This window comes from Varanus komodoensis, unplaced genomic scaffold, assembly GCF_004798865.1.
Source record: "Varanus komodoensis strain SLA01 unplaced genomic scaffold, ASM479886v1 scaffold3, whole genome shotgun sequence".
Classification (NCBI taxonomy): Eukaryota; Metazoa; Chordata; class Lepidosauria; order Squamata; family Varanidae; genus Varanus; species Varanus komodoensis.
This window is the reverse complement of record NW_025335761.1, coordinates 56,805,117-56,868,131: the sequence shown is the minus strand read 5'-3', so window position 1 is coordinate 56,868,131 and position 63,015 is coordinate 56,805,117. Positions and strand designations below refer to the sequence as shown.

At 44.1% G+C, this 63,015-nt stretch overlaps 2 protein-coding genes across 8 annotated transcripts; both read left to right on the top strand.

Annotated features, from left to right (window-relative positions):
* Window positions 1-7,234: 7,234 nt before the first annotated feature.
* Window positions 7,235-20,185, top strand: CDCA4 (cell division cycle associated 4). Of its 3 annotated transcripts, none has more exons than XM_044436538.1 (3): window positions 7,235-7,345; window positions 12,847-12,934; window positions 17,281-20,185. In XM_044436538.1, the coding sequence occupies exons 2-3, from the start codon at window positions 12,893-12,895 to the stop codon at window positions 18,028-18,030; spliced, it is 792 nt and encodes a 263-aa protein (XP_044292473.1). In that variant the 5' UTR covers window positions 7,235-7,345; window positions 12,847-12,892; the 3' UTR covers window positions 18,031-20,185. The 3 variants fall into 3 exon arrangements, with proteins under 3 accessions (XP_044292473.1, XP_044292474.1, XP_044292475.1); XM_044436539.1 differs by having other exon boundaries at window positions 7,241-7,312; XM_044436540.1 differs by lacking the exon at window positions 7,235-7,345 and adding an exon at window positions 7,385-9,171.
* A 13,618-nt stretch (window positions 20,186-33,803) lies between these two features.
* LOC123026567 (SERTA domain-containing protein 2-like) lies at window positions 33,804-59,247 on the top strand. 5 transcript variants are annotated; one of them, XM_044436340.1, is made up of 6 exons: window positions 33,804-34,040; window positions 39,633-39,762; window positions 41,921-42,018; window positions 42,289-42,368; window positions 42,509-43,501; window positions 54,198-59,247. In XM_044436340.1, coding segments are annotated over exons 5-6 (858 nt in total). In that variant the 5' UTR covers window positions 33,804-34,040; window positions 39,633-39,762; window positions 41,921-42,018; window positions 42,289-42,368; window positions 42,509-43,499; the 3' UTR covers window positions 55,054-59,247. The 5 variants fall into 5 exon arrangements, with proteins under 5 accessions (XP_044292275.1, XP_044292274.1, XP_044292277.1 ...); XM_044436339.1 differs by having other exon boundaries at window positions 41,730-42,018; XM_044436341.1 differs by lacking the exon at window positions 33,804-34,040 and having other exon boundaries at window positions 35,392-39,762; window positions 41,730-42,018.
* The last annotated feature ends 3,768 nt before the right edge of the window (window positions 59,248-63,015 follow it).

The window sequence follows — 63,015 nt, the reverse complement described above, 5'->3', positions numbered from 1 at the left end:
AACAAGTCCAAAAGCTCTGAGCCAGCGCAGACGTTCTTTGAAACTGAGGGGAGAGCCGGCACATGCGCCTAATTGTACAAATTCAACTGCACATGCACCAGCTCTTCCCTGCTCCCCCATTGCATGCATAATACAGAGCGGGAATACGGAGCAGGAAACAGAAGAGAAGAGGGCAGAAGAGAAAGACACTGAAAAAGGATTGAAGGTAAGAAAAATATAACTTTTTAAATCCATTTTTAAGTATGTGAGCCATGTCCCTGGGGGCGCAGGAGCTGTGCCCTTCAATGGGCAAGCCGCCACTGCCATCGAGCAGCTGCCCCTGGGCTCGGCAAGGCAGCCATGGCTTGCCCAGAGAAGGCTCTACCCCACCTCATCTTGGGCTTCTGCTGCAGCCCAAGGGGGCAGAGCAAACATTTTTTAATTTTTAATTATTTTATTTTAATTAATATTTCATTAATTTTAATTTTAATTAATTTTTAATGTGCAGTGTGCATAGGAATTTGTTCATATTTTTTTCAAAGTATAGTCCGGCCCCACAACAGTCTGAGGGACAGTGAACTGGCCCCGTTTAAAAAGTTTGAGGACCCCTGGTTTACACCATAAGCTAACTGGCTCCCTCCAGATGTTTTGGGGGGAACTACTGGCAGAATTCTTGGCTCTAGTCTGTGTTGGCTGGGGCTGATGGGAACTGAAATCCAAACCATCTGGAGTGCACAGGATCAGGAAAGGTACCAACAAAGCGACAGCCAGAAACTTATTTGTATAAAACTTGCAGATTACGACATTTGTCCCGTCCCTTTCTGAAGCCATCCTAACCAGTGGCCATCACTACATCTCGCGGACATGAAATCCATAGTTTAACTATGCACTGCACTTCCTCCTCTCCGCCCTGAATCTCCCACCAGTCAGTTCCATGGGATGCCCCCTCAGACTCGAGCACTGTGCGAGAGGAAGAAAAACGACTCCCTCTCCACTTTCCCCACCGTGCCTGACTCTCAACACCTTGATCACGTCTCTGCTCGGCTTGCAGCGAGGCGTGTGGAGCAGAGGAGCTGCGGCGGGTCTCCTGCTGGGAACCGCACGCCCTCCCCTTTCTCAAGCATCGCAGAATTGCATGGGATGTGCTGGGGAAGCCGCATGCAGTCAGTCTAAAGCAGAGCCGAGACAGGGATGCCACGTGGGAGAGAGAGGACACAGGCCAGGGAGGGGGAGAGGCGGCAAACAGCAGGAAAGGGAGAGTCACTCCGGTGGCCTCACACAAGCCGCCCAGTGGCTCTCCTTATTAGGGAGTACAGCAAACCTTGGAGCTCTGCGACAGGAAGTGGGTTGGGATTGGCTCTTTTCGATCGCCGGGAAAGCTGCCCAGGCCTGAAATGCTTGCAGCTCCTTTCTTTGGCCCTTGAGTGCGCCCAGTCGGGAACTTCTAGCTGGGGGGCAGTGGCTTCCAGTTTGTGGCTCAGAGCACAAACCAAGATGCAAACAGGATTGCGGTGGTGCTGGACTTGCAGAGGTGGGCACCTAGCTGGCCCCCTGGAGTTCTAGCCTGCAGCTCACAGAATTCCCACCGTTCCCATGGTGGCTGCGGATGTTGAGAATTGCAGGGCGGACCATCTGGAAGCCAGCAGGTTGCCTGCTCTTGTAACCAAATGAGTTAAGGGCTTCTGGCAGAAGCAAAGGGGACTTTGTGTTCTCATGCACAAATACATAAGACTTTGGGGTTTCACAGTGCAGCAAGGAGAGAGACAGCAAGCCAGAGGTTCTGAGCAGACCCAGTGAAGAGTATAAAGGAAGACCCTGAACCAATGGAATATGTGCAGAAAAGGGTGGCTAATATGGTCAAGAGGCTGGAGCAATGCTCCCCCGAGTTTATTTTTTACTGCATGTTACAAAAGCTAAGCCACACCTTGAAGAAAAAAAGGAAAGACACAGTAAAATAACATACTGGTTTTCCTGTGAGGAGAAGCAACAACAGCTGGGGTTGTTTAACTCAGAAAAAAGTTGAGTGAGAAGGGAGGAGTCAGAATTAAGCATGGTATCAAGAAAGCAGACTGAGAAACATTTTCCTTCCCCTCTCAGAATTCTAGAACCTGAGCTGCTAGAACCTATCAAGCTTGGAATAAAATCTGCAATTCATAAAGAGCCGCACTGGCATAGGAGCGACCAGACTCCCCCGTGAAGGCAGAAACCAAATGGGTTGCAGAGCAGGGCCTGTAGACCCTTTCGCCTCAGTGCAGAAGACCTGGCAGCGGGGAGAAGAGCCACCAGCCAGAACTTTGGCAAGGGACTTTGGGGTGCCTTTGGGAAATACGGATTTTATGACCAAGGTCATGCTGCTTGGGGATGCTGGTGGAGACCATGCAATGCACCAAGAAGGCACGAGGGTGGGGTAGGCCGGGCTGGGGAGGGGAGGTTGTTTCTAAAACATTACCTATAAAGCCTATTACCTATTACCTACCTGGTCATTACCTATAAAGCCCTTAACGGCTTGGGACCTGAATACCTAAAGGAACGCCTTCTTCCATATTTGCCCTCCCGCCCCCTGAGATCGGCAGCAGAGGCCCTCCTCCGGGAGCCCTCTGGGAGAGACATCAGGAGGCAAAGTACCCGGAGGAGGGCCTTCTCTGTGGTGGCGCCCCGCCTATGGAATGCACTCCCCAGAGAGGTCCGCCTGGCGCCGTCGTTATATGTTTTTTGGCGCCAGGTTAAGACCTTTTTATTTCAGCAATATTTTAATAAGTTTTAATATCATGACCTATATGTTTTTATTGCAGCCAGTGTGGATTGATAATTTTATTTATATTTTATTGTATTTTATCTATGTGAGCCATCCTGAGGCTTTCGCGACAGGACAGCATATAAATATTTTAGATAGACAGACAGGTGTTTTGCTCCTTCTTGAGCTGCTTCACACTGTCTTTCTCTCACCTGTGCAAAACTCAAGATTTATACAGTGTCTACTGTTGGGAACTGCCTAGAGAGCTTTGGCTATTCAGCAGCATAGAACTATAACAACAGCATCATACAGGGAGTCTCCGATGGTGCAGTTGTGGGCAGGTCTCTCCTCTTTTTCCTCTCCAGCAGACCTAGACAAAACCTTAAATGAACAGTCTGTCATTTGAGCCCTGCAGTTTATGAACAGCATAAATCCAAGTTGTGTTCTCCTCAAGATGGGGAAGAAGCATCTACTCATATGAAGAGTTTCAACACTGAAACATCTCCTTTTTCCCTCCCTTTCAAAAAGATTCTGATTCTACGCTAAGGGTGGCTCCTGCTGGAGGGCTAGATGGTGGGGATGCCGGATGCTTCATAACTGGTCCGCTCACTCTCCTTCCATCTCCGCCCCCCACGGTTCCAAGGTGGGCTGGTTCACACGGTCTGCTTGAGAACCTTCACTAGGTAACCTTGAAACTGCCAAATCATCTGCCTCAGCTTCCATTTTGTCATCTGGGGAGGAATGCATGGGGGGCACCAGCTTGTCCCCCTGCCCCGGCTGGAGCAGTGCTGTGGGCCTCATACCAATGGAGACCAAAGGAATGAGGGCCGCGGCAGTGCTTTCAGCGGGGGCTCCTCAGCAGGAGGGCCAGCCACCCTTGCTGGTTCTGTGCCCCGCGGGCTGCTCAACCCTGCTGCCGAGTGGTGGAATAGAGCACTTCCCACTGGGCTCGGAAGCCCAGCACAGGCACCTTGGTTCACGCTCCTGCCCATGCTGGGAAAGCAGAATTGCTCCTGAGCAAGCTTTCTCCTGGCATGGTCAGGTGCATAGGGCAGGGAAGCAGATGACAGCTGTATTTTAATTTTATATTTATAATTTAATTTATATTATAATTATTTTAACTTAAATATGTGAGCCGCCCCGAGGCTTCGGCGAATGGGGCGGCATAAAAATGTTTTAATAAATAAAAATAAATAAATAAACTGTTATCCCCTCACGGCTCCCATCATGTCCCCTGGGATACCAGCAGGAGGACTGGGAAAGGGCTGCCCCAGGGCCACTGCTGTGCTGTACCCAACCATCAAGCCCAACAGGGGCACCCAGGCAACCTCAAAGTGTCATAAGATCCACTGTTGATTGTAGGTTCTGTTCCTTCTGCTGAATGGAAATATTTCAATCCTTCTTTTGACCATAACATTATTGCTGTTATTTGCTGTCAAGTCTTCTCTGACCTATCCATGAATGAAAGCCCTCTAGAATGCCCAGTCCATGACAGCTCCATTCAGCAATTCCAAGTTCAGCGCTGGGCGGATTAGATCCATCTCATCTCTGGTCTCTTTTCTTCTGCCTTCGACTTTCCCAAACATGATTGGCTTCTCGCTTTCTCATGATGTGTCCAAAGTATGACAGCCTCAGTTTTGTCACATTTGCTTTTAGAGGAAGCTCTAATTACTTCCTCCAAAATATATCTACTATATCTAACTTTCACCAAAACGGGAACAAGATTTTTCTTTATCCTCACCTACTTGCCTTCCTATATAAAAATTAATTCTTGTTAACTTTGGTTACCCCCCCACACACACTTTTATCATGCTTACTTTTACTGTCCCTAACTGTTTTGATTGAATCCACCTTTCTCAGCCTTCCATGTTTGTATCTTAAGAGTATAAAATCATTTTCATAGAAATAATTAGGTCCCCTTCTAGAGTCACGCCCAAATATTTGGTGTCCTCTGTTCACAGCACCCTAAGTAATCAGCTACTATATTTGATTCTTTTATTCATTTTGCTTATTAATTTGATTGATTGAGCCCTCATATTGCATCTAGACGAGGGGTCTCAAACTCGCGGCCCGCGGGCCCATTGCCAGGACGGATGGGGCACGGGGAGGGGCCCTGCGACCTTCAAAGCGCTGGCAGTGCCCGGACCGGCCTCCGGGAGCGACACGGGATGAGCGGCCCCCCACCACCGCGGTGGTGGAATACTTGATGCGGCCCAGCCTCACCCAGACTCTACTTCCAGCAGCCCCCAGGTCAGTTGAGTTTGAGACCCCTGATCTGGACCATCTCTTTTTTTGCTTGTTTGGTGTTTCCGGCCCTCTCATTTCTGTCAAACTCCACTGCTGCCATCAAGCAATTAAAATTTGGAGCTCTTGTACCCAGCCACTACTTGCCAAATAACTTGTATTTGCTCTGAGCCTCTTTCTCCTAATAGCTGACCTCTTGTCTTTGTCTTTCCTTGCTGCTCAGAATTCCCTAGCCAGCTCTTTCTTTAGCTCCAAAAATTCCCTACCCTCTAACCATCTTGCCTTCCTTTGCTGAAGGTCCTTGTTCTGCAGAAAGCCTGTATTTCGCTCCTCTTGCTTGTTGCCTGGAGCAAACCTGCCTTCTCCCCCCACACCTTGTCTCCTGATTGCAGAAGGACAGCCTGCCAGCCCAAGGCTTTCAGCAAAGGTCAGTGCAAGAAACAGACAGGAGATTCAGAAAAGTGCAAAAAACAAGCTAGACCAGCTGCAACAGAAAGTGTTGGGTGCAGGTGGAACACATAGAGACAGTTATGGCAGCAGCAAAAATGTCAAGAAGAAACAACATAGCTTCCTCGGAATAACACATTAAGTTCAACAAACAGTGCAAAACCCAAAAAAACCTTCAGGAAGAAGGAAACTATAGCTACTGCCAATGGTGAGCAAGGAAGTATAACAATTTTGTTTTGGACCACTTGTAGCCGGATCTTCCCCATCAAACTCGCAAGTGGGATCCCATTTTGCAAACAAAGCTCTGGTACTCCTGAGCTTGGGAGGCTGTTTCAAAACTGGTGCTTGTCACACAGCTTCTTTCTTGGAGCCACATTAACGGTTGTAACACAGTGGTGCCTCATTCCCAAATACTTGAAAGGTTGGTACACAGATGAGGGCCAGGCTCTCTTCTCAATCATCCCAGAGGCAGGGCAACTTCTTTTCTTTTATAACTTTTCTTTTATAACTTCTTTTATATTGTTTATATTTTTTATTTTATATTATTAATTTTAATATTATATTGTTATTTTTGTATTGTATTGTATTTTATTGTGTTGTAAGCTGCCCCGAGGCTTCGGCAAGGGGCAGCATAGAAATGTTCTAATAACAACAACAACAACAACAACAACAACAACAGGCTCAAGTTTCAGGAAGCCATGTTCCTGCTGGCCATCAGGAAGAACTTCCTGTTAGAGCAGGACAGCAATGGAACCACTGGAGCATTGGAGGCATTCAGGGATGTGTGAACCTGAAATCCTGCCCTGAGCCTGGGGTTGGATTCCATGACAGTATAGGCCCCTCCCAACTCAACTATTCTGTGATTCTTTTTCCCCTCAGCTTGTTTGGTGTTTGCCATTTTGGTGGCGTTTCTGAGCTTACTGTGTCATTCTGAAGAGAATTGTTTTCTTCCTTTCTATTGCACCTCTCTCAATCACTCTGCAGCCCTCTCTGGCTGCCCACCCTTCCCGATCTGAAAACGCAACATGGGGAAGGCGTTACCTCATGACATCAACTTAAGTATGTTTGCTTTTCAGTTTCCAGTTGAATATCATTTGTTCTAAATAAAAGATCGGTAGCATGCAGCATTACTTTGCAGCATCAGCATCAAGGGCTAATCAATGGGCTGGGGATGATGGGGGTAACTATGGAATGCTGGGAATTGTAGTCCAACACAGCTGGGAAGCCTCTGGTTGGGGAAGACTAACACCTACCCTCATTTTTGACATGAAGTGGTGATCAGAAGCATGCTTGCTCAGAAGTAAGTTTCACTGGGTATGGCGGAGTTACTTCCAAGAAAACGTGCCTGGAATTGCGGACCTTTGCGCGTATACGCGGCAGCAAGTCCCAAGTTCCATGGAGCTCGCTCCCCGCCACTGTTCGCCCGGGTTGCGGCAGAACCGTGGCTAGACTCTGGCAGACATTTGAAACTTCGCTTGTTTCCCCTCGCCAGCCACTTAGAGAGAAAGGGCGGTGCTAAACGCCATGGCAACCCCGGGCACCAATGGCGAGCCGAACATTTTAAAAAAATGAGGAGCTGCTGGGTTGGGCTAAGGACCATCGCAACCCTACGACTAATAGAATGCGAGATGTCCGTCTTTCTCTCCATCCAATAAACAGCGGCGGCAGCAATGGGCGGCATCAAAGTGCGCTCAGATGCTCCCCTCTCCCCCAATGAAAAGGTGACGAAGGAAAAAGGGGGCAGGGCGGTAGTTTCTTTGTGGAGTTTCACAATAAGATGGCGGGGAGGGGAGTTGCAAGGAAAGGGGCGGGGCTTTCCGAACCGTTGGCCCCGCCCCTTTCCTCTCAGGCGCGGAGATCGTTGAGGCGGGAGCGGGCTCGGTCGGCGCTGGCGAGACGCGTCGGCGGGTAAGCGAGGGCACGGCTAGCGCCGAGTGGCGGGTAAGCCTCCTAGCTGGATCTCGGGGGGAGAAAAGAACGGGAAAGGAAGGGAGAAAGCGGGCGCGGTGGGGCCCGTCGAGGAGAATGAGCCCGCGCAGGAGCCCTGAGCCGCGGCTCCAAAATGGCGGCCACGAAGGTGGAGGGGGTGAATCATCCGCACGCACACAGTGACCCGTTGCTGCCGCCCTGCAGCCCCAGGGGAGTAGGCCGGGGGCGCAGGAGGGCAGCTTCCCCCATCTTTCCCCTCGTCACAGGAGCGCGTTGGCATCCCATGCCGCCTCTTCGTGCCTCCCCGCAGTTTCTCTTTCTCCTCCTCGTGGGAAATGTTCACTTTCTTCTTCTCTTCCGCCCCCTTTCTAGCCCTCTCTCCGAGAGTCTCTCCTCCTAAGTAAAAGCTGACTCCTTTCCCTGCCCCCGCGGCACATCATCCAAGCGGCTCCCAGCTCAGTGCCTCCCCCCACTTTTGAAAAATGCAGCTGCGCCCCTCACACACATGTAACTGCGTCCCACTCCCCTCATCGCTTCTCCGCCTTCTTGGTAGAAAACCTTATAATATTCCTCCTTTCTGCCTACATTTGGCCTCTTCTTGCAATAACTTGCTTCTGTCACTTTTCCTCCCCCATGTTAAAATCCAGCGTGACTTATCTTTCCCTAGGCTACATCAGCCCTGATATTTTCTTTGCCCCCAGACACATGCATACAACTTTAGCCCAACCAACCTGCAGGGTTTCCCTCCCCTCTCCCAGCAGTTGATGGACCGAAGCTTCGGAGAAATGTGTGCGAAAGTGGAACTCTCAAATTGACAGATAGCTTAGGGGAGAGAAATAAAGATGATGCTATAGGAAAGTGGGGTGGGTCTGCTTTTGATATTGGCATAAGGTTGGAATGAATCCATCTGTTATGAAAAAAAACCTCTAGTCCGGGATAATGAAAAGGCATACTACTCCTTCATGCCTTGAGTGTGAGCCTACTTTTTTTTACATTGGTTCTACACCCCCACCTCTTTCAGGAAGTTTTATGTATTACTTGTTGAGATGGGGGTATACATGTTAATATATATGCCAGTATACATGCCCTTCATCTTATTATGCACACAACTTCTTATTCCTGTCTTTAACTTATAATTTTTTATACTCCATTCTCCAGACCTTTCACCTTGTAGCTTTTGCAAGCTATTGCCAAATACTCTAGTCTTTCCCACAATCACTTGATCATCCCCATATTTGTCCAAAATATCTTTTCAGCTTTAACTTCCTTTTGGGTTCTATCATTTCCCCACACATTCTCCGCCTTTATCTTGCTTCTTGCATCCTTCTTGCATATTTAATTCTCTGATCTCTTTATTTTTGCCTGGTATTCTGATCTTGCTTTTGCAGAAGTAATTTACAGAGCCTGTTTACTCAGAAATCAGTACCATAAATTTAAGGGGACCTATTCCATAGTGTGTTTTGGATTATGGGCATAATATATTGCAGTTTGATCAACTGGGACCCTTCAGTTATTTCACTTCATACTACTTCTAAATAATTCATTGTATATGTATAGTTCATTTCTGTTGTTCAAAGCATTTCACAGTGTTACAAGAGCTCTGTGAAATTGGCCATTGTTCCAATAATGTAGGTAAAGGACTGGAACTGAATAGTTGCTTGCCCAAGGCTACTGAGATGAGATCTGAAGTGGAGGAGTTCTTGGCTGAGTTCAGTAGCCACTGTGGGGCACAGGATTCCATTTAGTCAGAAGAGCTCAGTTCATGAGGAGCCCTACAAGATCAATCAATCTGCCTGAGTCAGTTGGATGTTTTCAGGAAGCCCATAACTGGTATGAAGGTAAAATCCCCACCTTGTTGTTGCTACCCCACAATTAGTTGTAGTCACTGGCTTACTATTTGCAGTCACCTCTGACATTAAGCAAGGCTTTAGTGCTACAAGAACATAGTCCCCCACCACCACCAACCAGTTTTGTATACCTCCTCTTCCACGAGGAAATAAGACTCTTCCACTCCAGCTCATCCACAAGGAAATAAGAAACCATTGCTTTCGTTTCAGATATCTCTGTACCCTGAACCATGGTTAAATGGTAACAAAAACACGAACCATATATGGTTAAGATAAACCACAGTATACCCAGATTTAGACAGTCAAACCAGGTACAGTTACCAAAACCTTTTGAACATCTCATAACAGTGCTAAAGAGTAGAATATATAGTCCTGAAGGAAGCTAGGCTCATTCTTTTAATTCTTGAATTAATTGGTCATTTTTGAGAATGTCTACTGAAAGGCCCCTTCTCAATTACTTTGCCTAGTTCCTTTCTTAATACTATTCTAAGCCAGTAGCCATCAAAATATGTTGTGGCAAGTAATTCCATACACAACCCATTGTGTGAAGAATTCCTTTATCTGCTGCTCATCAGTTTCGTTGGTTGACCCCAAAAGTCTTCATGGAGCAGGAGGGGAGAGAACATTCTATCCATTTTCACCATACTCAGCATAATTTTTGAACATTGCTACATTCCCCTTGCTTATTTTCCCCCTGAACTAAAAAGTCCTAACTACTTGAGCTTTTCTAAATGTTGACCCCCCACTTACCTTTGAAAGAAGCTTTTCCAACACACTCTCTCCATGATACCTTATGTATTTTGCTTGTCATATTATACAGCAACTTTACCCAGGGCTTGAAAAATCTCAAAGTACCCAGTTATCTTTGGGCCCAGAAATGCCATTTTATTCAGGGACTGTGTTTAACTTTATATGAACTCCTCAGAATCCTAAATAATTTTCCAGCTGAGCCAGCACTTGCCACATCATCTTAGTGGCTGTGCAATCTTCACATCATACACAATCTAGAAATTTCTTAACTTGCTGTGTGTGGTCTTCCAATCCTGTTGCCTTCTCATCTCCCACACAAAAACCAAAGATGTCTTTATCATCCTGTGTACAAACTTGTCTCCCAATTCTTATCACTTGTACATGATTAGTACTAAAGTCTAACCTATTTGTTTTCTAATTTGTTTCTTTCTCGAAGTCTAACTCTTTCAGTCAATGCAGTTTGTAAAGCTCTGCAAACCTTCCTTCACCTTATTGCCTTTAAATCAAGGGTGGGCAACTCCAGAGGCCGGCTCTTTCCTCTGCCCCTAAACCTAGAAGGTCTCTGGGAATGCTTTAAAACAAAGCATACTCTCTGCATCTTGTTTTAAACAGAAATAACTCACTACTACTTTATCACTGTTGTCCTGAAAAATTGGGTTGCAAATTCAGCCACAGAATGGGGGCTGCAAAACAGATTAGGAGGAGCTACATGCAGGTTCTGTGTTGTCTACCCTGCTTTTAACACTAGTCTCCATAACTTTCACAAGCATATTTTTATTTATTAGTGCATTTGTGTCCTGCCTGCTTTTTCTCTTGCAAGGAGCCCAAGGCAGCTTTATTTATTTATTTAGGAGATTTATATGCTGCCCCATTCGCCGAAGCCTCAGGGCGGCTCACAACCATCATAAACTCAATAACTAATATAAATTAACAGTATAAATTAAGTCGCCCTGGCCAAAGAAAATAAATACTATTAATTAAAATGACATTTGAATAAAAAGGTCTTCGCCTGGCGCCAAAAAACAAATAGCGACGGCGCCAGGTGGACCTCTCTGGGAAGCGCATTTCATAGATTGGGCGCCACCGCAGAGAAAGCCCTCCTCCGAGTACCTACCCTCCTAATTTCTTTCACGGAGGGTTCCCGGAGAAGGGCCTCTCCCGCAGATCTCAAGGGGCGGGCGGGCATATATGGATGTAAGCACTCCTTCAGGTAACCAGAACCCAAGCCGTTTAGGGCTTTATAGGTCATCACCAACACCTTGAATTGGGCCCAGACTTCAATGTGAAGCCAGTGAAGCTGACGGAGGACTGGAGTCATGTGAACATAACACCAGTCCCCGTCAGCAGCCTGGCAGCTCTATTTTGAACCAATTGAAGTATCCGGACCGTCTTCAAGGGTAGCCCCACATAGAGCGCGTTACAGAAGTCAAGGCGGGAAGTCACCAGCGCGTGTGTCACTGTCGCCAGGCAGTCATACTCCAGGTAGGGGCGCAGCTGATGAATCAGCTTATATGGTCTTCCCTATTTCCATGTTATACCCACAGCAACTTGTGAAGTAGCTTACACTGAGAATTAACGACAGACCCAAAACCACCCACTAGGCTTCATGCCCAGGTAGGGGCTACAACCTGGATCTCCAGCACATATTACGAGTTTTTGCTAATTCAGTACCATAGTACTATCTACTAGTCTCTTTGAGACAACTTGGATCCAATCCATACCAATTAAAATCGGATAATTAAAGAAATACAGATGAGGAAAAGGACAAGTGAGGTAAGTTAGGCCCGAAGTCACCCAGATAGCTTCATGTTGTAAATCACAGTCCAGCATTCCAACCACCACAGCATACCGACTTTATGTTAGAACTTATGACAATAATTTACCAAATCAAAATATCTTTTATTTGATTATAAATCCTTAAAATTATCAGTGTAAGTTGTGATCCAGGTTTTTTCCTTGATACCCAACTGCTGGAGATTGGAGGCTCAGACAATAAGTTTCAGCATTTTTGCAAGGGGACAGCTATTGAGCAGCATCTTTAAGGACTTGATATATTTACAGGAGAGGGTAAAGCAAGGTTGTAGTGATAACTGTCCTGAACTCCCATTCCACTTGTTAACATTGGTTCAAGTTGTCACTTCTGAATAGCCATATTCCCTTTCATATACATGCTGTTCCATTGTTAACTGCTAGCTCCTGCGGTTACTCTGTGAGACAAATTTGAGGGAATTGTCAGTTTCATTCTTAGGGTGCCTTTCAGATGTCATAATTAATAGCTGTAATGTCTCCCTAACTGTAAATGCTTTGAAGTCAAACATCAACCTAGGTAAGACTGGCATACAAACTTGAAAGTTCATGATTGAAATTGCTTCTTTGCCATGAACTTGGTGGATAGCCATAAGGAAGCCACATTCCCCCAGCTTTCTTTCCAGCTCCACTCTAACACACCATCTCCAATATACAAATAATACTGATTTATGATACAGGTCAGTTATAAGGATTGCAACAATTTAATACAACTTTTTTGAAGCTGGTGCTCTCAAGATGTTTAAGACCATCTCCCAACATTCCTGATATTTGTCCTGCTGACTGGAGCTGATGGGGGCTAATAAAACAATTGGAGTTGACCAGGTTGGGAAGGGTTGATTAAATCTTTGTGAAGTGCTTTGAATGCTTGAAAGCACTACATAAATGCTAAATATCTACCACAGCTAAAAAGGGTAGTGAAATTGAAGGACATTTTCAGTTATTCTTTTTTCCTCAATTTCACTGTCATTTCATGATATTTTGTGAATGAGAGAAGACATGTGTATGGGAAGAAAGGCCTTTTGTTTTGCATAGAAGGTGTTTCCATCACATGGACTAAGATTTTTCTTGTTACATTCCTAAAACACATTTCTTACCTGCTGCTCTCAGGTAGGTGGTGCTAGAACACTTGCTGTATGGAATCTTGTTCTGTAATATGGGGGAAGAGGAAGGACTGCATCATCAAACTCAATTATTGGTAAGTACATGGTTAGCTAAAGTCTGGTAAGCATTGCTGAGATTAGTGACTGGGTGAGAGGGTATAGGAGCTTAAGGAAAGAAGAGGAAAGGGGGTTAAACAGTTACTAGAGTCTTTTTTTCCTCCCTGCCCTTAGTAATATCATTCAACAAATAGCCCAGAAGTGTAGAGAGCCAGTGTGGTGTAGTGATTAAGAACCTGGGACCGGGACTAGTCCCCACTCAGCTATGGAGCAAACTGGGTGACATGGAGCCAGTCACAGGCTCTCAGCCCAACCTATCTCTCGGGGTTGGTGTTCTGGGATATGATTGAGAGCAGGAGGAATAGAATGATGTAAGCTGCTTTGAGTTCCTTAAAAATGAAAAGGTGGAATATAAATCAAATAAAGTGATCATAGGGCACTTGGCTCACCACTGGATTACACATGATGGCAGAATTCGCCATGTGGCCAAATCCTTGTAGCCACCAGTAAAACTGATACAAAGGAAAAAGTGCTGACCACCTTTGTCTCAGTGGCACAACTCATGCTAGCCTAACCATGGTTTGGCTTTGTTACTTGAAACTCAGGCCCATGTGCTCCCGTTGCTTTGATTTTGCAATTGCAGCTCACCTGTGCAAACAGATCTCTGCACACCATAGTTTGCCGAGGAAACTTGAGTGCATGAGAAACCATTCTTTGGAGGTCTAGGAATTTCGCATTGTTTCACATTGCTGTTCCACTGCCATTTGTATTTTGGAGCACGCATATAAAAGTGCAGATTAACACTGTTTGGCCTTTCATTGGCTAGATTCTCTCACCTCTCTCCAGTGCATGTATATTTGAAAACATGTCTAGCCCATGATTACTGTGAGAACAGCTTTGTGATTGCACCATGATAGAATTCTCCGTGTAGTGGATCATTGCCTAGAGCAGCCACCACAGGGAGCAAGTAGTCTGAGACAGGATCAAAACAGACACTGTTTTAGCTGACATAGTGTAAAAGGAGAGATTCCAATGTGATACAAAAGAGCATAGGCTGAGCTTCAAGTACTTTTTCTCATCCAGTGTTTCTTTGCACATTCAACAGAAGAGATAAAGTACTTTCACAGGTATTTCTTTCCCAATGGTTCGAAGGCCATATCAGTGGTAGAGTCCGTGCTTTATTCAATCACTGACATCTTTACTTAAAATAGGGGAAGAATTGTGTTTCCCTGGAGAGCTGTTTTCAGTTGATGTAAGCAATACTGAGGTAGATGTACCAATGGCTGGACTCAGCATAAGGCAGCTTCAGATTTTTTTAACACCTTGATCGGATCAAGTGATACGGGAATGGTACTAAATGTGGTCCATGCTATTGTTTCTGAGAATTTGTATGTGCTGAACATGAATAGTAAATATGCAATCTGATCTTTAAGAAAGCCATCTATAGCTGAACACTTTGCAAGGTATGCTGAAAGCACATTATACTTCTGTGTAACTGGTATGATACTGTGATGCCTGTTAGCATTAATTTCCCATGATGTTTCACTGAGGAGGAATTTAGATATCTCAGTTAAGAATTATTATATCTCCATTAAAGAATAACATGCTTATTAATACTATATTACAAACCCACGATGGAAATCTTGTCAAATTCCTAGATACCAGCATACCTTTTTAGTAGCAATCTGGTGGAGATAAATGACTGTTTTTATCCCCTGATTTGACTTCCAGCAGAAGCTTCAATCTGAAAGACCCTCTTTTTAACTGCAGATGTTTTTCTTTGAGTGAATGGAGGCACAGGCAAATGAATGTTTTAAGCTCCTCCTCCTCCTCCCCCATTGCAACAATAGGTGAGACTTTGGCAAGATGGTCCTATTATTATGCCCATCAGTCATATAATACTGATTCAGGAAGTTCTGGACATGGCCCAAACCAGCAAGTTAGATGTTGAGCAGCATGATCAGGTTAGAAGGACCAGGTTTACTTTTCCAGAAGCTATGCTATTACCAAAGCAGGTTTTGATACTTGAGGTTCCAAGACGTGGCTCTGCATTCAGGATGTCAGAATGCATTCTAACCAGGGCTGCCTTTTGCCAGCTTTGAATGGTTTGCCAACTGCACCCTTGCAAACGAAAAACTTAGTCAGCCATGAAGATAATCCTTTGGCTACAATTCCAGGTGCTGATTCTTGCCTGTGATAACCCTAAGCAGCTGAGGTACAAGGTACCCCAGGGAGCATTTTGTTTTCCTCACAGGGTTTGTGAGGGAAGAGATCATTACAGAAGATTGTTTTCTGAAGGCCATGAAACTCTGAATTTAGGCAGGTGGCTGTACTTTGCAAGGTGGCACCCATTTTCTGAAATACGCTCCACATTTTAATTCATTTATAGCATTTTAAAATCAAAGTTAGCTGGGTGGTGTACAATATATTAAAATACAGACTATTAAAACAAAAAATGAAAATGACAGAAAAGATAAAACCCAGCAGCAAAGATTAAAACCTTTATGACATAAAACCAGCAGAATAGAATACTAAAAGCAGTTCTTAAAACACTTGGGAGAATAAAAAGGTCTTCACCTGGTGTTAAAAAAACCTTAATGTAGGCACTAGGTGCCCCTTTCTGGGGACAGCATTCCATAAAGTGGGGTGCCACCACTGAAAAGCTTCTCTCTCGTATCCAGTCACCACTTCTGATGGGCACTTGCAGGAGAGCCTCGGGCAATGTAAATATCTACTTAAGTAAATGTGAGAGAAGACAGTCCTTTGCATAACACAGACCCAAGTCTCAATTGGCTGGTCCAGTTAGTTTAATACAGGGTGGCTTGATTGCTAACTGAAGTTGACATACTGTTTCCAGGCCAGCCCTGTGTGGTTGGGAGCTGCTATAGTGGATAGAGTCTTAGACTGGGAATTCTGGGTTCTATTCCCCACTCTGCCATGAGGCTCACTAGGTTATTTTGGGCCATCACAGTGGTGACACGAGGACATAAGGGAGCCCATGGAGATCTCTCTGGTTTTTATACATTGTTATGGGCATTATGTAAAATCTGTTATGGGCATTTTTTCAGTTATCCACGAATTGTTTGGCTTAATAGCAAAAAATTATTCCCACTATCCAGCAAGTGCTTTTTAACACATGCAGACTGCCTTTCCACCCAGCAACTGGCAGCTTCCCCCTACACCAATGAGGAAGACCTAATAGCACAAATAGCATGGCTCCCCATAAGCTGGAGTCCCTCGCAAATTTCTTTTAGAAAATTTAATGATGACCCCACTTCCTTGCCACCCAGAATTCAGCACCCTAATTTCTGTTATCAAAAGCTGCATTAAAAAAACTAATAGACAGTCTGCCCCACCTCCAAAAAAATCTAAGCCGGATTTTTTTTTCCTTCACAGTCTGTTATTTCTAAACCAGCTTCTGGAATACAAAACATGGTAGAGAAAAGGGGAGTTTTGAAATGACTCATTTGTTCGGACTAATCACAAAGCAAACTTTCAATTTAAGAAAAAGAAAGAACAGTCCTCCAGTTCGAAGAAAGCTTGTTGAGGTGTTTGGAAGACATATTCTTGAGTGAGAGCTGGAGTTTCCAAGGTGTTTTAAATGTTCTGTGTTCCAGACAGAGGCTACTGCTGGTGGAAGGGAAAAAAGGAGACTGTGGGGAAAGCAGCTTTACATTCAGAGAAGGAGAGATACAAACTCAACAACACCAGAAATAAACTGAAAATGCTGTGGCCACATTCCCTGCCCCTTGAGCCTGCTAATCAGACCTGCAGTACAATATTCCCAGAAAGGGTGGGAGGGCAAAGAGAAGATGCAAATGCTGTTCAGAAGTAGAAAAAATGGCCTTTTCCAGCTATCTGCTCCTGATTTTTCTGTTAGCATAATTTAGCTATTTTTTCCCTTTAATGTAATGCAACTTTCTTCCTTGAGCAGTCTTGTTTGTCAGAATCAAAGATCACCTCACCCTTGGCTTGTTGGCAAGTGGGTTTCTGTAATCTAAAAATGGAACATGTGGAAGCTTGTGTTTGCTACCTTCTAATGCAGTGCATTTTACTGGTGCCATGTTGTCTGATGCACCTTGTACTTAAATAATTCATAAGCTACCCCATTAAAATGGTAGCTATGCTGTATTGATCAAGTGTTAGGTGTTTTCAAACATCACATTTGAATACAGTGGGCAACTGCAAGATTACTAGCTTGTGCAAAGCTGCTGTTTTGTTTTGTTTAATTTCTGGGGTTTCCAATATTTGCAAAGTAAAACTAAAGTGATGACCTATTAATTTCAGTTACATAATCAGGCTTCTTTGATTTAAAATGCAAATGCTTTTTAGAAGACAGTCCATAAATTCCTCATTTAATGCCATCTTTCTCTATTTTTAACAGGACACAATGTTTGTACGCGGACTAAAGAGGAAATGTATTGATGGGGAGGAAGATATTGAAGGAACTTTAGCTGGGTTTAAAGCTATCCCTTCATACAATCTTCAGCGCCAGTCACTGCTAGACATGTCTTTGGTTAAACTTCAGCTCTGCCACATGCTTGTTGAACCTAATCTGTATCGTTCAGTGCTTATAGCCAATACAGTACGGCAGATCCAAGAGGAAATGACCCAAGATGGAACATGGCAGATGATAAATGCACAGAATACAGGACCAACCTCTTTAGACTGTCTGGTGTCAACAGATATCCTCTGTCGTTCTTCTAAGGAACAAGCTGAAGAAAAGCTTGTTCAAGGTTATGGTGGCTTCTCAAAAGACTTTGAGGACACACAGTCCAAAGAGAATGCAGAAATCTTAAGACCTGCTCCATTACAAGCTCCTAGAAACCTGCAGGGTAACATGTGGGAGATGGAAAGCTCTCCAGAAAACAGAGGAAACTTCCATAAATCATTAGATCAAATATTTGAAACCTTAGAAACAAAAACTCCCGACTCTGTCGAAGATCTCTTTTCAGAAGTTGACAGTTCCTATTACAATCTTGATACAGTGTTAACAGGAATGATGGGCGGTACAAAAATGGGACATTGTGATGTACTTGAAACATTTCCTCAAGCAACTACTAATTCTAATTCTAACTGTAAATCTGACCTTAATGAGCTTGATCATTTTGTGGAAATTCTGGTTGAATCTTGAGACACAGGGTACAGGAGACATCCAAGAAGCCAGATTTTGAGTAGTAAAACTTCCAAATAGCTTGTCCTCTCAAAACTGCACGTGAATTTTCCAAAAATGCACTTCAGTTTGCAAATTCATGTTAATGTGGTCTAACATTAACCTGAAATTTGTATTGTTCAAACTGCAAGTACGTATTTTCAGGGCCACAATTCACTGTGGGTGTTCCAGGTATGCCTATGAGTTACCAGATGCCCAGCAGGTCTTCCATCTTTTTTTCTTTAATATACGCCAGACCCGTGCCATGTCAAACGGTTTTGGAAATCCCTGGTGTTTCGGTAATGGCTTGGTGTGTCACAAGACCCTTCAGTACACAATCCTCTGTATCTTGCTCATACATCTTCCCCTTCTCCTTGGGGCTCAACATTTAAGACTTTTTTTTCCAAAAAAAATTATTTGCAAATCCCTTCTAGTGATTAGGGATATAAAATGGTGTAGTAGGATTTATTTTCTTTTGACCATCTCATTCCTCCATCCTCTGTATAAGTGCTAAACAAACTCCAGTCCTCAGCCTATAGAGGCTGGATATAAAGTCCTTAGCCTAAGTCAAACTCTGCTGTCCAGGCGGAGTCCTTTTCTACACCCCGTCATTTCTTCCTGTTGTCTTCATCAGTTGACTTTCATGGGACTACCTTTAATGGTTTGAGGATCAAATGCTTGGTTCCATCTCCTTAATTTCAAGTAAATATTTCACTGACATCCATAAACTTTCTACACAAGCTCTTAAAGAGCCTTAAAGCAGTGATTCTCATTATACTAGCTAGCTTTTTCTGTCATTATTTTGTTTTTTCAAATATAGTTATAGTTTTTAAAAAGTGTTTATAAGTGTTCAGAATCTTTCAGCTATTTTCTGAAGATATATTTTTGCTACAAATCTTCTGCCAACTGCTTATTTAGTGCCTGGAGATACCTGCAGTTGTATTTTTTTAATCACTTTGAAAAAGGGATTTTTTTTCTTACCATGGAGCCTCCCTTCTCTAGCTCAGTAAAGGTGTGTAAATACCACATTCAGGTAGGAGCAGTTGTCAGCATTCAAGCCTGGAGTACTGTTTAGGAGTAATGTTACCTTTGACATGTGAACATCTGAGGAGTTCTAATAAGGCTGCATGAAGTCTTGATCCATTTACATTTCAAGCCATGTTTTTTTTTTCCTTTTCAAGCATAAATTATGTGGGTTTTATTTATAAATATATACAAATATATATGTCATCGAGTGAACAATTTGGCTGAAGTCTACCATCCCACTTAATTCCGTGTTTGGGGAGCACCCCACCTTGCACTAAACACTACAGGATTGTTACAGAGGCCTTTCAAGAGTGTTCTCCAAACATTCAAAAAATGTCTTAATTTCTAAAAGAGTTTCTGGTGAGAAGATACTTGACAGCATTTTCAATGAAAAATTGATCAGTATTTGCCTTGGTAAAAACAGTGATACAAAAAACATAAATGCAGGGTGAGAAGAGAAGAGCTATGAATTCTCTTGACTAAAGTTAATGTTCTCACTTAACTGTTATGGGGCATTTCTGCCATTTAACCATTTCAGCTATTTGTATCAGTTTGCTTGGATTGGAATTGGAATTGGAAATGTTGCTTTACAGTCTCCTGACTTTACCAGAATGTGATACTGGAAAACAGATGTGATACTGTATTCATGCACATCTCAGAACATTAGACACCTTACCTCCCAGCATAGATGCTGCAGTATATTCTTTATGCAACGGGAGTCACTGTAACCCCTTGAAGCCAGTAGAACCGTGTGCCACACATGTCCCAGAACAACTCTTCAAAGCATCAAGATCCTTGTCTTGTGTATGTGTAGCTAACTGTCTTTGTCTTAGTTTAGGTGGCAACCTTAAACAACTTTGTATAACTAGCCCCTCCTGAGGTTCATGGGGCCACTTACAAGGAAGTGATTTCATGATTGTAGCCTTAATTTAAGTGCTTTTGAAGCACCCGATTTGAAAACAGCATTGTTTGTTTTCCAGTCTTGGCAGGTAGAGATGCCAATTTCTGTAACTCAGTTTTGTGCCAGACCATGCAGTTTGTAAGGGGAACTTTCTTATGCATTTGAAAGTGATTAATGTCTTTTTATATTAAAGTTGAATATGAAGTGTCAGCTCTGCTCTTAGAAGATTCTTTTCAATCCTGAGAAGTACTGTGCAAATTGATAGCTTGTAAGAACTGAGCCAACAAAATACCTTCATAGGTACTAGTTAAATGAGGGGTTATCTGAAATTGGAAAATTAATCACCACCTATTGCAATTCATCAACCCTTATTATGGTACAAATGTAGTAAGTCCTTCCTATAAAGACAACAGGATTTATAGAAGATCCAGTCAAATATTAAAGTGGGTTGTATTAATTACTTGACTTGATGCCAGCTCTTCAAATGTGCTTTAGCATCTGTCTTCCAGATATAAAAGCTAAGGCCGTAATCTATTCCATGTCCCATTGAATTTATTCATAGTATTTCTGAATAATTCTGCTTAGGATTGGACTGTACATGACTAATTTGGCATGGCACTGAAATAGCTGCCTTACTATGCTGTGTTGAGTCTTGGGATGCATTACTGCTTCCAGAGTCTTAGAAGAATTTGAGTGCATTCTGCTCAGTAATTTAAGAGAGTCCCACCTCACCCTCAAAAGAAAGAAGCACTTACTACAAAAACTCAAGTTAGGGTTAAAATATTTGGGATCATGATGTAGAGTACTTGCCCTAGAAGTTGCAGGCCACATGCTGCATGCCAGCCTGTTGGGCTGGAGACCTGGGAAACCCAGATTCTAGCCCCTGCTTGGTCATGGCTCTCACTGGGTGACTGGGCCAGTTATGGACTTGTAGCCCAATGTACCCCACAGGGTGGTGGTTGTGAGGATAAAACAGCTATGTAAACTGCTTTGAGTTCCTCACAAGAGGAAAAAAGGCAAGATGCCACAGAAGTCGTTTCATGATCCTAGACAGTGCACCTGATTGGACAATGTAGGCTGCTGATAGCTTATGTAAGGTATCCCCAATCTGATAGCCTGGTAATCCAGATGTTTTGGATTACAACTCCTAGCATAAATCTTTGCTGTGCTGTCTGGGGCTGATGGGAGATGAAGTCCAAAACATCTTGAAGGCACTAAGTTGGGGAAGGCTGATGAAAGGCATGGGGAGTTGCTGAGCTATAGGAACAGGTTGATAGAAGTCCCGTATGGTCCAAAAAGGTGTTGGAAGAGTTGGGAGATCATGAGTCCCACACAGATCAAACTGGCTGGCCCACTGTAGTAGGTCCCAGGGGGTCAAGTAACCACCCTAATGAAGAGTAAGCCTAGTTTTGGTCAATGCTTGAAGGGGAAACCACCTAGGAATCCCCTGTAGGGGCCATGAGTTCCACAATGAAAGGAACAGGTTTTACATGGAGCAAGTTTGAAAACAACTTGTTCCAGGTGGCTTTTGCCCAGCCTCTCCCTTACCTTTTACTTTCTAACTCCAACTCCTGTAAGAATTCTCTTGGTATATATAGAACAGCTTTCCCCAGCTGCGTGCCCTGCACATGCACTGAACTACAACTCCCATCAGCCCAGCCAGTATGTTCAGTGGTTTGGTTTGAAGAAGGTTGATGGAGGGGAACAGAGTGGTTGTAAGATAAATGCATCATCTTACAACGAATTCTTGTTAAGATGATAACTGATGGGGTCACCGTGTCTGTTGTAGCATGTGATGGAATGAACTCAGTCCATGGAAGCTAATGCCATAAATACATCTCTTAGTACCACTAGACTACATTAAACAGTATAAACTATTTGAACTTACTGGTCCAAAAGGGATGGTTAAAGCAATTTTAATTTGCATTACTGAGAAAGCAGTACAGCTGTCTTCTGAAAACCAGTAATTCCAGAATACCCTATGGGCCAAACTGTAGCGAAGAATGCTGTTGGTCAGCAGCAAGGGCCTTAAGTAGCAAAGACTATGGAATGCGCTGCCCAGAGAGGTCCGGCTGATGCTGGTGTTATACCCCTTCAGGCGCCAGGTAGAGACCATCATTTTAACAAGGGTTTTAGACATTTTAGGATTTTTTGTTTTCACAGTTGCACTTCCTATTTTATTTTTCCTTTTTCAGTTTATAATGTTCAATTTTAGATGTTTTAATAATTGTGGTTTTATTATTGTATTTTGAAATTTTATATTATGTAAGCCATCCTGAGCGCTTGTGCAGAAGGACGGGATACAAATGCTTGTAATAAATAAATAAGGTCACCTGAGGGAAGTCTTGGCCAGCTGCAAAGGGTTTTTTGCATGCGCACACCAGTTTGTAATATGAACATTTTTTTAAACAGCAATTGAAACATTCCTTCCAAACCCTGAAGTGAATACAGTGTGATTCAGCTATGACTAACAACCTTTAGTTATTAAATAGGTTGGTCAAGTTAAAGATGGCAGTATCCTCATTTGAAAGATGTACTTTAACTGGGGTCTTCTGTGAGCTTGGCAGAAAAACCTTGTAATCAGGGCTGCAACAGCTAGTCAAATTACCCAATTAAAAACCTTTCACTGATTTTCAAAAGAGCTGGTCTGCAGTTTGTTAAGCACCTTAGGTGTTTTAATAGAGCACCAACCAACAAAAATGTGTAGCTGCTAAATGCATCTTACTAGCTCTCTTTTCTGGAAGAGGGTATGTCCCTTCCAGACTGGGGGTCTGTTATGACCCGTATGCTTTTGGAAAGCACAAGATTTGAATGCAAGTCTATGACACATGTCATCTTTTGATTTTAAAACTCAACTTCCTGAACTGAGTGACAGGTTTGATCCTCCGAGTTGCCTTTTAATCTCTGTATACCATAAAGCTGCTTCTGTGTCAAAGAGAACAAGTTGGAATGAGAGCCCTTCCAAGTTCAAACCAGTATCCTGTTAATATTCATGCAAGAGATGGCGGGGGGAGAAGGAAGCTCAGTTCAAGAGTCTTTTGAAACCATGCCATGTCGTCTCTGATAAAGTCTCAGCAGTGTGCCCCAAAGGTTTATTAATGCTCCTTGCAGAGGTTCTTCATGCTCCCAGTGGTGAGGTCAGAGAACAGCCTGGACCTATCACAGTAGGAGATAATTAAAGAGTGGACCACAAGCTCTCTATATTCGGCAGTATTTCATGCTCCTTCCGCTACCTTGCTCAATTTTGCAGAGTGAGGGATAAGGCATCAAAATGTCTATGCGTATATTACACATGGTGCACGGATTCTTAGCACATTAGATCAGCTTGGTTGGTATGGATTTTGTTGGGTGAGAAAGGAGGTGCTTATACCGAGTATGCTAGTTCTTCAGGGGTCCAATGATGCTGAGAGCTTAGAGTGGGATGTATTTCAGCCAGACAGCCAAATTCATTCTGGAGACACTCGGGCCACATTCTCACCAAAGGCGATGTTTTAGCTTCAAGGACTTCAGGTTTGGAGAGGCATCCAACATTTTAGAACTGGAAAAAAATAGGCAAAAGTTGAAGAAACCACCAAATAACAGGTGGTCTGGGGAGATGGGGCGAGGCCATCTGGGAAACAGCTGTGCATCTGTTTTATTCAATGGTACCCATTAAAAGGCTCATGTTTGCTGCAGTTAAGCCCAGTCCATGAAATTGCATTGATTTCGATGGGAGAATTAAATATGCAAGGAACTCCTACTGCAATCCATAGGTCTGAAGAGTGCTTCATTCAGACAGGACTGGGAACCTAGGAATTTACCTTATATTACCATGCCAGACCTCTGTCTAGGCCAGTATTTCCTTCTATTCTGACAGGCATTGGCTTGCCAGGGTCTCTCTCCATTACCAACTAGCTGAAATTCTTCTAACTAGAGATGCCACTGACTGAATTGAGACCTCCTATATGTAAAATATGCTCCTGTGGGTTGTTATTTTGCAGGGTTATGCAAATGATTTTACTGACATTTCTTATCCCTCCTTTCTGCACTGGAGCATTCTGACACTGACAGCTTCTAGCTTTTGAAAGCAACGTGCTTGCATCTATGAGTGGCCAGCCCCGACTCTTCACCTCCTGCGTGTTTCCAAGCCACCTTCTTCCATTCCCTTTGGTACAAAGGTTCACTACAAACCAGGCAAACATTCATGCTTTCTCTCTCCCCTTCCTGCCACACAAACCACTTTTTGGAGTGCTTCTGCACTTCTCTCACCCTGAACTCTTCAAAACTTTGGGAAGTGGGAGAGGATTTGTGTATGACTCAGAGCAATTCCTCCTCCCCTTCCCACCACTCCCACCATCAGTGGCTACAGGCAAATGCTATAAGGTGTGAAGGTACCTTTTTTGACCCCGATATAAGGCAGTGCTATAGGAACTGATATTTGGCAAGTATATGTCCTGCTTATAAGTAGGACACAGAGCAGGGGCTGGCCATATGTGCCCTCTGGACAGCATGCCCCTTCCACCCAGGATGGCTGTTTTTGCAGGGGGAGCTACCCCTGTTGCTAGATTGGCTGTGGTCAAAAAAAGTGGCTTGGCATGTAAACAAAGCATATACTACATTCCCCTGCAATGCTATTGTGTTTGCAAACAGGACAACAATTTCAGGAAGAGCGGGCACAACTCCCTGTGGATTTGGCAGGGTGGGAACATGATTCTCCAACCCTCAGAAGGTGCCCATCCCAATCAAGGGTATAGACTGGTGCTCCCATTAGAACATGTAACAGCAGACATCAATGAATTGGTACTATATTTCTGCCAAAGCTTTGAGGCGGCAGTATAACTGTGACCACGGCTGGTCCCTACCCTACATAAGTGCATGCTCTATGCAAACGTGTGGAAGGAAAGTTGGGTTAGAAACACAGAAACAGAGGGAGTCAGAAGGGGTCTCCCAGGCCATCTAGTCTGACCCTCGGCCCCAACCGGCTCCACTCACGACATGCCCACCAAGTACATCATGAAGGGGGCCATGCTGTGCCTGGTTTGTTTCTACAATCAAAGGTAAAGACTTTGGGAAGGAGAGAATCGGAATGGCAAGCTGGTAGGGATGCAATCTTCCATGTCTTTCCTCCTTCCTTGTGGCTCCATTCTCAACTTCCTAGCACCACCCCAGACCACTGGCTGCTCCTCTCACCTATCACAAAGGTCCAGATGTGTGCTTGCCAACCTGGCAGCAAACTTCAGTCTCACCTATCCGGAACGCACCAGGCTGCACAGTCGGTGCTAGTGATTCTGGGGGCTGATGGGCAGGGGGGGATGGTGCCAGACAGGGAAACCGGCATCCTCCATGCTGCTGCCCCACTCCAAGTCATCCGCCATCAAGCTGTTTTGTGAATTAGCAATCCCCAGGGCTGGTATTGCATGTGACACAGAGCACCAGTTGGCCAAGCAAGCACTAAGGCCTTTCCTAGACTGTGTGCTATTTAAAACTGCAGGGGATGCTTGCTTTCTTGATTGGGGTTTTGGGGGGAGGGGGAGGGAAAAAATCTCTCCCTGTGCAGAAAAAGGATGAGGGAGGATTATTTCACCCCCCCCCCCAACCACACACACTTAGCAGTCTCCTGTAGTACCATGCAAGGTAAAACTTGGTTCTGCTGGTTATATTTTGCAACTGGCCCTTAAAACTCCATGGAGGATTTACAGAAAAGAGAATACAAAAGGTTTGTCTTGAGCTGCTTTCTGCAAGTACGTAAAGGCAGAAAGACCGTTGCTTAGCAGTGATTTACTCTGAGTCATCACATTGTTTAATTATTGACTCGAATTGGTCTCTCCACTGAGGATTTCAAAAGTACACATACCATTTTGCATCACCATTTGTGCCAACCTCTTTTGATTGTGCAAGCATTTTCAGGGGAGGCAAATGGAAGCTGTCCAGGTAAATGGCCACCGTAAAATGGCTTGAGGTGAAAGGGGGGAAGGTGATGTGTTTGTAGGTTTGTATGGTATATGCCAACTATGCATCTTTACCTACAAGGTATGATGGACATGGTGGTTAGAGGGATTTATTCCTCTTTTTTTAAGAGGGAGAAGTGAGTTTATTAGCTGTCCTTCCTCTCAAGTACATGTGCAAACTCCCACATCCTCCAACACTGAATTTAAAAAAGGGCATAATTGTGCAGTCCTCCTACTTCCATAAAGATGATCAGTGTCTTGGCCCCTCCTCCACCGCTGTCACACATTGCAGACACCTGTATTTTCCCTGCTCTGCACTGTATTGACTTGCTCAGCAATAGTTTGTCCCCCACAGGTTTAAAAGCTAATATGGTGTTGACCTTTTGCCTCTAGTAAACTAACAGAATTGTATGATTATGCATGATCAATAGCTCAACATACACATGAAAGAAAAGCTGGGCGGAGAGTCACAATCTGTGTAATGCAATGCCTTAGTGCTCAAGTGCACATGTTTATAGCCCTGTGGACCAAAGACAAGATGTTTCCACTCCAATCTTGAAAGCATTTATGTTCTGGAGACCCTGGTTAGTGATTTGGATCTCCAGTATCCTGTTTTACAGAGAAAAGCCCTTTATCTGAAGCACTGTCCAATCCAAGTCCAGGTCATATAAAGAATGAAGGGCAAACCAGTCTGGAAATTACCCATCCATGGTTAGTACTTGGGCAGAAGAATGAATTAGCAGGAACACAGGTAAGTTGCGTCGGAAATTCCAGAATCTCAATTTGAGAAGAGGGAATAAAACTCAGGTTCGTCGGAAAGACCAAGCGTCCAGACCATCTGAGGCTTTACTGTATTTACCCCAAGGTTCCCGCGGTACTCTCACGATAACGTATGCATTACCGGGCAGGCAGAGATGAACTCTGCTGCAAAGCTTCAACACAACTAGAGAGTTTTTATACACTCCCAGTCACATACAGGTACAGGGCAATTGATGACAGAATGTAGACATTACAATAAGATTCTGAGGTCATCACATACAGAATAAAGAAATATCAGTCAATCACACAGTAACAATGAGATTACAATATTTCTAATTGCCTGTATTGACACTTTAGTTCAGTAGCTTGAACCCATCTCCAGGTCTGCTTGGACATGTAAATTCAAGCCACTGAAACTATGCATGAACTCAAGACTCTTATCTACTCTACTCTTATCTGAATTGGCCAGGGCACATGGAGCCTCTGGGCTATCAAAAGATACTTCCTTGTAAACTGAATTCCAACAATGACTATTTACAATGTATATTTGGGCTAAAATGGCCTGTCTGCTGTAGCCCACAGCTAAAGGCGAGAGAAAGGAGTGGGGGGATGCCATTTTGAACAGTGACAGCTTGGTTTTGAGAAGGAAGACAGGATTTGATCCCACAATGCAAAGGCACACAGGGGTAATGCTTTTCAGACAGGATTTATCCAAATTTTCCCAACAGCTGATCATCGTCTTTCTCACAGTTGGTGAGATGGGCTGTAGTTCTGTTTAAATAAATCAACCCTCCCCAACCTTGTGCCTTCCGGACAAGTTTGGACTGCAACACCCAGAATCTGAGTCCAAAGTTTGCTTACACTGAACACCAACCCAGCAAGGGAATCTGCCACCACCCCTTATATCTGACTCAGCCAGAGCCCAGGGACCCTCAGGGTATCCTTAAGAGTTAGAAAGCATAAACCCAAACTAGTACCATTGATTCAGAGTCCTAATCCAGAATCCTTATACAATAGCCCTAGCTGAGCGGAAAGCTTAGACACAATACCAGGGCTTAATTGGAATGCACACGCTTTCAATTATAAGTTCATTGACAAAAGGGAAAAGGATACAACCAAAAAGTGGGAAATAGTACTTACAAGTCAAGACAATGAAGCTGACTAGACTCCATCTATACATAGCAAGGCATGGGTCTACAGTCCAAGCAGTAATCCTTAACAGGTGAGGGGACAGGCCAAATGAAGCCAGAAAAGGCAGCTGTAATGTCAGTGAACACATACACTCCCCAGTTGGATTGCCAAAGACCTGTAGCAAAGCTAGATCTGCCTTCTGATTCGCGGATCCCAAGCTCACTGAAAAGAGCTGAAGGGAGCAAGAAGTTCCCACAGACACTCCCCTGAAATCACTGAGGCCACTTAAGAGAACCTGTGTGGCCCTGAAGCCCAGGAGGGCAGGAAATAACACTACAGATGGCCCAGCAAATGCATGCAGCCGCAGCCTCACAGGACAGAACTTCACAGGTAGCTGAGATGCAGAAGGAAAATGGAGCTTTTGACACCCAGAAATTAGCATATGCAAATGATATACAGGTCAGACCTCATTTCTGGGTTGCGCATTCGCTGTGTTGGAGGTGATTTTATGGATGTTGGATCCTGAACTACGGCATTATTCGCATCTTACCAGCAAAATCTGAAATCGACATAGTTCCCAAGGAGCAAAATCTGCAGCACTTATTTTCCAGAAATGCCGAACCCCCTGGGAATTTGAAATTTCTGGGATAGCAACATTTAGTTGACTGGCCAATTAGCTTCACTTTAACAGCCTTTTTGATAGATTAAGAAGCTGCCCTCAATTACATAGACAGCACATAATTTTTATACAAAACCACAGGTGGCCAGCAATAACATGCATGTACAGCATCTTAAAGCCGATGGACTTTCCTTCAAAAGTACATTTTTCTAGGCAAATTTGATGAGCCACAGGGATTTTAGCAAATTAATCTGTTTCTTTCATAGGACAGCCCTAGTAATTTCCCCAGGGGTATTCCCACAACTTTCCTTTTTTGAACTGTGCAAACATACACGTTGCACCCCACCCATTTTATTCAACATTGGAGGCCTTGTTCCATCTAGCCTTGAAAGCAGAACCACAGTTGGTGGCCATAAAACACCCCCCCCCCCCAAATCTTTGTGCCTACCAGATGTTTTGGAATATAACTTCCTGCATTCTTGACAATTGGCCATGCTGGCAGGGGCTGATAGGAGTTGAAGTCCAAAATACCTGGAAGCCTCCAGTTGGAGAAGGCAGCATGACTGGATGGGTTTCATGGACACAGCACCAATCTTCTGGAATGTGTTTCCTTCTGGCTTTATCATTAAGACATTGAGCAGGGGATTGGACATGATGGCCCTCCAGCCCCTTCCAACTCTACTATTCTATGATTCTATGCATGTTCAGATAAAAAGTCTTACAATTTCTGGCATTCCCTAGGCAGCCATTAAAAAAATGTCTTTTTCTATTTAAAAGAACAGATAGGTTTGCATCAAAAATAACATCTCACTACTGGCCAACTGACACAGCTTTGGGGGAAGGTAACTGCCATCTATCACTGTTTTATACTAATTTGTCTTTCTGCCACTTTGATAGAGCCGCACTCCTTCTTATGCGCTACTTTATTGTCTGCTTACAGTCTTTTAATCTTGAAGTCTTGGAGTTGTTTCTATCATTAGTAGGTGGGATTTCTTCAATGAAAAGCAGGGTATCTCTGTCAACAAAACACAACAGGATATGGAAGCTCTTGTTCTGATCTGATAATGTTGCACCGCTTTAACAAGAAGAATTACAAAGTGGTGCTTCTGGAAAGCAAAAGATTTACAGAGACCTGCTAATAGGGGTGCTCCCCTGTTTCTCTTCTGGCAGCTGTAGTGACATGTTAAGGTTCTAGAAAGTGGCAGCGAGTAGCTCCGGTCATTTTCAAGGCAGCAAGCTTTAAGGCAACCATCTCAGTGATGCAAGGCAGAATTGCCTTAGCAGACGAAATAGAAATGTGCTGGCTAGTTTGGAAAGCTGCTGGATTGGCTGTCAAAGCATACAACTCCTGTTTATGTACACTGTCAACTTTAGCTCCAAAAAGAGGCCCAAGCTACAGATGCACAAAGGCAATTCACTGCACAGTCAAGGTCCGTGCAACTTGCAAAGGAGCAGTCGAGCATTTTCAGCTGGAGGGGAAAGGGACCTACCCCACCTAGGGTTCCCAGCGCTTCTTTCCCCACCAGCAGTGCTACTGTCCTGTACAGTGAGCAAAAATTAAGCAAACACATCCTTCTCAAAGGAGCCCTACCAGCAAAAAGCTGGCAATCTTAGTTTTATCCACCATACAATGTACTAGAAAAGAGCTGAACTAGGAGCACAAAAAACTCTCCAAGGAAAATATATCTGACTCCACTCTACCCCAGAGACACAGACCTATTGCCAAATTCACACACCTACTGTCTTCCAGCTGCCCAGCTGTAGAGACAGGGCGGATGTACGATCACAGCAGGGCCTGATCCCTTCTGTATCTCACAGAATAATACTAGAGTTAGAAGAGGCCGGAGGGCCATCAGGCCCAACCCCCTGCTCACTGCAGGACCCCAGGCCAAACCATCCCTTTCAGGCGGCTCTCTAGTTGCCTCTTGAATGCACCTCGTGTGGGAGAGCCCACAACCTCCCCAGGTCATTGGGTCCACTGCCGTACTGCTCTAACAGTCAGAACCTTTTTCCTGGTATCTAGCTAGAATCTTGCTTCCAGTAATTTGAGCCCACTTCCGTGTCTGACATCTTGCAGTGATTGAAATGATCAAGAGATCTTGTCCGTCCTCTTTGTAACAGCCTTTCAAGCACTGGCAGACGCTATAATATCTCGCTCAGTCTTCTTGAGGCAAAGCACACTCTGTTCTTTCAACCTCTTCTCATGGGCTGTTTCCAGTCCCCAGACCATCCTTGTTGCCCTCTAAACCCCTTCCAGCTTGTCTGCATTGTTCTTCAACTGTGGTACCCAGAACTGGACACAGTACTCTAGACGAGGCTTAATCAGTGCCAAGTAATGGGGAAGCAGTACTTCATGTGATTTGGAAGTGATACACCTATCAATGAAGCTTCAAATATCATTTGCCCTTTTTGCAACCACATCACCTTGTTAACTCATATTCAGTTTGTGATCTACACCAATTCCAAGATCCTTCTCGTTTGCAGCATTGTTGAGCCAAGTATTCACCGTCTCGTAATGAGGTATTTGGTTTCTTTTTCCTGGTTGTGGAACTTGGCATTTGTCCCTATTGAATTTCATTCTGTTGTTTGCCTGTTCCAACCTATCAAGATCGCCTTGAATCTTATTTCTGTCTTCCAAGGTATTTGCTATCCCACCCAGTTTTATGTCATTTGAAAATCTGATAGTCATTCCCTCCACTTCCTCATGCAAGTCGTGAATAAAAGGGTTGAAGAGCACTGGCCCCAGGACCGACCCTGCAGTACCCCACTTGCTACTGCTCCCAGTTTGAGAAGGTGCCACTGATGAGCACCCTTTGAGTCCAATTCTGTAGCCAACTGTGGATCCACCTGATAGTTGTTCCGTCCAGCCCTCCTATGGATACTTTGCTAATTAGGATATCACCGGGCACTTTGTTAAAAGCTTTGCTGAAGTCAAGATAGAATCAAGGGGCCAGAAGTCCATTGGGTGCAATCCCCTGCTCAGTGCAGGAGACAAGTTGAACCAGATAGATTATGTCCACAGCATTCCCACACTCCATCAGGGAGGTTACCCGATCCAAAAAATAAATCAGATTAGTCAGGCAGGATTTTTTCTTGAGAAATCCATGTTGACTTCTAATAATCACTGCATTGTTTTCAAGATATTTGCAGACTGACTGCTTTATAATCTGCTCCAGAATTTTCCCAGGGATTGATGTAAAACAACCCGTATGTAATTCCATGTTCTTTTTTTCCTTTCTTGAAGATAGGGACAACATTTGCTCTTTCCAGTCATCTGGTACTTCCTCTGTCTGACATGATTTCTCAAAAATAATCGACAGTGGTTCTGAGAGTTCTTCCACAAGCTCTTTTATGACTCTGGAATGGAGTTCATTGGGCCCTGGAGATTTGAACTCATTCAGCCCAATTAGACGATCCTTGACCATTTGCCTATCAATCTTGAGCTGCCATCATGATCCTTCAGTCTGCACTTCCCCTCCATCAGGAAGGTCATGGATCTTTCGGGAGAAGACTGAGCCAAAGTAAGAACTGAGCATGTCTGCCTTTCTTGTTTATCTATCATTTTGCCATCCACAATGAGTAACTACTACTAGCTAAATAAATATTGGTATGCCCTGAAATCTGGCTTATCCTCACAGAAAATATGATGGTTTGTGGAGAAGAGCTTTTTTTGTATTGGCATCATAGCTTTAGAAGACCTTTTCCAATGAAATCTGACTTGCCTTTCCCCTTGAATTTTAACAAAATGCCAGTAGTTTGATATATAATCTTTTCTGCTGTTCTCACGTTGTGACTATTTTAATGTTATAAAAATGATTTCTAGTGTTTCCTAATGTGTTGAAACAACATGTTTGAGTACCTTTTTATGTAAACAGGTAAACAAGGCTTGCTTTTGTAACACTCAAAAATATTTGTAAATGCAGACCATGCTTATTTATATTTTGTAACAATTATCCCCCCCTTAAAGGAACCCAAGCAGCTTATGCAAACCACCACCTCTTCATTTCATACTCACAACAACCCCGCAAGGTAAGCTAAGCTGAAAGGCAGTGACTGGCCCAAAGTCATACATTTGAAAAGATAGTATTTCCATATATAGGATACCAAGAATCTCCTCTGTATGAGTAATCCTCAGTCAAAGCTAAATATGCACCTGGACAGCCCAGATCCCCACCAGGGTAATTACAACACTAGAATATGCCTTGCTGCATACAGGTATGTTTTTCTTGCTCCCTGGGTGTAGTGGAGTTTAAATGAAGCAGCTTGAGCCTTGCCTTGAGTTGCTTTTCTTGAAGCAGCACTCCTGGGGCAGTATCCAACCCTAGCCTCCTTTAAGTCGACCCACTGAAATGATCAAGGCTTAGGTTAGTCAAGAGTAGCTTTAGTCAGTGTAGCGTAGTGATCGGAGTGCTTGAGTGGGATGGGACTTGGAAGATTCAGTTTTTTGTTGCCACTTGGCCTGGAAGATCACTGGGTGACTTGTGGCCAGTCAGATACTCTACCTCACAGGGTTGTTGTGAAGATAAAACGCAGAACCACATAAACCACCTTGGGTTCCTTGCATCATAAAGAAGGACCATAAGTATATTCAGTGGGCCTGCTTTAATTAGGCTTCACACTGAACACTCCCCAGACGCGTTTCACTGGAAGAGTTTCTCCCCCTGAAATCAAATGGAATTATTCGCCTCGAAACATGCTTTCAGATCTGCATGCCGCTTCTGCTTTCCGAGTACACATGCACACAACCGAACTGCAACACCGGCTGGGAAGATTAGCTTCCTTCCATAGATTGGGACTTACTCCCGAGTAACAAGGGATACGATCTAACCGCAACGCGATAAGGTCTTGGGGAGAGTACGCCTACTCCCGAGTAACCACGCATCGGAGCCAGCCGCAATCCCAAACGGGGTTCCGACAGACAGAGCCGCATAGAGCTCCGCGGAACTTACTTCCGAGCACGCGCGCCGCATTACAAGGCGTAAGGCGCGATCTCCCCCCCCCCCGCGTTCTCCGGTGGAAGCCCCGCCCACCCAAGCCGAGGAGTTCTAGAAGCAGCCGCGACTGAGCAAAGGAAAAGGAGGGAGAGCGGAGGAAGGAGCGGGCGAGCCTCTCATTGGGCAGCAGCCCAGTGGGAGCTCCGCCCCCGCCAACTCGAGAGCTGTTTTTTGATAGACGGGTGGGGCGAAGCGGTCCCCGCGAGCCAGCGAGCCAGTAAGAAATCGGTTGCTGGGCAGGGAGGGGCGTGGCTGCCCAATGGCGAGGGGAGGAGGCGAAAGCCTCGCGCGCGCCCCCGCACGTACGTTCGGCCCCTCCCCGCTCTCTGGCAACTGCGCGCGTGCGAGAGGGGGAGGAGCAGCAGCCTCAGCAACGGCCCTGGCTGTCGTCGCCGGGATCCGGCGGCGGTGGACGAGTGGGTGGCGCTCGCGCGCTCGCTCACTCGCTGCCGCCTCCTCCCCTCCCTTCTCCCTCCGCACGCAAGCAGTTGTCCATCCCAGCCCCTGCGAGGGAGCCCGGCTGGCTGCGTTGGGAGCCAGCGCCGCGCAGCTCAGCGCAGCGAGAGCGGCCAAGGGAACGTCGACGGGAGGCATCCGGCGCGTCCGCCGCACCTCTCTGTCTGTCGCCCGAGCAGGTGAGCGAGACTCCGGCTGAGGAGGTGGGAGGGGAAGAGCCACCGGACAGCGCGCGGGAGGCTCGGGCGACCCTGGGGGGGCACGAGGGGGCGGCCGAGGCCGAAGCGGGGTGAGGACTCCTCGCTGAGTCGTGGGGGGCTGAGCCGGGCGGGTCGGAACTGCAATTGGTGGCCCGCCGGGGGTGGCTCGGTGAGGTGGCGAAAGAGGTGAGAGGAAGTGGACCCGTGGGGGGGCTTAGCCGCGGGGTGGGTGGGTCGGTCTAGGGGGCAGAGCGGCCGGGTGGGTGGTGGATTCCGGGTGCAGATCTTGGGCTGAGTTGGATGTGGGAGGCTGAGAGCTTGGGCTGAGTTGTAAACTATGAAGAGCCAGGCTAGGTTTAGGGGCTCGCCCCAGGGTGATGGAAGGATGGGAGGCAGGCTGGCGCGCTGGCGAGAGGAAGGTGGGACTGGTCTGGGGGAAGGACCTGGGTTTCGGGGTCTGGGAGTGGGAGGTGGCAGCGAGGACTGCAAGCTGGCCGGGGCTCAGGGTAGGACACGGGGGTGAGGAATGGATCAGTCGTGTAGCTCTGCGTGTGTGCGGGGAGGGGGTGCTGGCTGGAGTCCTGAAGAATACTGCGGAGTGTGGGGTGAGCGTTTGCACCCCGGCTCGGCTTGTCTCTGGGTGGACATGCCTCCGTGTCCAGTGCTGCTGAATCAGAAACTGAACCAGCTGAAGCTTGACCCTGAAGAGGTGGGGTGCTCCTGGTCAGTCGACAGGCCAGTTGCAGAGGAGGGGCTCAGCTGTGCTGGATGGGGTTGCAGTCTCCCTGAAGACTGTGACTCTTGGTGTGGACGTGCCCTTGGACTTGGCCCTGAACCTAGGTGCCAAGATTTCGGTGGCGGCCACGGATGCATTTGTATGACTGAGAACAGTGTGGCCACTATGCCCATTCTTACCGATGTCTGATGTGCTCACAGTCATGCGAGTCTTCATTACATCCCACTTGGACTGCTGTAACACTATGTAGTGCTGCCTTTGAAAGCTATTCAGAAACTTCAGCTGGTCAGTGTTGTGGCCAGATATGATCAGGACTGGTTACAGGGCACATGGGACTCCCTTGTTACAACAACTTCACTGGCTACCAGGCTCTTTTTGAGCACCATTCAGAGAGTTGATTGTGAAGCCCTGTATGGCTCTGGACCAGGGTGCTGCAAAAACCACATCGCCCCCCCCCCCCCAGGTTTCATGAGCTTGGAGGAAAGTCTTTCTCTTGGCCTGGCCTTCCTGTTTGGTGGGGTCCTGGTAGAATGTCTTCCCTCTGGCTGCTCCCAAGCGGTGCAACTGGCATAAGGGCCAAACCCCCATTCTGTTGTCACGCAAGAACATGTTTAATTCAAGCAGGCCTTCGGCATGTGCATAGATCTGTTTTTATTCTGTTATTGTTCTGTGTTTTAAACTATTTTAATGTATTTGTTTTAATGTTTTACTCAAGTTTGTACTTTTAAATTGGTTCCTGGGATTGTTAGCTGCCTTGAGTTCTCTTTGCTTGGTGGAAAGCTGGAGTACAAATCAAATAAATAAAGAAGTTATGCAAAGAGCAAGAAGGGGAGGCAGGGAGAATGGAGCAGATTTTGCCTGTGAGGCATTGGTTTCCTGGTAGAGAGTAGTGTTGAGGTTTGTGAATAGCAGGTGTCTGTGGGGGTAAATCTGACTCATCTGGGTAACTGGGAGGGTGCTTTGCCGATGTCCTAGTTTTTTTGGTAGGTTTACATGTGTGGGGACCTCCCTGAGAACATAGACTGGGTATTAGGTACATGTCTAGTGGTAAGCAGAGTTGGGGACAAACAGAGGCAGCATTAAGGATAGGGGAAGAGATAAAGTGGCAGGAGTTGAGAAAAGGTTCTGCATTTGGATACAAGGTATAAAGTTGAAGACTTGCAGGAAATGTGTCAGGAAAAAATGAACTATCTTAATATTGGGACATACATTTCAAAAAAAATAGACATGTAAGGATAAAGATGTAGCCTTGGTGGGAGGCTGGTTAGTTTGGTAAAAGGTTTGAGGGACTAAGAAAAGGAAACATGGCAGGTGAGTCACTCAGATGTTCATTAGTGGTAGCAAAATATTGGGCAGATGATTAGACATGAACTTGTGGGCAGATCATTGGTGAGTTTTGCATAGAGAAGGAAGGCATTTAGCAGATCTAAACTGGAAATACCTACTTGATTTTTAAACAAAGTGGGCTTAATTAATGTAGTCAAGTGGCTAGAATGTCAGATTAGGATCCAAGTGCAAAACTCCATTCTGCCATGAATTCATGGGGTTCTCTTGGACCCATTGTTATTTGTCAGTCTAACATACCTTGCAGGGTGGTTGTGAAGGTATGTCATCCAAAATGCCTTGGAGGAAAGGTGGGATGCTAGTCGTAGAGGACTGATTCAATTATTTAAAATGGGCTGAATGTGAGGGATGTATCAATTGCAAGAGGAATGACTGCTTGTTACGATTGAGAAGGTAGAAGAATATTGGAGATTGCTGCTGGAACTTGGTTTCAAGAGTGAAATATGATGGCTTCCTGCCTTGGATGAAACTGGCCTGAATGTAGGGAAAAGGGAGTTAATGGCTGAGGAAGGGAGCATTAGGTCTGTGCCTGGAGCAGTGAAAGGATATGGGCCTGGCCATTGGGGCAAAAGGTAGGTTGCTTTCTTTTTGTGTGATTTAAGGGATAACTTGACCTGAGTTATCAGCAAATGATGAGGGGATGGGTAGAGGCGAACTGCAGAGGCTTGTAGGACAATTTAAGTGTGTGTGTGAGTCAAGTGGATCCTGGCCTGGGTGATATTAGTGAGAGAGTTTTAAGGAATAGTATCATGTGTGCATATATACTAAGACTTAAATAGGATGCTATTTCAGTATGGAAAGCTGACTAAAGAGAAGTTAATATCACATGAGGGACATTCAATAGATGAATATAGACAAGGAGATAACAATTGATAACAGAGTTCAGTTAATGCCTGAGTTTGAGAAGGAGAAAGTACTGTAAATTGCAGTTGAGGTAGAAGCTAGATATAGACAGAGGAATTAAGTTTGAGTGAGGCTCATTGAAAGAAACAGAATGGGGGGAGGGATATATAAACAGGGATGGGAGGACTAGATGCACAATAGAAACAGGTGTGGAGCTGATTCAGCTTAAGGTTAGAAGATTGGCAATATATGAGGAGGCTTGGGAAGGCACATCATTTAGAAGGGCTGCTCAGTAGAAGACAATGAGAAGTATTTCTTCACTGTCAGGAAAAAATTCTTCACTGTCAAGGCAGTATGACAATGGAACCTAGTACCTAGGAAGGTTGTGGGCTCTCCCACACCAGAGGAATTCAAGATGCACCTGGACAGTCATGTGGGGGGATAGTGTAACTTGAAGTCCTGCACTGGCATGGGGTTGGACTTAATGGCCTTTCTTGGCCCCTTCCAACTCTGCTGTTTTGTGATTCTAGAACTCCTGATTTTCACTGTTTTATTTGGCACAAAAAGGTACTCCGTGTGAAGAAATCCTTGACTTGGATGTAAGAAGAAATAGGCTAACTCAGGATTGGGCTTCTATGAGGAATAAAAAGATAGCTGTGACTGCTTGGTTCAGAGGGTTTGAGGATCTCCAAGAGCTCCAAGATTGTTTTGAAAGGCAAACTGCCTGTAAACTGTGTTGAGGTTCTTCTGCATAATAGATGTTATTGAAAAGCCTTAAATTAGTGAAAACCCCTTAAATAAAAACAAAAAATGTCACTGCGTGGTAGAAATGAGATACAGGGGTTAGGTAGTTCAAGCCAGGGCTTGGGAGGAGAGGATATTAGGAAGCCATCTGGCTGTTCATAGTGGTGCAGTGTTTGCTGAAAATTGTCTTGAGTAGTTTAAAAATGATTTGCTTAGTGTGGTAAGGTGGATTTGATTATGGTTAGTTGCAGGAATCAAATCAAGTCATTATAGTGCTGGGTGCAGGATTTGGAGAGAAGTTTGCTATAAATGGACAACGGAATTAGTGTGATTCCCACTTAGAAAATGAGACAATATGAAAAAGAGTGCAGTGAATTTGTGAGGGTGTTATTCGGGTATGGGAGAGAAGACCAGGATATATAGCATTGCTCTCTGGAAGTTGGTTGGCACCTTGGAGCAGAAATGGGATGAGGTTGCCTGTTTTGTTATAAATAGCTGCTGAGAGAAGAGAGAGGAAGAGAGTAACTTTTCACTGCCCAGAGAGAGGAAAAAAAAGTTATTGCAACCTCCCATCTTGCTACTGTGGGAGGTGGAGGCAGCAGCTTCCAGGAAGTTCTTTCTGCTTTCTTTTTCTGCATGCTATATGGAGGCTGGCTCCCTTGTGTCTTACTCTTGTAGGAAATGAAATGCAAAGGAAGAATATCTCTCATCTCTGCTACCTTATTTCAGAATTTATGAACACTTAACTGGATTAATGCTCCCTTTAAAAGAATACACTAATTGCAGCTAACACTAATGTCTTTATATCTGTACCATGTGTCTCAAGACTTCCTGAATTTTCTATAAAGAGCTGGGCTTTGATCTGATCTTAATCATTTATATCTCTTGCCAACTTGTTAGCAGTAGACATGATCAGTAATTTGTATTCACAAGAGTCCTGATAAGCATAGGCCTGCCTTGTAATATTTTTATTTATAAAAATTCTATCCAATAAAATAACGCTTGAAATACATAGTTAAGGCCAGATCAGAAAGCTTTGCTCATAGAACTCTTACATTGTGCAGTACTTGTGGGGTTGACCGGATACTTCTCTTTCAAGTATTGTGTGTGTGTTTGGTGGGTCATGAGTGGTTCCACACACAATAAAGTCAATGCTCCTACTTGCCTCTCAGGTTACTGTGGTTTTCTAGAACTTGGGCTTCTAGAATCTCAAGCCTATTTTATGTGCAGCCTAAACATAGGTGTTAACTGTACCATTACGTTTTTCTGGAAATTGAGGTGTGGATTTGGCAACAAATGACCCTGCCATGGACATTGCCTCTTCCTTTTTTTTTTTTTTTTGTGTTGTTATGTTAGAAATTGCTGTTAGAAATTCTCTGAATGCTACAATGTCGATTTTGTCTATCTGTTTCATTATGTTGTGTCCATTGATACAGGAAAGTAAAATCCAAATGTCACCAAAGGGTAGCGCCTTTATTAGCATCAACAAAATTGTCTCAAAACAGTGAGAAGGCTTTTCAGTTTCCCAGAATTCTTCAGGCTGGATATTAAGCAAAGCAACAAGGGGACAGGAGAGTTAGGGCCAAGGTATTGATGTCCCAAAGAATCTGCATCAACAACATCCCCAGTTTTTCCTCTCTCCTTTCCCTGCTTTGCTTGATATCCGGTCTGAAGAAGAGGCAAACTCTATAAAGCAGTGACATTTTAGTTGGGCCAAAAATGCTATTACTCTGTCGTGGCTTTTAGAGCACAGCAAGAGATGAGGCAGCAACCTTGAATAGTTATTTGCTGTATAAAGCAATAGATTATAATCAGACTGTCCAACTAGTTGCACATCTCTGATCTGATTACCCTTTATAAAACAATGTCAAGGTAACAAATGGTTTGTCTAATTCTTCCCTGAGGTTGCATCCCTTGACAGAAACGATTACTGTGGCTGCTATCAGAACTGTGCTCAACCACTATTTTGGATGAGACCCCTCCACGACATATCTGGAATATTCTGGCCTGAACTCATTCTTCGAATTTTTAAGAGTAAGGTTTGAATTGTTTTTATTTAATGTAGCTTCTTCTGATTGCCTAATAACATCACAGGGACTTCATTGTTGCACTCAGAAGGCTTGCTCAGACAGCTGGTCAGAAGCAGAAATGTAGTGTGCTGTTCTTTCTGTAGAAGTAACTTCCGCAACTGGCCCCAGAACAATACCTTTCCCTGTTGTTTTAATTCTTGCAAAGACCTGTGTGAGTCAGGAGAAGCTCTCTCCCACTCTGGCACTTTGAAATAATATCTTCATCATGACAATAAACTAAGAGGTAAGAGAACACAGGTTAATTACTAACTTTCCCCAATTTACAGCACAACATTATTTGATCATCTTTCACATTTCAGATTGCTATGTCTTATGGAATGAGAACAATCATTTAGTCATTAAGGCTAGGGACTTGATTGATTAAAAGAAGCAATTTGTATAGAACTAAGTGTGAAAATGTTTTATATTTTAGTATTGCCTAAAGGCTTGGTTGTGCTTGGAAACTTTTTAGACAATAACAGAAACCAGACTGTGACTGTCAAAAGCTTAATCTTTGGTTGACCAAGGGTGCAATTCTATGATTTTCACTTATGCTGGCTGAGGAACCTTCGAATTTGATGGAAACCCCACTATGCTGACAGAACTTGTTACATTGCTGCCATGGCTGCTGAACTGACAAAACACTCACCATGAAAGAGATGATGGCAAAGAGTTAAAATAGAACAGAACCATGGGCAGGATTAGAAGATGCCTATGAGAGGAGCAAGCCTGTACAACTTTCTGTAGTCATTTACACCACGTCTACTAATTTCACCAATTTACACCAGCCCTGTACCTGGTGGAAGGAATTAAACAGACAAAACACTCTGCAGCAGCAGCAACCACAACCCTACTCATGTCATCACAATGGAGCATAGGACATGATATAACACAGCACCCAGTCACAGCACACCAGTTAGGAGATCACTAACTGGATTAGAGTGTGTGGCATGGGGTTATCTTCTAGGCCTTGTGGTATGCATGTCTGCTATGAAGAGCTTATAAGGAGAACTCCAGCGAAGGAGCATAAGAACATAAGAGAAGCCATGCTGGATTAGACCAAAGGTCCATTGAGTCCAGCACTCTGTGCACATGGTGGCAAACCAGCTGCCCGCAGGATGCAAGACCTCCTTCTGCCCAAGATCCTCAGCAATGGGTGGATGCAGGCAGGCCACCTTTGGTGAAGGAGGTAGCACATAGGCACCGATAGCCTCCTCCCTTGTGAATCTGTCCAGTTCCTTTCCAAAGCCATCCAGATTGGTGGTGATCACCACTTCCCACAGCAGCAAATTCCATAATTTAGCTATACACTGTTTGAAGAAATACTACCTTTTATCTGTCCTAAACCTCACACCAGTCAGATTCACAGAATGACCCTGGGTTCAAATATTATGGGAGCTGGAGAAAATGGCCACCTCCTTATTTTCTCCATACTGTACATTATTCTAAACACCTCTGTCATGTCTCCCCTTACTCAACCTTTTTCTAAGCTGAACAGTCCCCGTTGTAACTGTTCCTCATAGAGTACCAGCTCCAACCTCCCTGACCATTTCTGTTGCCCATCTCTGTACTTTTTCCAACTGAATTAAGTCCGTTTTCAGGTAAGGCAACCAGAACTGAACACAGCATTCCAAGTGCAATCACACCAAAGATTTGTATAAGAGAAGTAAGATTTTGGCGGTTCTATTTTCTTTTACATTCCTAATGATGCCATGCCTAGCATGGAGTTTGCCACATTCATAGTAGCTGAGCATAGGACTGATATTTTCATCAAGTTGTCCACTACTATCCCAAGATCCCTTTCATGCTCAGTCACTGCTAGTTCAGATCGCATCGCATATACTTGAAGTTGGGATTTTTTGCAGCAACATTCATTTCTCTATACCTGCTTATATTGAACTGCATTTGCTATTTTGATGCCCATTTTCCCAGCTTGGAGAGATCCCCTTGGAGCACTTTGACTTGAACAAAATGGGGAACTTCAAAAAGGATGCCAGAAAGCAGTGGGGTAAACCAAAGAACCCACCAAAACACTTTGCACAGAAAGGAGCATCTGGAGTAAACAGCCTGCTTTCAAAACTTGTAGGAAAACTTGGGCACATTGCTATCATTTATTTGCTTAGAACTCTTATAGGTGCCTCATCTTGGGACTCAAGACCCAAGCAGTCCAACCAGCAATAACCACTCCACCTGGGATTCCAAGACAGACAACTCTACACAGGTAAGCACAGGAAAGGGGTAACCACACTGCAAAGTATGACTCTGCATGGGGTAACCACACTGCAGAGTGTGACTCTGCATCTGTCTCTTACATCTTCCCCTATCCCATTTGCTATTTGTTAATACCACATCCTGTCTGAACGCTGGCCCCAACACTAGGGAGCAGTGTCCCTTGTAGACAGAGGGGCGCACTTATTCCCGCGTGCAGATAGGCTCTCTGTTGGCAAATGCCAGACACTCCAACCATTGCATGCGTGCTTTTCTCTTACAGGATTAATGCCCTGGATGAATAGAGCAGAAAAAGCATACCACCAAACAGACACAGCTCCTCCAGAAGAGTAGGGGAAAGAGGTGCGTATGCTCAGTCACTGCAGTCTGTTTCCACCATGGATACTGGCATATTCGGGTGAATAAACTGCATTGAAGCTCGGGAAATCTATGTTTCTGCTGCTGACTGTGCTTGCTATTCTGTCTGCCCATGCTTTCTGCAGGCTGCTGTTCCACAGGTACAGAAGAATACGACACCATGTTTTGAAGAACACCCACCCTGTGACCAGCAGCAGGGACCAGGCTATTCATCACTGGGCCATTAACCTATTCCAGGCAGACTCCTTTATTTTTGCAAGCTTCCTGACAGTTATGCAGTAGGTAAAGATACGCTTACTATGGAGCTGGTGTCATGGAGGACTGCACCTGCTGCTGTCTGCCTGTCCATGGCCCAGGAACCTTGCATCCTCATGCATTTTTTCCCTTCCACAATCTATTCTGTCTCAGAGTCTGTTCAATAAAGACTGCAACCTTTCCATGTGTGTTGTTTCTTTATTGCTAGGGAGTGTTAGGAGTTCCTTTCTACCACGCTAAACTGATCTGGTTTCAGCTCGGCATGAGATAGGACTTGGGGATGGGGGGCTGCAGGGTTGGACTCAAAAGCAGTGGCCCCTTCAGCGCCTGCTTATTTTGCTTTCTTGTCTGCAAGGAGGCATATTTTGCCTTCATATTTTGAGTGAGATGGGTACCGCTGCCAGTATAGACGAGATAGCCAGTGGAAGAGAGAGGCAGTGGAACCTATGGTGGGGAGGCACCTGGCATGGCTGGCTGTTTAGGCAGAATAGCAGGGGTGTGCAGATTGCGTTAGTGGAGGGACTAGTCAAAGCATCTGATTAATGCAGGCAGGACTGCTCCTGACTCTCAAGTGTGCCTGGGTGTATAGTCTCCCTTGCCCATGCTGTTTTAATGCATGACTACATCCTGGGTTTGAAACTGGAATGCCCTGTATGTAAAACATGAACTGTGCCTTATGGCATCTATAACTGTGTTTTGAAGCAAGGAGCAGAAAGACAGACAAATACCCCATGATACATCTGTGCTGCTGTGACTGAGTGACTGGGAAGCTGCTCTGTGGAGTCTACAAGTGTGGGCTTGAGACCTGGAAGCACCCTCTGTTTTGCCTCTGATGCAACTGTTTTGGGTCAGGAATGCAAAATGTGAGTTGGGCTTTCTCATCGCTTTCTCCTGCTGCTTTACCCTGTGCTTCATGGAGTTGAAGTACTGGCTGTGGCACCCTTTGGCATGTTCTGCATTTTCCCTTGGCTTCATGTCTGAAGGTTCTTTCTTTCCCTGGTAAGTTATGAATCCTTGTCCTAGGATGACGGTGTGCACTCTCTAAAGCCCTCTTACTTTGTGTTATGCAGGCCGGGCAACATTTCATGTATGTGATGGGCTCCGGGACAGTTGTGAGTAACAGGATTTGGATTCTTCCCTGCTGGTAGACTGGTGGCACTGTGGCATCACTGCATGTGTAGTGATGCCAAAATGCATGGCGGGTGGCATGTCCTTGTCATTATGAGTTCATGGTGTGGGTGGTGTGTTGGTGTCATTGCTGACACAGGCTTTGGCAGTATTGTCAGGGATATCTGGGGCTGGGAGACATTTGTGCTGTTCTTTTATTTACTTTTCTTCCTTCCATCCCAAGCTGGGCAGTTATGCTAGCTGTTCTGGCATATCTCTGCTCCTACCTTCAGCTGCATAATTTGTATAGAGGGGTGCCCGTAAGGTGCAGTCCAGTGCACAAGTATCTGGAAGTGCATCTCACTGAGTTCAGTAGGCCTGAGTAGACGTGTATTACTCAGGGTTTGCAACCTTTTGCCCACCTGACAGCTGTATAAGGCAGTGAGTCAGAGGCCAGCCACGTGCTCACACACACGTGCACCCACTCTTCCTCCTGTTGCTGTGTCCTGAAACTGTGTTCCCTGCACTCCTGATATGTGTGGATCATTCTCCTTGTATTCCCTATGACACAGAAGAAGGGGATTAGGGGCAGGGCATCTGTTTTGGCTTGCACAGATGACTTCAAGGGTGACACATTGCCCACTATTGAGGCATAGGATTGCACTCTTAATTTCCCTTATAATTCATAATTGATATTTTCAATCTAAATACAGTTTCAGATCATTAGAAACACAATATTAAGTGTGTTCTGAGAGACTGGAACTTAAAATTGAATAAACAAAAGCAATTGTTGTTTGTTTAAAAGTCATATTTCAGTATTTTCTGTTTCACTTAACAAAGCGCAAATAGCCTAAAAAACAAAGAATCCCAAAACGTTTGTCTCCTCTATTTAGCCTTGCTGATTAAAAATGGCTCTAACTGATCAACAAATGAATATTTTGGTTAATTCATGTAATTTATGAAGCCTTGAATTTATTTTAAAGTAAGTTGGTATAAAATAAAAATACAATTGAAACCTATCAACTCCTTTACAATACACTTTTCTCAGTCCTGTCGTTTGGGAAGTACAGATCTCCCCCACATTCTACAATACCTGTGTGTTTGCTGGGAGTATGTTGCAAAAGTATGTTGTAGCTATACTTTTATTTGATGCTTTTAACAAAAATAAAACACAAGAAGACTGCTCAGCTCTGTTTTCAAGAATATTAATAGAATTAATTGGCAATTTAAGCATTATCATTTGAAAATGTGGTTCGACATGTCAGTAACATTCAGGTTAAGAACAAAGTAAGTCTTGGCACGATCTTGTGCATGTTTTCTGCGCTTGGTGGCCGCTCCTCACTTGCAAGTGTGTTAACAATTGCAGCCTAGCCATTGAACAGACAAGAAATACCACTTTCTTAAAAACATCTATAGCATTTTAGGCAAACAGAAAGATTCCATGTGAAGATATTGCTGGCATGTGTTTTTCGTAAGTGCAACAGTGTTGATATAATTAACATATTAAGTGATAGATCAAGGAGCACTCTAGGCAAAAACCTAAAGTGAACCACATGCTGAGTGCTAGTTAGTTTCTGAACTGTGAATTGTGTGAAATCTTCAAGAAATTAACATGCCTCATTGGACACTGGACACCATGAAAAAGGGGCAGAAGTTGACTAAAGACTTGGTTATTCGGCATCTTATGCTATGTTTTGAGAGCTTTAAAATCTGAGAAGGATCCTGAAATAGTTCCTGGGCTGCCTAAGTCCTTGCTTTTGTTTTTTGTCTGGGGAAGGGACTGTTACTCTGTAGGTTGAAACTATTAAGTCAGAAGGAATTGCTATTCTTTAAACTGAATATGAAATTTTTAGACTGGCCAAATATACATTGCTGCCCAAGGCAGAACGGCAGTTGACACCCCTGTTCTGCATCAGGCAAGGTGCATAATACCCAGTGCCAGCCAGATTAAGTTGGATCTTGAGGCAGCAAACCTATATTTACCTTCAGGAGTAAAAATAGAACAATAACAACAATTCGTTGCACTTTAATGACATCCACAAGCCACCTCATTCTGCCTAATGGTAGAACCTGCCTTGTGTAATTTCTTGTAGGTGCCATATAAACCATCTGTGCTGCCATGACTTCTATCAGGACTTTGCCAAAGAAATGCTATTGCTCGCTTACATAGGATGTGCTCTTCACCCCTGCCCTTATTTACTGGGATAGGATTATTTATTTATTTATTTATTTAAAACATTTCTATGCCGCCCCCATCCCAACAAAGCCTCTGGGCAGCTCACAAAGAATACATAAAAACATACATAAATAATAATAATATAACAATTTAAAAAAACATTAAAAACCCCTGGTGCATTCTCGGCTAAAAATTTAAAATCTTAATTAATTCAATAATTTAACAATTAAAGTAAGTTTTAAATAAAAAGGTCTTAGCCTGGCGCCGAAAAACAAATAATGACGGTGCCAGGTGGACCTCTCTGGGGAGCGCATTCCATAGATGGGGCACCACTGCAGAGAAAGCCCTCCTCTGGATACTCACCCTCCAGAGGGTTCCCGGAGAAGGGCATCTGTTGCTGATCTCAAGTATCAAATCATACTTTAGTTTTAGTAACCAAGAACTCCTTTTATCTTCATAAGCCAGTCCTGATCTAATTTTCAGGGTGTATTTGGCTTCCATGAAGGGAAACTTTGGACATTAAAGTTGCATTATTCTTCTGTACTCAAGATTTTTGCTTTCTTAGTATTCAGCTACAATCCTGCCTTTACACTTTCTTCTTTCACTTTAATTAGGAGTCATTTCAGTTCTTTGCAGCTTTCTAATATGGTATCATCTGCATTCCTTAAATTATTGATGCATCTTCTGCCAATTTTCACTCCCTTCTTCCTTTGATTTCAATCCAGCTTTCTCTATAATACCTTCAGTATGTAGGATAAATAGGGAGATAAAATACACCCTTATCTGATTTTTGTCTGTGGGAAACCATTCTGGTTTTGCATATTCTGTCCTAACAGTGGCTTGTCTACAATACAGGTCACACATCAGTACAATCAAGTGCTGAGGCACACCTATTTCTTTTGGAACCATCCATAGCTTCTCATGATCCACACAGCCAAAGGCTTTGCTGTAGTGTATAGAGCATAGACTGATCTCCTGAACTTCTTTGGTGCACTCCAGTAACCAACATATATTTACAATAAAATCTCTAGTGCCTCTTCCCTTTTGGAATGCATCATGAATGGCAGGCATTTCTAACTCCAAATAGGGTAAAATACTTGGTTTTAACACCTTGAGCATCACTTTGCTTGCAATAGTCTTATAGCTATTTCATTCCTTAGCATCTCCTTTCTTGGGGTTTGGAATGTATATCGAACATCTTCAGTCTGTGGGCCATTGTTTTGTTTGCATGCTTGCGGGCATCTTCTTTTTAGGATTTGGACTGATTCCATCTCTGCAGCTTGGAATAGTCCTGTTGGTATCTATGTACTCCAGGTGCTTTATTTCGTACAAGTGCTTTCAGAGCAGCTTTCTCTTCACTTTCTGATATTGCAGAGTCTTCTACATAAGATTCCTCTTTGATGGACTCTGTCTCTAACACATATTCAGTATATAGTTTCCAGCTTCTCTTTACTTTCCTCTGGTAAGATAGTATGCACCTCTGTTGGTATTTCAGCATTCCTAATCTAGGTTTGAAATTTCCTTTTAGTTCTTTAATCATCTGGAAGAGGTCCCGTGTTTTTCCTAGTCTGTTCTCTTCAGTTTCTTTGCACTGGCCATTATAATAGTTTTTTGTCAGCATGCCAAACTGAAAAAGTTGCATTCAGGAGTCTGACCCCATTTCTTTCACCTTTTGTTTTGCTTTATGTTCAGTTACTATGGCACATCACAACTGACAATTAGGCAGGGAGCATTAGGCGGCCTTCACATCTCGGCCATGACATGCCACCACCTGGAAGGGAGGAGGCACTGATCAGGCAAGAGGAAGGGACACTTCCCACTCCATTTTCCCCTTTTTTTGAAAAGCTACGCAGAGTGCTCTCCCAAGAGAATCTTAATTTTGGGCTTGACTATGGCTTGGCATGCTGTCTGAGCTCAGCACAGTGTGAGTGTTGTTTTAAATCCTATAACAAGCCTTGGGTAACTGGGGTGGATTATGAACTATCCTAGTTTATCTTTTCAGGGGAACAGTTCTGGGTTTGGACAACAGATTGACCCACCATGACTTATAAACCACAGTAGGTTATTGTGTCATCTGAATCCAGTCACAGAAAGCCTTCTGACCAGGCAAAGTTTGTTAAAAGTACAAACTTTGTACAAAAGTACAAATACACAAGGTTCCCTCAGTTTAGTTTGAAATGGGCTCTGTAGTTGGGAATTTCCTTAGAAAATTTGAAAGCTTTCCTCTGTTTTGTAATGCTGATGATGCTTACATGTTTTGCTTTCACTTTTGCATTGTTTTTAACAAGTGCTTCCAATTTTTTGCCGAGTTTTCATCTGTTCCTCAAAGTATCACTTATTTGTCCAAGTCCTGGATACTGGAACAGGTAGCTGGCCAGAAGCCCCAGATACTGATTTTGAGGGCTCCAGAGAAAGCCTCCCTCTTATGCCAGTAACTGCTTGTGCAGTTCTTTAGAGTTGGCATTCATGTTGGAAATTTGGATGAGAATAGGAACAAAGGCGGGAACAAAGGAACAAATTTATATTCCGCCTTTATTTCAAGGAACAAATGTGGGATATAAATATAATAAATTTCTCTTTCAGTCTTATTCTAGGCATAAGTAGGCTTTCATGAATCTGTTAGTTTCATTGGATTTGGGTAAGCCTAAACTGGGATGAATGGACTTGTCAGTTTTGGTTTCTTCCAGTTTCTCATTTTCTTATATCAGATTCTGTCAATTATAATTTCATTTTGACCAATTTCTGCATCAGGTTGCAATTTTTAAAAAGTTCCCCCCAAAATGTGTGTGTACATTTTTGTGAACATTTTGCAAGTAGTTTTTAAAAGGGGGTTTAAAAATTATTTTCATTAATATGTGAATGTTCTGGTACATTTTTCTAATATATACATCTTTTGGACACACTTGATTGAGAACTTGTTTTCAACAGTTGGAGAAATGTGAAAATCAAAGTATAACTGTACTTAGGTATTGTGTATTGGAAGTACAAATTAGGTTTGTTTGTATTAGAATATGAACTGAATTAATTTCTCTACATCTAATGCTTTATAGCAGGAGTGAACAACTTGTGGTCCTTCAAATGTTTTGGTCTACAACACGCTCCAGTCTTAGCCTGTATACACAGAGATGAGAAATTATGGGCATTGGAGGCCAGAACATGTTGCATACCATAACTACATGAGGCATGCCATTTATGCAGATTTTATTGAGGAGCAGTTTCTCTTTGCTTCAACATTTGACCCTCATGGACTTGCAGGTCGTTCTTTGAGCCCTTGATAGCTGCATGCTCTTCCATGCTACAGTTTGTCTTGGGTTCTTAATGAAACAGTCACCTAAAACCTGTGCTCGTGTTTTGGTCTGTGGTGTTTTCTTTCTGTCGAGCTGGTTGTTTGGAATTGGAATGTTAGGAAAAAGCATTTACCCTTGTGTTTAATAGAAGCATTGAGTACAGCAGAATCTGAAAGGAGACTTTAAGCCATAATACAAAAGTTTTCAAATACATAGGGAAAGTAACATTTGAACGTAATCTGAAATGGCTATTCATACTGATAAGGAATATTTTTCAAAAGTTGATCTAATCAGAGGATTGTTGGAACTGATTTCCTGGCAAGTCAAAAATTGTGTGATTTCAAAAAGAATGTACATACTACATATGCAATAACAAGTTATGTGTTTTACATATCCAGTATTACCCTTTTAGAGAGAATACAATCAGTTAGAGGAAGTCTGACACGTCTTGTAGTATCAAACTGAAGCTCAATCCTGAGAAGACGGAGGCCCTGTTGGTTGGCGGATTGGGCTTCGGGGAGGGTGAATTGAACCTAGTCCTGAATGGGGTTGCACTCCCTCTTAGGGACAAGGTTCGCAGCTTGGGAGTGCTCCTCGACGCAGAGCTTTCACTGGAAGCTCAGGTGACAGCGGTGGCGAGGAGCGCTTTCCTTCAGCTTTGGCTGATCCATCAGCTGCGCCCCTACCTGGAGTATGACTGCCTGGCGACAGTGACACACGCGTTGGTGACTTCCCGCCTTGACTTCTGTAACGCGCTCTACGTGGGGCTACCCTTGAAGACGGTCCGGATACTTCAATTGGTTCAAAATAGAGCTGCCAGGCTGCTGACGGGGACTGGCATTATGTTCACATGACTCCTGTCCTCCGTCAGCTTCACTGGCTTCACATTGAAGTCTGGGCCCAATTCAAGGTGTTGGTGATGACCTTTAAAGCCCTAAATGGCTTGGGTCCTGGTTACCTGAAGGAGCGCTTACGTCCATATATGCCCACCTGCCCCTTGAGATCTGCGGGGGAGGCCCTTCTCCGGGAACCCTCCGTGAAGGAAATTAGGAGGGTGAGCACTCGGAGGAGGGCTTTCTCTGCGGTGGCGCCCAATCTATGAAATGCGCTCCCCAGAGAGGTCCACCTGGCGCCGTCGTTATTTGTTATTCGGCGCCAGGCGAAGACCTTTTTATTCAAATGTTATTTTAATTGTTAATATTATTTATTCATTTTATTCTTTGGCCAGGGCGACTTAATTTATATTGTTAATTTATATTATTCTATCTTGAAGTTTATTTATGGTTGTGAGCCGCCCCGAGGCTTTGGCGAATGGAGCAGCATAGAAGTCTCCTAAATAAATAAATAAGAAGCAAGAAGTCTGCTCCCCAGACCTCAGCATGCCAAACATGGTCAACTTCTTGTTCCAGTTTTTATCAAAAGTTCAGAAATAGTCATTTACTTTTCAGGCTGAGCACTGGTGTTAGGGCAATTGAAAACTCCCGTTTTCCTTATTCAGTATTCTCCCCTGCCCCCCCCAACCCCCCACCCTTCAGTAAAGCTTTGCAAGATGTTGATTTTAAATTTAACTGGTTGCTGCAATGAACTGATTATCTGTAGGCCGAATGACCCATGCACATTTCTTTAATCAACCCTAGCTTTATTTGGAAAATAGAGCAATGAAGCAGCTTAACATAGCTTTCATTGAAGGGCTTCATGAGAACACGGAGAATGAGGCTGGAGCAAAATGAAAGCATTTTGCTTAACTGCTTTCTTCTGCATGACTATACATCTTGTTCCTTGGTGTGTGTGCTGTGACAGGTGACTCCCTTCAGGATGGTGGCTCAGGAATTGCATCCCTGCAGCTTCAGAGTGAGGCGGGGGTTTAGTGTTAACACCTCTAGGAGCTTGGAATATTTCATGACACTACCATGCTGACAACATGAACTGTTGGCGTTTTAGAAGCTACGAGGCTATCACTCAATGAGCTTTCCAGCCATTAATATGTTCTGTGTTCGCTTGGAACAATCTGTAATCATTTCACAATTTTTCATGCAACACTTGTTACTAATGTGTTATGAGACATGTTCACTGAAGCTCCCTTTGTGTCTGTACCAGAATGTGACCAGTGCAGAGTCACTCACTCTTGTTAGCACATAGTGTTCTTATGCCCACTGCAAACAAGGCCCATTATGTGATCAGAATGGTCAGGATTCACCGTGTGAGCATGTTTTTGTAGTTCTTTATGCAATGCTTTTCTTCTTTGTGGAAAGACAGGGTAGCCACCCAGTAGATCGGCGCCACATCTGGGCTCCCTCAGACTTTGTTGGAGCTACAAGGGCAGGGCTTCAGCCTGGGATGGGATATTTTCCTTTTAACTTCCCAGCTTATGCAGATTTGTTTCTCTATTTGCTTATTTTGCTGTATTTCTGGTCACAAGGGTGGTAGGAAAGAAGATCTATTCAAAGTATTGAGCGAAACTTGTATGTACACATCCTTGAGGAAAGGAGAAGGGAGTATCAGTGGACTAGTGCAGCACTCACCATAGGAAAATCCTCCAGTGCTCTTTTGCTTAGCTCTTCCTCCCCTCCACCCCCCAACCAGTCTCTGTACTGTGGAGCTGGCAATTGCTGCAGTCAGCTGAGCAGCTGAGACTAAGGGGAAGCTGGGAGGCCCTCTGCAATGTGCAGGGACTGCATATTTAAGATCCACCCAGAAGCCGCCTCTTGGTCAAACATTTATGTATTTCTAACACTACATTTTTGAATGGAAGTTGTTGAAGGAACTCTGAACTGTTGCTTGCCAAAAGTTTATCTGAGACCCAGATTTCACACATCTCTTCAGCAATGCAGATTTCTAGTTAATTCTCATCCCTCTTAGTTTTGGTATGATGACATCAGTTTTCTCTTCTTCCCTGTTTCAAACGTAATAAAGTCGTGAGTCTTTTCTCATGCCCATGCATTGTCATGGATGTCCAATAAAAAGCCATTTCATAGGCAAAACTCTTTTTCATCCCAGAGAAGTACTTTCTTTTCTTGCTAAAAGAACTTTTGTAATTAGAGGGATGCTGACATCATTCCAGCTATGTAATTGGGATATGTGTTGATAGATTCTTAAAGAGAAATGTGTGATGAGAAGAATAGCTTAAGGCATAATGGGCAATTGCTTATTTACATATGTGTCATGAACTTGCATAACAGGTGATGTACTAAATCTTTCCTTATGCCACAATAAAGTGTTTGGCCTTTAAGGTGTTCTATTACTCTTTGATAATGAAGGACACTGCACACAAGATTCCACAAGACATTTTTTTATTTTTTTATTTATTTTTCAATTTATATCCTGCCTTTTTCCTACAAAGGGCTCAAGGCAGCTTACATCATTCTCCAATTTTGAGTTGGATCTAGTCAAAAGTCATGAGTCTGCAAGAGAAAGGACTCAGCTTTGGGAGATCCCACACACCACAGTGCTCTCCATTGAGCAGGGTGTCCTGATAGTCTTTGTAGGGTTTTCAGAGGACTGGATGGGCTGTCGTGAAAAAGAATAGGTGGAGAAGTCCACTTCCGTCTACACAGTTGATTCAGTATAAATCTGAATCCAACCCAAAGTGTTCACTGAAAAAGATCCACATGAAACCTGTCATGTCCTGGAAACCTTTATGTACCGGAAAGCCGCAACTAAATGTGCCCATATATAATAATAACGTTCAATGATCTGTATATGGGTTCTTGATTTCCTCCAAAAGGCATTCCATGCTGCCATTGCTGCCATTAATTGCTGCCGTTCTTGCACTCTTGTGAAATAGCACTTGAGCTAAGTGGGTTCTGATGAAGTTTGCTTAGCTTGGTATGGCAAATCATTTGCTAGGTTTGGAGATACTATCTCACCGCCAGCTATCTGCCTAGACCTCCCAAATTTTCCTGTGACAGAAAAGGAGTATGGGCACTATTTAGAGAGAAACTTCTGCATTTGCTATTTTCTCCCATTTTCCTTTTAAAAGCACTTGTACCATTTCTCCAAACATCCTCTGAGGCTAGTCAGTATGAGGGTTTTGTGGATTCAGCTATTGAAGGGGAAACCCTGAGGAATTTAGCTGCAATAGTGGGTAGTGTGTATGCACCTTGCCAGACTTGTGGACTTTGATCCACCATTTCTGTAAGCACTGCAGTTCCTTTCCTGCCGTTCATTATAATATGAGTGTCATAGCAAGTCTTTAATGGGTTATCTGAGAGCTACATTCTGTGTGTGTCAAGAATCAAAGTCCACCTTCGAAGTTGGGTGGGGAGGGAAGAGGAGAGAGTATGGTCAACATCAAAGACTGCTTTGTAGACCCAGCTTCCCTTCAACCCTATAACCAGTTTTTAGTTCAAACAGCAAGAACCAAATATTGAAATTTCATTCTGAAAGTTTTATACATTTTTGAGCGTGTAGGGGAGAACTTTCAATCTCTGATAGGTAGCAGTTAAATTTCCCAGTTACACTACTGGATTATATTTTAAAATGTCAAACTTAAGCAAATTCCATAAGTAACTATTGCTCTGCTGGTAATGAAGAAGGAGTTAAAGAGTTAAATGTCTGACTAATGGGAATCCTAATTAGTAATCAAGCTACTGGAATTTTACTAGGCATCACACACATTTTTTCAAATATGTCTTGGTAACTATCAGAGTTGGAATACCATTGAAAATAGTTTAAAATTATAACTTAGGATTCTTCGGAAGTTAGATTCAAAAGCAATTTTGAGGAATTGTGGCATATGTTCAGCCTTGACCATGCTCTCAGTTACATGGCCATGGATTAATCTGGAATATCTTCGCAACCCTTTTCTATGTGTTGGTCACCTGCAGTGCCTTCACTCCTCTTTCACCTTCAGAGATGGTGGCCATCCTGGGTCCCCAAATATACATTGTCCTGTCCCCAAATATACATCAGCCATGAGAAGTGGTGTTTTAAATGTTTAGTTGAACCTATTGCAAATTAGCAGTCTCACTGGTTAATTTTCTATTTCAGGTTCATGTTGGGGAGAGGCCTGAAACGCAAGCTGAGTGATTATGAAGAGAACATGGCTGGTGTGTCAAGTGCCTTTGATTCCAGTCGTAACCTGCCATATCAGCTCAAAAGGCAGCTGGTGCTCAATGTGTGCCTCGCCAAACTACAGACATACAAGATGCTGGTGGAACCAAATCTGCACCGCTCTGTCCTTATAGCCAACACAGTCAGGCAAATCCAGGAGGAGATGAGGCAAGAAACTAGCCAGCAAGTCAATCTAGGCAGTAGTCTCAGCACCAGTCCTTCTGGTTACCTTGGCCTGGATTTGTTTGGAATGCCTTCACACCTTTTTCCAGGCATTAATCAGCAGGAAACAAATAGCTATGAACCCCGGCCTATGGAAGGCCCAATTGAAAACAGCTTACTGATGGTTTCAGATAATGACATGTCATCAGCCATTTCTTCTATTCTGAAAGACTTGGACTTCATGGAGGATGTGAGTCCCCCTACTTACCTGGCTGCATCTGGAGATGATCAGTTCAAGCCTTCTGAAACACCAGGTTTTAGGTTAGAAGATGACAGACAAGACTTGAAGGGAGTGGAATGTGCATTTGGTTCCTTTGAAATTTCAAACTCAACTAGTTACTTGAAAGACTTGGCTATTGATGACATCTTTGAAGATATTGACACTTCAATGTATGATTCAGACTTCGACTGTCCCTCACTAGCTCCTTCAAGAGCATCGCCTGTGGCGACCATGGAAGAGACCTTGAAAACTTTCCCTTCCTGCAATTCTTCCTCAGCAAGCAACATCCCAATCTGTAGAAGTGATCTCAGTGATTTGGACCATATCATGGAGATTCTTGTGGGGTCCTGATACTTTCTTTGAAAACCCAAAGATTTTTTTCCATGCTGCCACACAATTCTGATTTGAAGACAACGTGGGGGGCGGGGGAGCAAGCTGCGAAGCATTAGATCAGAATGGCAGCACCAGGCATTATCTTTGAATGGTTCTCAAAGCCTCTCCAAAAGTCATATAGATAAAAACCAAAAAGAAAAAGAAAAAAAAGTGGCAGGTTGTCATATAAAATGGCATATTTATTAAATCAATCGTGCAATTTTTAAAGTCCTTCTAGGGTATATATGAGGTATGTGTCTCTTACACAACCTTGTTCCCATGAATCTCACTTTTCTAGTGTGCAATTTTTAATCTGCCCGAAGAATTTGCATAACAGCAATTAATTTTCATAAGAGTGGAAAACAGCTCCTGAAGTCAAAAGATTCTATTTTTAATATTGACTACATTGTGTTAGCATTCACTGGAGTTGCACACTTGGATTTTGCAGCCTCAGTAAATACAGATATATTTTAAAGATATTTAAAGAACTACAGATATCTTCCCTTTTGTTGAAGGAGCCTCAAGATGCTTGGCAGCAAAATTCCTTGCATTTTGTAAAGCATTTGAAACTATTTATTTTTGTAAATTTTATAGTGTTTTTACATTTTACTACATTGTTCTATCCTAGTTTGGAAATGGATTTCTGGTTGGATGTGGCTGGCACTACCTCTATAAGCAGAAATGCTTTAACTCTTTCCAGTGCTTTGTCTAACACTGTAGACTTTTTTTTTTTTTTTGGATGGTATTTGTGGTGGTAGAAGCAAGAAACTTGTCAGCAATTTGGCTGGTGAAATTTTATGGTATTTAATTGTACACATTTATAAATGTAATTTATATGTATATTGTCCAATTTTAAAACTTTGTCAGTATTATGTGCATCAATTTTGGGGTAATATGGGTTTTTTAAATTTAGTATTTACTGTACAGTTAGAACTATTTTAACTCTGCAGAACATTGTATATTTGCAACACAATTTAAAATTTTATGTGCAATATACCATTTAAACAGAATTTTGCACATCTTGTTATATAAGGAATGCATGGAATCCAAATGGCAGGCAAAAAATCAAGACAGAGTACCTGAGGTGTACCCTACACACAGTCTGCTGGCAACTCTGTGTAAGCCCTGTGTTAATTGAATGGGACTTGCGTAAGATCACAGCTCTTACCTTGCACAATTCGCTTGTGTTGCGGAGGGCAGTTCTACTTTCAATGAATATGCTCAGTAAGGATTGTATTTCTTAGGTATTTACTCTTTCCTCACATGAAGTGCTAATACTCAGTCGGAACTGAGCAAACCTTAGGATCATCTCACCATTGGAGGAGTAACAATCCACCTGGCAGTGATTCTGCTGCAGTTTCGTGAAGCAGGCTTTATCCCATCCTAAGGCTGGCTTAGTGTCAGCACCAAGCGTGCTTATGTAATTGTCCCAGCCTGTCTTGGTGTCACTGAGTGGGCCTGGCCTGCATTGCTATTGCCAAGTAGCTGCATCTCTGCATGTCAGACCAGGCCCAGCCCCATTTCCTTACTGGGCAGCACTGGCAGGCTTCTTGCTGGATCTGCGGTTTTGGTCCTTATTTTCTCAGCATGCACTGTGACAACCACCTAGCACAGAAGATGGATCTGGGAAGCCTGCTTGAACAAAAGAAGCAGAACACTGGTCTGACAGATGTAACAGTGCTTGTACAAATGGGTGCGAGAAGCCCATCCTTTTGAAATCTTTTGTGTTCTTTTCCATTCTTTATCAAAAGCTTTATACCTGCAGCAATTCTGCCCAGCCCCCAAGAACAGGTAGTGTCTCAGTGAGGGGTGGAATTTTTTAATAACAAAAGCAGTGAAGTGGCCAGGTTTGCTGATGACATCTGATTTTAGGTGGTTAAAACAAAAAGGGATTGTGATACACTCTAGAATGATCTCTCCAAACTAGGAGGATGGGTGTCAAACTGGCAAATGAAGTTCCTTGTAAGCAAGTGTGAAGTAGTGCAGACTGGGGCAAAACGTCTGAACTTCAAGTATCAGTTGAAAGGAGTTAGCAGTGATGAACCAAGAAAAGGGGCCTTATGGCTGGAGTGTGCAAAACATGATGGTTGCAAAGCAGTGTACATCTGTGAAAAATTAGAACTGCATGTGAGGCACAATCAGGAAAGGAAATGTAACTCATACCGCAAATACTGTACTCTCCTGCATCTATGGTGTGATCACACCTAGCTCACTGTGTATAAGTCTGGTCCCCACACCTAAAGAAGCATTTATTTGCCCTTTTCTGCACTTTTGAAAAAGGCAAATAAAATGGTCAGGCTGCTGGAACAGCTGCCCTTTGAGGAATGGTTACAACAGCTGGGATTGTTTAACTTACCGAAAGGCGAGTAAGGGGAGGGAGGATAGAGGGCAGGAAGGCCGCTGTTGCCCTTCTGTCCTGCTTGCGGTTGGCGTGCTCCTGTGTGAGCAGCGTGGTGGACTAGATCGCCCCTTGGTCTGATGCAGAATGGCTGTTCTTACGCTCTTAACATTCTCCTGGTAGTTTTTGTTCAAAAAAAGTACATCACAAAGGGGCAGCAAAAAATGTTAGGCAACCCATGTCCCCAAGCAATGATCCTAGTCGTGAAGTAAACGATTTGTGAAGACGTATGAGGTACTTTTCATGTAGTATATGCATTGGCTAATCTTTATTCCAAATGTGTTACTGATGTCCAGGCAGGTTCAGAGTAGGTATACACCATTTACAGTTTATGGAAGTTGAGACTGAAAAGTTCCTCCTGCCAGCCCTTATCTCTTTGGCAGGATCCAGGCAGGAACCATCTTAACTTGCAGTAGATGCCACTCCCCCCCCCCCTTCAGCAGCCCTGCTGCCCATCAGGCTCCTACTGCAGTACCAAGCAGCAGCTTCAGGCCCTCTCCCCACCCCACCTTCCATGGGGCTGGGTAACGCTGGTGTATTTTGTACTGGGGTCTGCTGATGAAGTTTGGCCACTGTGTACAATGCAATGTTGTGCAGCTGATGTATCATTGGACATGGAGGGGCACTGTGTTTTGAGAAAAGGTGACAACAACATGGTCTCACTTGACCTAAAGAACTTTGCTAGAGCGACTAGAGGCAGGTCTGAGTGGTGGCAGGCATGTGATGATATTGCACTTGCCAGGGGAAGGGGGAGGGGGGATTGGCTGTTAGGGTCTGCCTAGAGAATATTGGTGGTCGGCATGAAAGTGGCACCATGCTGAAATTCAAGCCCCTCTGCCTGGGGTTAGTACTGCAGGAATTTTCCATTTTCACATTTAAGAGCTGTCTTGCATCTCCACTATGTAAAGAAGCATTATAGAATGGGATTTATTAATACGGTTTATTCATCATTCACTTTATACTTCTACTGGTATAAGTACATTGCCAGATTAATCAACTTTCCACTCCCACCCTGCTGCTCTTCCACCAGAATAGTGCACCTGCTGTGGTAGAAAGTTTATTCTTGGGTCATAATGACTCAGCAGTGATGCATTTTGGGACAAAAGAGGGGTAGCTTAAAGAATGAACTTGGTTGTTACCAACAAAGCAATCAACATCATGGTATGCCTGTAGAATTGACAGGGGAGGCGATTCCATAAGTTATATGGAGAAAAATTGGATCCTAGCAATTGCTGGTGCATGTGGACACATATCTGTACTGCTTTGTTACCCATTTCCTTTTATACTTGCCTCTGATTGTTCAAGGGACATTACCAAGGATCAGCAGGGCTTGTAAAATGAAACAAAACCTTGTGTGATAATCAAAATGAGCAAAATACATTCATGCTTTGGTTATAAATCGGAGATGGTTTCATTTATACAATCCTGGTTCTCCTGTCTGCCCAGTGCTACTCATGGCTGAGCCACATCCCTCAACTAATGCAAACTCAATCCCCTTTTGTTGGCACAATGCATAGTTTGGCAGTTGAAATGTATTCTTTATGCATAGGATTTGCAGCTGGATCTAAAATATAGCTGTAGACATTTTGGCAAAATATTGTTCATTTCTGGTATAATGGGGTTAGGTAAAAAGAATGTACAGAGACTCTGCATAAATGCTTCTTTGTATGTACATGAATCTTGAAAATGGTAAGGGCCTTCTGCACTGTGATGAAGCAGACTTGTGGTTAAATAATATTTTTAAAATTCCTGTGATAATAAATATTTCAATCTAACCTGTTTTTATCTACATGTCAGTTTTGTTAAGATAGATATATTTGCACACACCACTAATTTCAGTCATATAATGTAAATGCCTAACTCTTGGTCAAGCTGCCCTGGCAATGGATTTCTCCCTGGCCTTGATATTATCTCCAGCCTGCTGCCAGTATTTGCCTCCCACTCTGAGGTAAGAGGTGAGGGATGTTCTCCTGAAAGGACAAACATGCATGTTACCTTGAGAGGAATCTGAGGTCTTCGGCTTGCTCTCTCATCCTTCCCCTTTGTTTAAAAGCTGTGTGTGTTATATATTGCTCTCCTACCAACTTTGACAATTTTAGATGATTCCAGCAGCTTAGAATAACAGCTACCCTCACTCTTGCCGCCTCATATTACAGTTGTTACTGCAACAAGGGTTGCCATCATGTAGTGGTCAGCCCTGCCAGTTGCTACCAGGAGTACTGAGCAGGATAGGGGATCTCCACTGTGATCCCTGCTCTCTACCCTTAGCACTTGCTAACCGGCCCGACCCATGAACGTGGACACACTCTGGACCTGGTTTTCTCGACGGGGCAGGAAGAGGGTGGTCTGAGGGTGAGGAATTTATGCTTGACTCCCCTGTCATGGTCAGATCACTTCCTGGTGAGGTTTGTGCTTGAGAGCGACCTCTCCCTCTGCAAGGGTGTGGACCCGATTGTGTGGGTCCGCCCCCGGAGCCGGATGGATCCGGATGGATTCCTGAAGGCCCTGGGGGAGTTTCCGGCTGACAAGACTGGTGCTCCTGTCGAGGCTCTGGTTGAACTGTGGAATGGGGAGATGACCAGGGCTGTAGACACGATCGCTCCTAAGCGTCCTCTCCCACCGGGCAGAGCCCACTCTTCCCCTTGGTATACACCTGGATTGCGGGCAATGAAGCAGGCTGGGAGACGGCTAGAGTGTAGGTGGAGGAGATCACGGGATGAATCTGACCGAACACACTTGAGAGCCCATTATTGGGCCTATGCTGTGGTGGTGAGGGCGGCAGAAAAGAGTTTCTTTTCCGTTTCCATTGCCTCCTCAAAATGCTGTCCAGCAGAGCTTTTTTGAGTGGTGCAAGGCTTGGTTCGTCCAGGTCCGAAGGAAGACCTGGTTCCACCCTCAAAGGCCCACTGTGACGACTTTGCCATGCATTTCAGGGAGAAAATTGCTCAGATTCGTCACGAGCGAGACACCACTAGTGAATCAGAGGTTTCTGGAGAGACACCAATGCTGCTGTCTGGTCCAAAATTATTGGATGAATTTCAGTTATTGCAGCCTGATGATGTGGACAAGGTGCTTGGACGAGCACGTCCCACCACTTGCCTATTGGACCCTTGCCCATCTTGGTTAATAAATAATTCCAAGCACGGGATTGGGATCTGGATCTTGGAAGTGGTTAACGCTTCTCTGAGGGAGGGTCGGGTGTCTGCCCCTTTAAAGGAGGCGGTAGTCTGACTGGTCCTGAAGAAAGCATCACTGGATCCAGAGATGGCCAGTAATTATAGACCAGTGGCCAACATCCCGTTTCTGGGCAAGGTGTTAGAGCGGGTGGTGGCGGGACAACTCCAAGCTCTCTTGGATGAAACTGATCTGCCTTGGCCGCCCTGTATGATGACCTGTGCAGGGAGAAGGACAGGGGGAGTGCATCCCTGTTGGGTCTCCTGGACCTCTCAGCGGCTTTCAATACCATCGACCATGGTATCCTTCTGGATAGGCTAGCAGGATTGGGGGTCGGAACCACTGCTTTGCAGTGGTTCCACTCCTATCTCAATGGCTGATTCCAGAAGGTGGTGCTGGGGGACTGTGGCTCTGCACCATGGCAGCTATGGCATGGAGTACTGCAGGGGTCCGTTTTGTCCCCTTTGCTGTTTAACATCAGTGAGGCAGTGGCTGTGCCGAACCGGTGCCTGGCTGAGGTAATGGGCTGGATGAGGGCCAATAAACTGAAGCTCAATCCAGACAAGACAGAGGCCCTGTTGGTTGACGGATAGGGCTTCGGAGAGGGTGAATTGAACTTAGTCCTGAATGGGGTTGCACTCCCTCTTAGGGACAAGGTCCGCAGCCTGGGAGTGCTCCTCCACCCAGAGCTTTCATTGGAAGCTCAGGTGACAGCAGTGGCGAGGAGCGCTTTCCTTCAGCTTCGGCTGATCCAACAGCTGCACCCCAACCTGGAGTACGACTGCCTGGCAACAGTGACACACGCGTTGGTGACTTCCCGCCTTGACTTCTGTAATGCGCTCTACATGGGGCTACCCTTGAAAACGGTCCGGATACTTCAATTGGTTCAAAATAGAGCTGCCAGGCTGCTGACGGGGACTGGGCGTTATGATCACATGACTCCAGTCCTTCAGCTTCACTGGCTTCCCATTGAAGTCCGGGCCCAATTCAAGGTGTTGGTGATGACCTATAAAGCCCTAAACGGCTTGGGTCCTGGCTACCTGAAGGAGCGCTTACATCCATATACGCCTGCCTGCCCGCCCCTTGAGATCTGCGGGAGAGGCCCTTCTCTGGGAACCCTCCGTGAAAGAAATTAGGAGGGTGAGTACTCGGAGGAGGGCTTTCTCTGTGGTGGCGCCCAATCTATGGAATGCGCTCCCCAGAGAGGTCTGCCTGGCACCGTCATTTGTTTTTCAGCGCCAGGCGAAGACCTTTTTATTTAAACGTCATTTTAATTGTTAATATTATTTGTTTATTTTATCTGGCCAGGGCGACTTATTTTATATTGTTAATTTGTTTTATACTTTGAATGTATTATATTTTAATTTTATGTTGTGAGCCGCCCCGAGGCTTCGGCAAATGGGGCGGCATAGAAAACTTTTAAATAAATAAATAACATTATAGCAGGAAAATGAGCTTCCCAGGGTTACTGTCTTCACCCACATAGCAGTGGCAAATTCAGCATGTTAACTTTTAGCAACTAACAACTAATGGGGAAGTGCTCCATTTATCACACTAAGGTTTCCTTTTGTGCATTTCAAATGTATTAATGAGTTAACCTTGTGATTAACTCACATGTTCATCTTTACTTACACCATTTGATCTGTTAGAAAGTGTGTGGTTTGTCACTCTTTGGGCATTTTTTAAGCAGGTTCCAATTAAGAGCAGAACACAGCTGCAGAATACCCAGCAAGTTTCACTCCACATTATAGGCCATGCGGTTAAAGAAGCCCGGCCTGATGCTTTTTGTAAAGCGATGTCTTCGGGAAGAGGTTTTTCTCATTCTTTATGTACTTCTTCCTGTTCCAAATTGCTCCCAGCTGTGCTTTCTCAGAGTTCTAGAGAAGCACTAAACAGGTAGCTATCAATGTGGGCCATATGGCCCCCATGCAGTATTTCTAGGGGATGCAGAGGGAAAGGACCTTTTTTCCAGGTAACAGCAACTATGAGGGTCACAGAGGTGAAGCAGGCCATGAGCAATAAATGGTTTTACCTACTAATGGTTTTACCTTTGCGCTGAACAACATTAAAGCATGGGAGGGGAAATACAGTAGAGGAGGGACAGCATAAATGGCTAGCTGGAAAAGAGTGAAGCATGATCTGGGTGGCTTCCCTGTAGAACCTCCAGCAGCAAATGGCTGAGTTGCTATGACACAGAATCCAGCAGGCACACTGCTGGGACATTTGCAGTCTACTTTGAGAGACAAGCAAAAGTAGTCAGATTTTCAGAGTAAAGATTAATCTGGCAGGAGAAAATCTTTGGTCTCCTTTACAATCCAAATAGCTCCTCAACAACATGCAGCACAGTACAGGAAAAGCGAGGTCCACTT

Bases quoted from the DNA above. Each gene is read 5' to 3' on its own strand.
- CDCA4 (XM_044436538.1), top strand. From the start codon at position 12,893: ATGGGGGAAGAGGAAGGACTGCATCATCAAACTCAATTATTG. The intron at 12,935-17,280 runs GTAAGTACATGG...TATTTTTAACAG, and splicing joins ATCATCAAACTCAATTATTG to GACACAATGTTTGTACGCGG.